This window comes from Cheilinus undulatus, linkage group 20 (assembly GCF_018320785.1).
Source record: "Cheilinus undulatus linkage group 20, ASM1832078v1, whole genome shotgun sequence".
In the NCBI taxonomy this organism is placed as follows: Eukaryota; Metazoa; Chordata; class Actinopteri; order Labriformes; family Labridae; genus Cheilinus; species Cheilinus undulatus.
The window spans coordinates 12,997,154-13,062,334 of NC_054884.1; the positions used below are offsets into that span (position 1 = coordinate 12,997,154).

A 65,181-nucleotide genomic window follows, 5' to 3' on the forward strand; every position below is an offset into this window, starting at 1 on the left:
AAATGACTGCAGTGTACCAGTGAGTGCATTTCGAAAGTCAAAGTAAGATTCGTATTTTAAGGCAAATTTTTAATCAGTAATCTTTTCTTCATTTCTGAACTATGTCCTTGACGTCACGGCTTCCGTGCGCCTCCTTTAAGGTTGCCAAGGGTTACGGGCTCACATGTCAGAACGGGGAGAATTGACGTCAGTGACGGCCGTTGATTGGTTCTCAGCCGTATCCGGTGGGGCAGCGGTCCAGGGCTCGGGAAAAAAATCGAAGCGAGGAGGATCTGGTAACGGTTCGCTTTGAGAAATATCCCCCATCCCGAGTCGCTTACGAAGGGCTCGGCAGGAATTTTCATTTTTTGTGAGTATTTTCGCTTGTCTTCCGTACACGGTTAGGATGACCTCTGGATAGGTGAAATTTGTTTCCTCCGTCTCTCGTTTGTTTATGATAGAACTCAAGATGGCGTCATTGGAGGAGAGCTTTGCCTTTGCAAGGCGCTAGCAAGCTATGCATCAAACTAGACATTTTAAGAACATAACTTAGGCCTGCTGTAACCAAGGGAAAGTCTTAAAACAGATGTCAAACAGTTATATCACACGTTTATTTGTTGTTAGAATACAGTGCAGTTAGCGTTTTAGTGTGTTGCCTGGCTGCAGCCGTCAGCCTCCTCCTGAAGCCTTCCTGACCTAGACGGTGTTACAGACAGGGCATTAGCTTTACACTGGCTAAAGGCGACACCATTTACACAATTTGTTGCCCATTAGACTCATAATTCCATAGCCCCAAGGAAAGTCCGCTAATGCTTGTTCAGCAAGGTCATTTGTACATCAAAGTGTTTAGTTTAAGTAAATCAACAGCCCGTTTATCAATATACAGAGAAGACGGTGCTGCAGCCTTGACTAAATTAGAGAATTGCATACTTTCACTCCTTGAGACTTTCTAAATAAATTTAAAAAATACAAATAATAAAAGTCTGCAGTATCCCGTTTAAGGTTGTCACGGTATTCCATATTTCGATACTTTTATAATATATATAATTTCACGATTTTAATCGTCACATTCTCTGTTATATTGATAATGTTGGTATAGACAAAAACCAAAGCTTTAAAGAACACATATTTCATGTGGCAGGATCTTATAAGAGGAATAAATCAATCGAGATTTACATGTAGATTCCCCACCATGGTCTGAATTGTACAAAGCGGTTCAAGTGCCATCCACATTTGTTCAATTTAAACCTGTGCAGGAGTTTTTCAGCAATCTTTTGGAATTTAAAACCCATAAATTAATATTGGTTGTCAGTGTTTCCCACAGAATAATACTCTACCTAGGTGAAAGATAGGGCTGGGTGATATGGAAAAAATAAAATATCATGATTTTTATCGGCAGATCACAATCTCGATTTTATTGAAAATTTTCATTCGATTAATAAGCAAATTTCTAAGGTAACGCCTGAAAACTAACAGACTTATTCCCCATATAATTTTTTTGACTCACAAATACTGTATTTACAAGTCATTTTTTTCCTCTGCAACAACCTGTTGGTCAACACATTAAATGTTTTGAAATTTGCTATTTGATAGTTGACACCATCAGGTATCAGGTCTTTTATTTTCCTGCATTCTGAACATTTCATGGAACCAATTTCTGCCTTTTCTTCGCCACTTTAAAACCATGATGTGTGTGTCCTCTTTTTTGGTTTTGAATGTTTATCAGGCACACTTTAACATAGTAATTTTTTAAAGTATGTGGACTGTAAACATAATTCCTACAGCTATAGCTTTGCATAAGTAGCCTGATCCAGTGCATTTTTATATTGCAGTTACTTCAGCCTTTTTTATCGACTGCCAAAATAAGCAAATATAAAAAATAACCCAGATTATGATGAGAACATAATCTTGATTTTTATTAATGAAAAGGTTGGGAAATGCTAATGCAGTGACGTGTCACACTTGTCCCTGGCTGCTGCCCACAATAAAAGAGAACGGAGGGAGATCATGAAGCATGCAAGTAGGCTACATAAATGCATGGATTTCAATGATTATGCTATTTAAAACATTTTAAATAATTATCAATGTCTCGACCTCACAGACATTGCCGCCTCCCTCCGTAAAAAGATGCTGATATTTTAAAATTTCACCTGTGATTTCGTTATGCTGACAGGTAAACCACAAGTAGAGAGCTGGAAAAGCTTGCAAATAACTTGAGAAAACAATAATAGAAATAACAGTATCTGCTATACTTTTTTCCACTGACCGCGGCGTGGATCATCTTTCTTCCCTCAGCAGATGGTTTCGGATTCTGTATTCAGAGCTCATCAAAAAAGTTTACGAACTTTGTGTAGATTGTGCAATTAAGCGTTTTTTTGCACATTGATGGTTTAGAAAATCATGACAGCTCCATACAAGTCAGTTAGAAACCTTTTTAAGAACTGTCGTAAGTTTCAGTTTCATTTGCAGTCGTGAATCACCGCTGCATAGGAATGCAGACGGGGAGGGGTTAGAAGTAAAAGAGCCGATTCTACGATATAACAGCTTCAGCATAGGCAATGCATTCTATTTCTTCACAATCTGAGATCGTCCTATCGTACACCCCGAGTGTAAGGGTTGGCCTAGGGGGTTATCCAAATCCACCTCGTTTAACTTTTGTGTGCTTCTGCACATTTGACAGTGAGTCTAAGAAAACGGTGCAACATTGGCACCAAAACAACAGCATTATTAAATGCTTAATTCTATATCTTGAGACGCCATTCATCAAACGTGCGTTTACTGGAGGGATGCACTAGCGGAAACCTCTCATGGATGGTGTTTATCTATGGGTTTTTAAAAAGAGAAGAAAGAATGCTCAACAAATATACTGGGGTGGTTTTAAATATACCCGGATGGCCCTATAAGCGTGGGAAACACTGGCTGTTCATTTTCCCTGTGTTTTCTTATTGACAGACAAGTAGAGTTTTGTGTTGCCTTGACATATTTCGACTGCTGAGTTCCTACAGTCTTCCTCTGAAAAGTCACGTGAGGTTGCTGCAGGGAGGGAAATTGGCACCCGCCACCAGCCAAGTACTTTTGAGCAGGGTCGGGTGAATAAGCTTAACCTACCAGTAGGGGTACACCGATTGCAATTTTCTGGCAGATCACCAATCTTTAAAAAGCCTGACCTGCTGATTCTGATTTTGGCTGATACCAATTTTTTTTAATAACTGACAGCATACACCTTCAATGTTCCAGTCTTATTTTATTGAAAAACATTGAACAATACCCGTGAAACAATACAAACTTGTTGTTTTAACTGCACATGAGGTAGTTCTCTCAGATATAAATGAAAAGTTTAGAGTATTGCTGTCCAAACTACTAAATTATATCAGTTCCTTTTTTCACATTTTAGCAGGTAGAGGTAGATAAGATTGGTGGATAAGATCGGTTTCATATGTAAATATCAGCCGATCGCCGATCCCCCAAAATTAAGGAAATCGGCGATCAATCGGCTGATCGATCGGTGCACCCCTACCAACCAGCCACAGGGGCATGTAAATAAATGTAGCCTAAACCAACAGAGTGATTTTGTTATGGTAAATGGCATGAATTAAACTCCTTTTCTGGTTGTTCCAACTGACTTTATGAGCAAGGTCGAGCAGACGTACTGCTCTCAAAAGTCTACAGGCGGCTGTGCCCTGGGTTAGTTTAACTCTGTATCATATGAGCGTCATTCTCCACCGCAACTAATATATATCTGCCAAAGGTGTGTTTGCTTGTCGCAACTCCAAGGTAGTTAAAGAAAGCCTGTATTTTGGTGTGAGACTGCAGAAATCTCGCAGAAAATTTTGAAATTCTTCTGAGTCTGGCACTCATAATGCAGGAAAGTGCCTATGAATTTACAGTGCCTCCCACAGGAAGCACAGCAAACATTTGCATGATAGAATTCAGGATAGGTTCGTAAAAAAAAAAAAATAAATAAATGAGCACTAGTTTGGATCATTTATTAAATAGCCTTTAACTTGAGTACTCTAAGCTTATATTGTACCTAATTAAATAGCCCTAATTGTTAAAATAGAGTAGCTGGTGCAAATGTTTGTGGCTGGTAGATTTTTGAATCCACCGTGGGTTGCTTTGACATGTCTTATCAGCTGATCTTATGCAGGTTTGATTTTCCTGTCTTGATCAACAGAGCGACCAAAGTGCTATGGGCCTGTTTTCGAAAAGGAAAAGTTTAAATCAGGAAATGAGAAAACCACAATCGTCCTGTCCACCAAGACAGGACGACCAAACGTGCTTTAGATCAGCTGATAAGACATGTCACAGTAACATCACGTGACTCTTCTATGGAAGCCTTCAGGAACTCAGCAGTCGAAACATGTCAAGGTAACACAGAACTCTACTCATCTGTCAATAAGAAAACACAAGAAACAAAATGTTGGTTTGTGAAGATGATATGAAATGATTTGGATTACTGGCTTTTTATTTTTGATGTTGCGAATTGAAACAGTATTGGAAGACTTTTCACTGGTATCATCAATCTATCATAGTCTGCCTTGTTTGGGGTCATTGGGAACCAATAGTTCAGTGTTTATAATCCAGTTTTGTGAAAAAATTTAATTTATACCCCCTTGGTTGATGATATATGTCTTAGTAATGGTGTAAGATTTTAATTAACACTCTGGCAACATATTTGTACTCTTCTGACACTGCCTTGCCCCTCTGTCTTGCAGTTTTGGGTTTTAAAAGTGGTTAATGCTCCAAGTTAGTCAGGATGTTAATAATGCTCAGCTCAAGATATGATATGTATTCATAGTTGTACTCACAATATGATTTCATCACAGTTTTTGCACAGGAATGAGATTGAAGTTAATTTATGAATCAGTATCATTCTTCTATTTCAGTTTTATGAAAACAGAAATAGAGCGATAGATCTATGTAATACTTTTTAACTTTAGGGTAAATGGTTATTACCTAATACATCGTTTTTCTTTGAAAATACTAGATCAAATAGATATATATAGTGACCTATGTGGGATAGCAAATAGTTTTGAGACTGTTTACAGTACACCTGTTTAACTTCTCATAAATGCAAATATCTAATCAGCCAATCACATGGCAGCAACCTGTGTATTCAGCCATGTAGACGTGGTCAGGGTGATCTGTTGAAGTCTAAACAGAGCATCAGAATGGGGGAAAATGCCATTTAAGTGACTCTGAATCTGCCAAGGTTGTTTGTTTTCTGGCAGGCGATCATGTTGTTAATGCCAAATTCTGACCCTACCATTCAAATGTTGCAGCAGAAATCAAGACTCATTAGACCAGCGAATGTTTGTCCACTCTTCTACTGTCCAGTTGTGGTGAGCCTGTTTGAATAGAAGCGTCTTTTTCCTGTTCCTGGCTGATAGGAGTAGCATATGGTGTGGTACTCTACAGCTGTTGCCCATCTGCTTCAAGGTTCAACATTTTTTTGAAAATGTGCTGTTCTATATTGAATGGCTATTCAAATATTGTTGCCTTTCTATCAGCTTGAACCAGCCTGGTAGCAACAAGGCATTTTGGCTCAGACAACTGCAGGTCATTGGATATTTTCTCGTTTTTGGGGCCATTCTCTGTGAAACCAAGAGATGGTTGTAGATCAGCAGTTTGTGAAATACTCAGACTAGCCTGTCTGGTACCAAAAACCATGACGGTTCCGAGTCATTTAAAAAATTATTTCCCTTGCCTATTCTTATGCTGGGTTAGATCTTCAACAGATCGTCTTGAGCATGTCTGAATGCCTGAATGCACTGATTGCTGCCATGAATGGGATTAGCTGATCTGACATTTGCATTATGAGCACTTGAACAGGCATACCTAAAAAAGAAACCAGTGAATGTATTTATTAAATATTTGTTTCATTCAATCCCAAACCGTTTTTAGCGCTTTGGCACATTTTGATACGATCCAGTTTCACGTATCAAAATCAAAATCTTGATAGCCTTAGATTGTAGTTGGTAGCATAAAGGAGGTTATAGCATCATCTTTGATAAAAGAGCCAATAATCTCCCCTTCCCCTTGTCAGATTAGAAATTATCTCAGTCTTGTTAATCTGATGCACATGCATGAAGCACATGCAGAGACAGGAAGATGCTTGTTCCACAGGAATCATTCAGTTACTTATCTAAACCACACATTCTGGTGACATCAGGGCTTTGCAGGCCTTTCAAGTTTGAGCCTACACAGTGAGATCAAGCGATCTGAAGCTTATATCACATGATCTGTGATCTGTCAGGCTATTTAGCGCTGCAGTATTGTGAGCTGAAATGTTGAGAATTTCAATCCCTTTTTATGGTTCGCTCTTCTTCACAGTGGTTTGATTCACATGACTTTCTTTTAACATTCATATAATATTAGGCCTTGTGTATAAAACTGATTTCCTGATAGAAGGCTTCATTGAGACTGGTGAAAAACTGAAGTTGTTTTGAGTAAATAAACCTTGCACAGTCAGTGGGCCTGGCCTAGTTTTCTGTCTGTGGTCAGATATGTGTGATCGCGTCATATGACCAGCTTTTGCTGCTGACACTGAGGAGCACTCAGGCTCCTTAGTGCCAAAACAACACCCCATCTCTCAGTGGCTTCTCACTCTGACTCTATTTTTCTCACATTCTCATGTCTTCTGTCTGTCCACTTCTCATCACGATACACACACAGCCCCTGCTCTGTTTTGCTCCACTAAATCCATGTTGTATTCTGATGATCTGAATTAATTCCCCCATTTCCCTCGGTTCTGTCCCCTCTCTTCAGTACAAAGGTCCGAGGTCACAGAGCAGGGTCGCCGTTGTCGTCATGGCATCTGGAAGTACGAGCAGCGAGGAGGAGCGGAGCCTGAGGGAGTGTGAGCAGTACGTGCAGAAACACAACATTCAACAGCTGCTGAAGGACTGTATTGTCCAGCTGTGCACCTCCAGGCCAGACAGGCCCATGGCCTTCCTCAGGGAGTACTTTGAGAGGCTGGAGAAGGTTTGTGCGTGTGTTTGTGTCCACATGTTTTTGTGTGTAAGCATCTTGGTTTTCCTATTTGGTCAGTGAACAGACGTCATATCACCTCACAGTAAAAGATTACCATTACTCTCATATTACACCCGTCTCCTTTCTCATAAACAAGTTGTTCTTTGCCCTCACTGCCTGTATTTATCATAGTTAAGCCAGACTATACAGTATTTCCTTTGATTTTAACAACACATGCAGGTTATTTTTATTTCTTTAATTATGCTAATTATCTTTCTTTTTAAACAAACCTGCTTTAATGACAGTTTAATCCTGCACATTTATGTTTCGCCTTTTTTTGGTCTACATAAAAAATAATATCATAGGGTAATGCGTACTGTTGAGTAACCCACAAATAAAGAAATAACCCCAAAACAACATTCTGTGAATAAATAAGTTAAAGCATTAAATAAATTATGAAATGGGATGCAGATGGGCTCATGGTTAGGTTGCACCTCATCTGCACTGGTGGCCCAGGTTCAAGTCCGGCCTGTGGCTCCTGTCCGGCACGTCTTTCCCCTGCTCTCTCATCCCTGTTTCCCACTTTCCTCCTCATTTAATAAAAGCAATAAATGTCCCAAAATATATATGTAAAATATTTAATTACAGATTTTAAGGTTAAATAAACCAATTGATTATTAAATTAAATAAAAACGCTACAATTGATGTAAAAAGCACTTTGAAATCATCACTACAAATAGGGGTGGGCATTAAATAGTAAATTAGATTAAATTGCAATACGGTCTGCTGCAATTTTCAAATCGCAGACAGTGCAATGTTTCCTTAGCCTGAAATGTGTCGTAATACCAGTTTAATACACTTTTTTGCTGCACAGATGTTATGCTCTACACATTATGGAAACATTGAGGAGTCTTTTTTTTTTAAAGCATTGTTTGCAAAAATCTTACTTTTCCAGTTCATGTATATGATTTTCTTAATCAAAATAAAAAATGGTCATCCCCTTCTGTAAAGCAATTGATACCAAATTTGCTATATGCGCAGTTCGATTTATTATTATTTTTTTTTCTTTTTTCAAATCTTTCATCCCGAGTTTAATTTTTCTAATATTATGCTGGTTATAATATAGAATGATTTTTTGCATGAGATTGTTGAACAGTACATAAGATGAGGAAACTAAAAATAATTGCATATTAAATCTCAATTGTAATATTGAGGGAAAAAAATCATAGTTAGATTATCTTCACAAATTGTTCAGCCCTAATTACAAAACAGGTTTTTTTTTTTTTTTTTAACTATTTTAAAGTTCTCAGGTAGGTTCTGGTATATCCAGCTGCCATGATTTACCACATGAACTTGTCATTTAATGGTACAGTTTGTAGATTTTTCACACTGAAATGCTTATATCTACCAAAAATTACTACTCTTTCATTATATATTTTTAGTGTAGTACTAAAAATATATAAAACACCAGATAAATTGTTTCATATATCTGTTGAATGGGATATATTTCACATTCATCTGGGAAACCTCCCATACAAAGTGCTTGGGAGGGGCTTTGTATGTATGGACTGTCTGTCACATTCATTACGGGCCAATCAGAGTGACAGGCAGGTCTTGTCATAGTTGATTATCAATGGAACTTGTTGGTGGATAAAACTTAAGCCATGGCCAGTTGGGAGAAGTGTAAAAACATTTTCTCTGCAAAGAAAGCTTTCAGTGTGACTCTTTGCTTTTGTTTTTATATAGAAACAGGCCCAGTTCTGATAAAACTGCCGCCATGCTATAGTTTTATATAGGCTTGCTACACCAAAACTTTAACAGTCTTCTCCTCAGCCTCCATCATTTTTTCATCAGAAAAAGGTGCACAAAAAGCTGCACGAACCATGAAAAAAAACCCAGACATATACAGTGCTTAACAAATTTATTAGACGACCACCCAAAGTAAGGTTTATGCCACAGCAGCCCTAAATTAACAGCATTGGTAATTACTAAAATCAGTTTTTATGTTTCTGCAATGGTTAATACACCAATATGTAGAAGCTCTTTAACCAAAATGATATTTTTAATGCTAAAATATAATTAGTGTTATCCATGAATTTTCAAATTTACTGATTTACAAAAAACTGAAAAAACAGTGAAGCACATTATTTTTCTTGACTAATATGTCAACTTATAGTTATTTAATTGCATTCCTGAACAGAAAAATGAGTTTTAGTGGTTGAATGTTATGCTTGATTAATTTCTGACCTCTCAGAGAAGCCCAGTGAGCCGGCTCAAATTTGGGTATAAAAAAGGGGAATTCAGTTTGAAATTCCTCATTCCTGTTCAAAATGGTAAAATGTTGAGAGCTCACTGAAAATGAAAGAGTCCGCATTAAAGCACTTCATGAGGCTGGATGGTCTCTGAGAAAAATAGGGAAAGACAAAGTGTTCTCACAGTGTGGTCAAGTATGCTTTGGAGTCAATTGCTGAGACTGGTACTTACAAAATGCACCAAGGAAGAGGCAGGAAACAAAAGTTCACTGAAGCAGGTGTCAGACACCTCAAGATTTGAAGTACTAGAGACAGAAGGAAGACCACTGCTGATCTTCAGGCAGAGATGAATGCTTCTAGATCAGAGTCTGACAAAGTCTCCAGAATGACCATAAGCAGACAACTGACGGAACAAGGCTTAAAGGGAAGAATAGCTGCCAAGAAGCCATTATTGAGGCCTGTAAACATCCAGAAACGCCTCCGATTTGCCAGAGAGAACAAACACTGGACTGTTGATGACTGGAAGAAGGTACTCTGGATGGACGAGTCCAAGTTTGAACTCTTGGGTCAGCATCGTCGTGTTTATGTCTGCAGAAAAGTTGGAGAACGTTTTGATGCCAGATGCATTGCACCAACAGTAAAACATGGTGGAGATTCCATTATGGTATGGGGTTCCATTTGTGGATACGGTGTGGGCAAATTAGTTAAAATCAACAGTATCATGAACAAGAACGTCTACCACATCATCTTAGTGAATCATGGGATCCCTTCTGGACTGAATCTGATTGGTCGTGGGTTCAAATACCAACAAGACAGTGAACCCAAGCATACTTCAAAGCTGTGCAGAGACTATTTGACCAAGAAAAAGGAATCTGGAGTACTGGAACTGATGGACTGGCCAAGTCAAAGTCTGGATTTGAATCCAATTGAACAAATTTGGGATTTAGTAGATTCAAAGATTGATGGCACAAAAGTTTCATCTAAAGCAAGTCTGTGGGAACAGCTAGAAACTATTTGAAATTCAATCACAAAAGAGACTGTGGAAAAGTACATAAAAACAATGCCAGCAAGAATGCAAGCTGTTATCAAGGCCAAAGGAGGCCATACAAAATATGAAGTTTTTTGGTTATTATGTGTGAAAAAGGACTATTTAGTTGTTTCAGTTTGTTATTTGCCAAATAAATAACTATAATATTTTTAGTTTTAAACAAGTTTTTGAAAGATTTCTAAAATATATATGTTTTCTCATTTTTATGACGGGTGGTCTAATAAATTTGTTAAGCACTGTATATCACTCTAAATTACAAAGGCGCCAATTCACACAGGATTAGTTTTACCTGTGGACCCATTTGTGTGCTGAAATACAGTAGGTTGTTTGCCCTGGAATTTTTATTCCACAAATTATGGATATGATCGATATTGCAGGAATGAAAAGTAAGGTGTCCTGCTGGATTATTACAAATTACCAGAGCTCCCTAGGTAATAATATTCCTACATGAATAGGGCTATAGATGAATTTCACACAGGGGGGTATGCTGTTCAAAGTGGCCTTCCCGATTTACATTGTGAGAGAACCCAGAATGCTTTGAGAAGCTCACAGAATCAACCAGGAAGGACACTTTTAAATGCATCTCTCTCTCAAAATATGAAATTAATCCATTAAATGAAGACAGTGTTATTGCTTTAGTAAACACATCTTATGGAATTCACTTTTGCTGAAAAGACTCTTAAATTCAAAACAACAGGTTAGCAGCAGGTGGGCAGAGCTGAACATTGCATCTCCTCTTATCATCTTTAGCTACTCTACTGCAGATTTAATGCATAGTTTGCTTTAAACTGGTCTGCATAGTTCCCCTGGTACACTCATTCGTGGACCAGTCGTATATACTTTAGTTTCATTTTTATTCTGTTTTATTGATTGTTATTCTTTTCCTACTTGTTATTTCTGTCATTCTATTGTTACAACACTTAAATTGTCCACTGGTAATCTATAAAGGATTATTTTAGTTATGATTCAGCTTTAGCACAACAATTGGAAACTGATTTATTAAAACAATTTATTTTACTAAATTATAGAAATGACAGTTGGGATTCTAAAATACCTTTATTTTATTTGATCACTTAATTTAAGTTTTAACTCTAAACCTTTAACAACTGGCTCTTCATTGCATGTCTTGCTTCATTGTAGTGCTACAGAATAAACATAAATAAACTGCTGTAAACCTTTGTGGCTATCAGTATGCTGACTTCTTCCCTCCCTCCCTCCCAGGAGGAGGCCAAGCAGATCCAGAACCAGCAGAAGGCCAGCAGTTCCCGCTCAGACTCCCGTGATGAAGAGGTGTCTCCTCCCATGAACCCTGTGGTGAAGGGCCGTCGGCGGAGAGGAGCGTTCAGTGCAGAGGTGTACACAGAAGAGGACGCAGCCTCTTATGTCAGAAAGGTAGACACGCGCAGAGTACTATCTTCCCCCTACATTCAGATCTAATCACTGCTATAAAAACTTTGAAGTAAGCAAGCAGAGCTAATGTATAGCTTCTGTTTCTTTTCTCAGGTCATTCCAAAAGACTACAAGACGATGGCAGCCTTGGCCAAAGCCATTGAAAAGAATGTTCTCTTCTCACACCTGGATGATAACGAAAGGAGGTAACTCTCCTAAACAGTATAGTTTTTAAAGACTTTTATCAATAAAGTTTTTATATTCTGCTAAATTTAATATTCTCATCTTTTTCAGTGACATATTTGATGCAATGTTTCCAGTCACCTATATCGCAGGAGAAACGGTTATTCTGCAGGGTAAGATGACACATTTATTGAATTACAGTGTCAAAAAGATTTAGGTTCAGTGTTTAAGTTACTTTTTTTGGATGCTAACACTCGTATTTTTTTCATCCAGGTGACGAAGGCGACAACTTTTATGTTATCGACCAAGGGGAGATGGATGTGAGTATCTGACTGTGAGATCGCAGTAAACCTTTTCAGGCAATTTACAGAAATATCTTAAGTTTAACACCTTTGTTTCCTCTTCAAGGTGTACGTGAATAATGAATGGGTTACCAGCATCGGGGAGGGTGGCAGCTTTGGAGAGCTGGCCCTGATATACGGCACCCCAAGGGCAGCCACAGTCAGAGCCAAGACCAACGTGAAGCTATGGGGCATCGACAGAGACAGCTACAGGAGAATACTCATGGTGAGGAGGCTTTTCTGAGTGGGTCTATGCTGAAGAAAAAAGACTGTTATTATTAAGTGATTTGTTTGACATTATTATTATTTAACAACAAGTCTGTCGCCTTTAGTTGTAGCTCATTAACACTGATACAATCTTCTCTGTCTTTTAGGGAAGCACTTTGAGAAAGAGGAAGATGTACGAGGAATTCCTTAGGAAAGTGTCCATTCTAGGTGAGTTTATTTCAAATCGGTCTCATCGCAAAAATGGAAAAGAGAACCTGGGTTTAAAAATAACCTGAAAGTATTTATAAAAATAACTCGCCTCAAAATAAAGCTGATCAGAGGTCCAGCTTTTTTAAATGAGCTGTCATTTGATCTGAATCCTCTCCTCTCGTTCTGCCTGTATTCTCAGAGTCTCTTGATAAATGGGAGCGTCTGACAGTCGCTGACGCCTTGGAGCCGGTTCAGTTTGAGGATGGACAGAAGATTGTTGTTCAGGGAGAACCTGGAGATGAATTCTTTATCATCTTGGAGGTAAACTTTCTCTGACATATTAGCATGCATTCATACATGCTGGATTAGCAGCTAGACCAGAGTTTAATCTTGGAGCTTGAGAGTGTCACATAAACTCTGACGGGTCCTCTATTGATACAGATTGTGTTATTTTATCACTTTAGAAATTAGTGGATCCCCTATTGACTCACAGCAGTAAGTCAAAAGGGGAAATCATCAGCTGAGTGGAGCTTTTGATTGTAACCGTTGCACATGTACGCCCTCTGGTGTTGATATGGAAATATTCTCTCAATCTAAAATATAATTTCCTCTAGAACTGAAAACCTTAACCCTTGGACCCCCAAGCCAGCCTTTGCTTTTTTTGGCCCACCTGAATCTATGTAGAACCTCAACCCTTTTAAGCACAATGAAGCTATAGATATCTGTTTTTTAGGACAACCTGTACTATCAGAATAAGTGAACTGCAAGGATGTCAGATGAATGCTTCAAAAGTTATATGGAAAGAAAGACCAAATAAAAGAACAATTTATGAACTGAATCTCATAGAACTTTATACAAATCACACCCAGATCAACAATGGCCACCACTTCTCACATCTGCATTCATACAGGCCTTTTCTGTCTGGAGAAAACTTTCTAACAGAGACACAACAGAAAGTATCACTTTCACTTATCTCCATTAAATCAATTCTCATTGTGGTATCCCAGTGCATAAAATGTGAAAGAATTTTAGGAAAGCAAACATCCTCTTGTCATTATTTGGGCCATAGAGGACTGTTTTTTTTTTTGTTTTTTTTTACACCTTTCAAACTAGTAGGTGACTGTCTTGCTGGCCCTGATTGGTCACTATCACCAGGGAAACAATAGAAGAAGAAATTAGAGTATTGTGATAGGTGTAGATACATCTCAGCAGTGATCAGAAGTAATGGGAGGAACCAGAGCTAAATTTTAGGTGTTGTTGAAAAGGGTCTGAATACTTATGTCAGTGGGATATTTCCATTTTTTTCTTTGAAGTAAATTTGCAAAAGAAGTCAATTCTGTTTTCGCTTTGTCATTGTGGGGCACAGCACTTCTAATCCAGGTTCTGAATGAAATAAATGATGATTCTGAAACTAAGGGTTAATAACCTCATGAATATAAAGAAAGCATCAACACAGAGTAATGTAAAAGATAGCCCAAAATTTAAAAATGCAACAAACTTCCACAGACAAAACATGCTACTCTGAGCCACAAAAGCTCACAGAGTCCATGGAGAGATCTGCTCATGAGCCGGTAGCAACAGTCATTTTATCAACACGCTGCCCTTTCCTTATCCACGTTTTCTACTCTGGAAACTTTTTTTAGCTGTCATGGTGGCTTTTACTCTGGCCTTACAAATGCCATCACTCAAAGTAGCCAAGTCCTTCCACAGAATTTAATGGGAGAATATATACAGTAACCAGGTTGGTTATAAGGCTAATAAGGCTAATCTTCTCTGCTCTGGTTTCATCACAAACCCTGTATGCTCACCGGTTTCACTAATGTTAGCTATCCTTTTTCTTTGTCTTATATCCCTTGAGAGTTTCAGTAGCTATTGTGAAGTTTTTGTTGCTGTTGTAATCTGGCTGGCTGGTTCTCTCAGTTCTTCTTAACAAGGATATTCAGTCAGACAGACCCAGTAAGTTATGTAACTCATGTAAGACTACATCAGTAGAAATATTGTACAGCATGTGTGAGTAATGAAACATAAGTTGAATAATTATGGCCAAATTAAGCCCACAAGTACTCATGCCCATCCCTAGATAGTATGATCAGTTTTCAAGGATGATGGGTCCTGAAAGCATAAAATTGCTGGATTGGTCTGTAATCATGCTTAACTCATGTCGTCTGACCTACACTTATAAAAGCCTGGTAATGCTCTGACTTGTGATGAAAATCAAGTGCCTTTCGCCGTCCTAAACACTGCTTAAATCATGGGGATTTAATGATTCAGTGCAGGATTTTTCATTGTTTACATATCCAAGAATTCAGGTGATATTCCAAAGATTTGTGGATGTTTAAGTCAGTTTATTTGAAGTGTCACAGAGTATTTGAATCACATGCATTTCTGTGTTTTTCAGGGTTCTGCAGCTGTGTTGCAGCGTCGCTCAGAGAACGAGGAGTTTGTGGAGGTGGGGAGGTTAGGACCATCTGATTACTTTGGTAAGGACTCAGCATTAATAGCTGAATTTTAAAATTGTTTTATTGGTCATTCATTCTTACTTATGTTGAGTTTTTTTGTATTCATCAGTTTCCTTTTTGTTAAAGATAATATTTAACATCAACTACCAAAATCCCCTGACATTCTTAAAAAATATATACACTATATGGAAAAGAGAAGACTGCTTCTTTCCCTGTTACACTTAAATTTTTCTTTAATGAAATAAACAGCTCAGAGCCGAAAGTAGAAGCTGCCTGAGAGACTGGATTGCATCAAATTCAGTTTCCAGCTGTAGTATTTTTCTTTTTTTTTTTCTTTCTTTGTTTCCCTTTCTCCTTCTCTTCTGCTTTAGATAATTTCTTTTCTTTTACCGGTATTGGCCACACCTGTTAAATTTAGAATTTAGGTGTTTCAATCAGGCCTGTTGCAGCAGGTGTAGGACCTAGCCATCCAGTCTCCATTTGCAAACATTTGTGATACACAATGGGTTGTTATGAAGAGCTCAGTGACTTCCAGCGTGGTATTGTGATGGATTCAACCTTTGCAAAAAAGACAGTTCATGAAATTTCATCCCTGTTGGATACTCCTCAGTCAACTGTATGTGATATTATTAAAAAGTGGAAGTGTTTAGGAACAACAGCAACTCAGCCACAAAGCATAAGACTATGTAAAGTCACAGAGCGTGGTCAATGACTGCTAAGACGCATGGTGTGTAAAAGTTGCCAACACTCTGCTGATTTCATAGCTGAAGCATAGCTGTGCTTGCTGCACACACTTCTTTAAAGGTATAAACTTTATCAGTCTCCATGGTGTGTGTGGCCCAAAAAATATCTGCATCATCCATCGACATCTTTGCAGTAAGAACATTATCAATCTCACATCTCACCTAATCCAAAAAGGCTAGTCTGGTTCTATTCTTTTATGACGTTTCTAACTGTTTTTGTCTCTGTGTGTGTTCTTAGGTGAGATCGCCCTGCTGATGAACCGCCCCCGTGCCGCCACCGTGGTCGCCCGCGGCCCCCTGAAATGTGTCAAGCTTGACAGACCTCGCTTCGAGCGCGTCCTCGGCCCCTGTTCAGACATCCTCAAACGCAACATCCAACAGTACAACAGCTTCGTCTCGCTGTCTGTCTGAAGGATGGAGAGCGAGACGACACTCTCTCCTCCACCTTCCCTCGCCCTCCACTTATCCCCCTCCTTTTAGACCCAGGGTCCACCAATGCAATTTGCTTTTTCCGTCACTTTCTTCTTTCTGTTTGCTTTTTTCTCTTTTTTTTTCATTTTCCACACGGAAATAGTTTTGTTGTTACCACCTGTAACACTGAGGTGACGTTCAGCCATTCACCAGCGCTTGTACCAGCTGCTGTACACTACCTTGTAGGCACAGTTACATCAAGTTACCTATGTTAGATATGTGTATCTACTGGTTATGCTTTCTTTTTTTAGACGTAAACAGAGCAGGATTGTTAGGAGAGTTGGAGGACATTAGGGTCTCTGACTGATGAGACAGGACAATCAACCTTTACGTGGCGCTTTTGGGGAATTTGTTACAGATTTGTGTTGTAGGTTTGAGCGAAGAGAAGACTGCTTCTTCCCTTGGTATTCTTTTATTTTTCTTTGATGAGATAAACAGCTCAGAGCCGAAAGTAGAAGCTGCCTGAGAGACTGGATTGCATCAAATTCAGTTTTCAGCTGTACTCTTTTTCTTTTTTTGTTTTGTTCTTTATTGTTTCCCTTTCTCCTTCTCTTCTGCTTAGATTAATTCTTTTTTCTTTTACCGGTATGATGACAAATCCGTTTTGCTTCTTTCCAGAGATCTCTAGGACTTTTATTTAACTGTGCAGCTACCAGGCTAGTGCCAAATGTTGATAACCGATGCATAGCCGTGGAAAATGCAGCGCGTGCTCTCTCCCCATTCTATCTAAGGCTCCAAACAGAAAATAGTTATCACCTTTATTGTCCTCATAATTGGTAGAAAAACCATACAAGAACTGCCTTGACTACTCGGAGGAAAAATATTTAAAATGAAGTTTAAAAAAAAGAGTATTAAGTGTATTTCAGTATTCAGTTTTTTAGTATAAACCAAATAACTTGGTCACTCTTCTGCTATGGTTTGTAATCGGAAATGTTATGATAGTGTAGTTAAAATGATCATAGTTCTATTATTATCGGCTTAATGATGAGCTTATGGTTTGGAGTGATGGTGATCTTAAAAATATGTTTAACTGTCTTTTGTAAACACTTATTTTTCCATAAATTCTATTTTAGGTGTCCAGTGCCACAAAGTAAAAAAAGCTTCTTCTTGTCAACATGACAAACCAGTATGTAATTGTATTGTGTAAAAAACATCATGGGTTTTTAAAGTAGATCAAATGGGGGTGAATTAATCGCAGGTTTAATGAAGTGGTGATTGTTTTATGGAATTCAGGACATCAGAAGTATTTATGTGTGAAAGCATCACAAGCGAGCAGATATTTATTTAAAACTTAGCCTCATTGCTTATCGCTCGTTTGAAAAGGCGGCTGTCTTTTCATCAGAGTAGCTTGTGATCCGTTCTCTATGCTTACTTGGCATGATGTTTTAGGCATCCAGTGATCCGGTATGAATGGAAGCGTGTATTTAAAAAAAGAGTGCCCTGCAGCTGTAGGGACTTTGTCAAATATTTGGTTTGTTACTTCCTAGCTTAACTGCTTCACGACTATTTAGATGGCATAGAAAGTTACGTCTGTCTTGTTTTGTTTTTCTTTCTTTTATAAAAGATCTTTACCAAATCACACATTGATGACTTCTGGATTTAAGGTTTAACTCTTCATTCCTGCCTCACTAGCTGTTACCAGAAGCTGTCATGCGTCTGTTTCTGTCTCAACCTGAGCACTTTTGTGAGCTTAGACTTGAGATGCGTGTTTGTGCGTTTGAGAGGATTTGATTTTTGTGCCGATTGCAGGGTAGTCAGGTTAGTAAGAGGAGAATTTGTGAATGGAAATGAGTGTATTTTATTTCTTTCATCTTCATCTGCTCCCTCCTTAACTGTGAGGATATTCTATTTGGTTTGGTTACACGTGGATTTGTGACCAAACATCCCATTTATCCTGATCATAGGAAATGTCAGTTTTATGGCGAGGGTTTGGCTCAGCCTTTGCCCACATATAGTTTTCATGTAAATAGCAGCATCATCAGTTTTAGTCCTGAATTGTTTTTAACCACACTGCAATTGTCCCGGTTTGCCTTAGCTTACCTAACCTGGGCTTACAGTAGTCGTCTGTCACTCCTGCTAGCCCGACCTTCAGTGAGTTTGTTCGGTCCGCAGCTTGGAGAGCTGCAGGCCATCAGAGGACCATTCTTTTTCTATTCTACCCTGTATTCAGTTTGACCTCCTGTATGTGCGAAGATGTTTATCCTTTTGGTATAGATTGTTCCAGATGGCAGTTTAAGCAATAAAAAAGTAAAAATATTACAGCTTTGTCTCCAGTTTTGTTCCTTATTTACAGACTTACAAACAAGTTTGTGCTTCAGATTATGCCATCGCTTTTTTTTCTGAGAATGATCTTTTAAAGTGACAGTAACAACATGTTGTAGCAGCATGTGACACGAGTAAGGATCAGCAACAAAATCAGCTTGATTACAAAGATACCTGTTACAGTGTCTGAACAGTCAGCAAGTATCGCAGTGTTATGCCCTCCATCCCCACAGGGATGTGTGATATCATCAGCATAACATCATTAAAATAATAATTGTAATAATAATGATAATAATAACTAGAGCCCTGTTTGGGACTCTTAATCGCCGGATTTCGGACCATTACTCCTGCAACGCGTGCCATTTATGCCTGCCCACACCCGCACTAGGTGTGCCAAATCCTGGCCACCCCCTACATGGATTCTGACAATCCATGTTAATATTTAGAATAACAGACAGTGTGGTAAATTAAAGGCTGTATTAATGTGTTCACTTAAGCACCACCCTGATTAAGTTTCCTCTCTGAATAAAGGAAACCCTAAGAATACAACCACATTCCGGTCAAACGTAATGGTGCCACACATGGATTAAAAAAAGAACCGGTGAGTTTCAGACTGATTTAACTCCTGGTTATGGCTTAGGAAAAAAATGTCAAAGTAATATTTACCAATCTTATTTACACAACATTTATTTCAAAGTCATACTGAGGTGCAGTTGTTTCCTGATCTTTTGAAAGTTTGTGCATCATAAAAAACTGCAGTGCACTTCCATCAGCTCTCGCAGACAGTAGGCTAATCTTTATTTATGCTGTGCTATAACCGTCATCATTAGATGCTTATTGCAAAAAGGACACCCATGGAAATGGGTGTTTTTGTTTTTGTTTTTTCTTTAACCCAAATAACGGCAGAATGGCTCAGCATCTCTGTGTGCCAGTGCTTGCATGCAGTGATAGACCAACAGCAAAATAAGGGGAGCGGTGAAGCTTTTAGTGTGGACAGGGTGTTTGAGAGCCGTTGGGCCTGGATTGAAAATGCCCTGTCCCCTTTAGTCTTCAGCCGGACCCCTGGAACAGATAAGAGACCCTCAGGTACATGCTGGCTCATACTGGATAAGAGGTCTAAAATTTAGGAGGGAGCCAAGGCATTGAGAGTTTTATAAGTTATCAGTAGAATCAGTACTAAAACATGCTGGGAGCAAGTGTTAAGAGGATAAAATAGGAGTGATATGCTTAGACCTTTAGTTTGGGTTAAAAGCCTGTCTGAGTTTTGAACCAAGTGCAGACGGTCAATAACTTTTTGGCTCAGGCGGGTAAAAAGGCTGTTAAAATAATCTATGATATAAAAGCATGCCAAAGTGTCTTTGTATCCCAAAATTTAATGTTTCTCAGATGATTAAAAAACAGGATTGCACCAGTTTGGTGGTATGCTTTACAAGGGTTAAATTGCTATCAAACCACACACCTAGATTTCATGCAACAGGCTTAATATAAATAAAAGGAAACTAGCGAATGGCAGAACTTTCTCTGTGATGTGCTGGGACCCAGTGACAAGACTCAGTACTGTGGTGTTTGCTGAAAGCAGACTTTAATGTTTTGAATATGTGGTTACTGTCCGGTGCAGCAAGAAGTTGCTTAGACACATTTTTTTTTTTTTGCCACGGATATGACAAACTTCACTGATATTTACAGCATGTAAGTCAGCTAAACACATCTGCAGTAGGGGATGTCCATGTCAAAGAAACTATTTCAAAGTCCAAAAAGTTGGAAGATTCCATAAGATGGACCGGGATGTAAATCTGCGTTTGTTAGCTTGATGCTAACATATTGTGGAAAATACCATTAACAGGCTAACAGATAATGTAACAATCTGTTTAACATGCCAGGCCTTATATAAATAGATGTTTAATGGATCATTGACATTAAAATGTTATGTAAAACAATCATCCTATTTATTTTTTCCCTTTCTTTTGCTCAAGAAGGAGTGAGGTGGGTCTACAAAGTGCTGGTAGTGTTAAACAGAAAGATTTATTGATTTTCTTCCTCTTTTCTCTCTCACAGAGCTTTTAAGCTTGAATTTTACAAGGAGGGACATTCACGCATTAATCATTTGCATATCTGTGGTTCTATTTCTGTTCTCTGACTTGTGTTAACACAGAAGCAAAACTATTCAAAAATCTGTCAACAAGCACCACACATCTTTTCTCCACCGTCAAAATAAAAAGCTATATTTTCTAACAAGGGAACACTTGGACAAGAATGAAATGTGAAGTGGATGTGGACAGCAAGCATATGATGCTGCATGCCGTTTCTAATGTTTGCATGCAGTGTAAGCAACATGACAATTCAAATGGAAATAAATTAAGACACTAATGATGTCCACTCTGAAACATGACTAGTGCCAAGCAAATCTAAACAGAGGTACTGTGATTGGCCAGTAACCTGCAAGGTCACCCTGATTGGTTACTCTATTCAGACAAGTTTTTAAACACTAATACAAACAGGCTTCTGTCAGACACAGTTAAATCTCTCTCTCTTTTTTTTTTTTTTTTTTTTTTTTTTTACAGCTATTGTACAGTGTCCTTGGGTTTTGAGAGCACTTTATAAACAAAATTTATTATTGGTTTGGATTAATTTTTTGTGACCAAAATTTTTATGACATCATGTTAAATATTGTAGCTTATTCAACAACTTTGAATGATGGTACAAATTATTAGGAGGCCTTTCTCAACAGTATTGAGAACAGATGGCATAAAATTATCCTGAAAATAGATGTATTATGGCATTTGTCCACCAGGGGGAGACACACGTCACTGCTTTAAATGCTGAAAAACCTCATGATAACTGGAGCTCTGTCCTGCACCAAAACCTATAAAAGTAGTTAACAGTTTCTGTCTCTAATGTCCCGCATGATGAAGATTCGATATCTTCTTCTCCAGTGTTTCTACAGATATGGAGTCAATTTAGTCTCAGAATGAAAGAACACGCACAGAAGGATTCACAAATATATTGCAGGATTGTATTTAAATGAACTCAACTATTGATGCTTTTTAATACTCAAAAATGTGTCCTGATATTGAACTATTTAGTATCTGAAATCACAGCTTCTGTCCCACCCCAGCCTTGACCATTAAAGGGGCATGCTTCTTACTGGATGCTACAGCTAAATAAAGAACAATCTTGTCCATCTATTCCCCTGCAGTAACGTGTAGTGCACAATTGTAAAAGCAAAGTTGGGAAAGCTTGAAATTTCAGCAGCCAAACAAGCACCTACAAATCATTATATTAAGTGTTAAACAGCATTTTTCATAGCAAAGAAAATCTCAAATGTCAGTGTTATGGTTAAGTATCTTATGTTGAAAACTGGAGGAATACTTGCAAATGACTCTTTGTGTAGTCAGTGGAGCATATTGAGCATTATTGATGTTATTTTAATACTAAAAACCAGACAAAATAAGTTGTTTGTATAGGCATCAAGGCTTTTGAGTTAAGATCATTGTCTTTCCATAAGTGACTCACTTTATTTGATGAAGTCACTGACTTTTTTTTTTTAAGTAGGCTGATTATGCCACTGTCTGTTACTTTTATTACTCTAAAATGCATGGTAGCCTAATGATAGCTGTCTACTGTAGTGAGAGAAGTTAAAAATGTCATGTGTCTGCAACAGTTTAAAATGTATGCAGGTGTTTCTGACTGAGTATTAGTTTAAGTCTTTAGACATAGAATTCCTATTACTTACAGTCACTTTGAACCATTTTAAGTTTATAGATTTTGTCCCGTTTTAGTCGACAAACACTGACTTTAACTGAGTCGAGTGAGGCCTGTGTGTCTTTAGATGTTCTGGGTTCTTTTGTGACCCCCTGGGTGAGTCGTTGATGTGCACTTGGAGTAACTTTGGTAGGCCGCCCACTCCCGGGAAGGTTCACCACTGGTCCAAGTTTTCTCCATTTGTGGATAATGGCTCTCACTGTGGTTTGCTGCAGTCCCAAAGCCTTAGAAATGGCTTTGTAACCCTTTCTGGACTGATGGATGACTTTGTTTCTCATGTGTTTTTGAATTTCTTAAAATGGCGCCTTGATGTTTTGCTTTTGAGATCTTTTAGCCTACTTCACTTTGTCAGACAGGTTTGATTTAAGGGGTTTCTTGATTCAACGGGTCTGGCAGTAGTCAGGCCAGTGGGTGGCCAGTGAAATTCAAGAATCAAGGATATCTTTATTATCCCTGAGGGGCAATTTGCTTCACAAATAAAAGAATGTAAGAACAGATTCAGTAAAACAAGTATAAAACATTTTTAGAAAAACATCATCCACATTAAAGTTCCTAAGCTTGTGATAAAAATACAATCTTTGATTTATTTTCCTGCAGAAAGCATTTACCTGAAGCTCAACGTTCATTTTCTCATCCCCAACAGTACCCAGGTATTTATACTGGCTCACTTTTTCCATGGACTGTTCATTAATCAACAGGATAAACGACAGTGGGATTCTTTCTAAAATCCACAGTCATTTTTTTGTTTTAATAACATTAATCTTTAAGAAGGATTTCTCACACCATTCAATAAAATCTGTTAAAATGGGGCCATGGTCCGGGTCATCATTGAAGAGAGAGCGATGTTATGACTGAGTCGTCTGGAATTTGATTATGTGTCGCTTCTCATAATGACTCAGACATTCATTAGTATGTAAAATAAAAGTGGTGAATGAACACATCCTTGTGGTGAGCCAGCAGAAGAAATGCTAAAATTAATTAAAAAAACACCATCAACCCTCACACGTTGAGTCTCTCCAGTTAAAAAGTCCATCAGCCAGCTTATCAGTCAAAGATCAATGTTATGGATGTTATTTTAAAAAAATGAGGTTAAAGTTAATTTGTGATTTGACAAAATATTTTTACATGGCCTTATTCATTCTGAGACATGCTTGGTTTGGTTATACACTTCATGATTTAGTTTTTTGTTGCAGATTTTTAACCTTAAACATTGAAGTTGTTATTCCATGAAGCAACATTTTCTAATATCATGCAAAACCGAATTAACAACAACTGCACTTGATCCTGCAAAGATCCATATATTTTTTCTGCTCCAGAGTTAGCTATCAGGACCAGTTTGCTCACTTTCTCCTGTTTCTTCTTGTTGCCAGGTTTTAATGAAGATAAACTGTTTATGTTCTGTGGTATGAAGGCATTCACCTGAGGTAGAGAGAACATTTTGTTATTTTATCAGCCTCCCTGCTGGCCCCATCTGACAGATGTCTGACTTCATTTGGCAAAACATACAAACTCTAACATCCCTTATAAAAATACTTGTGGTTTTTCTTCTTTATACTGCGCTGAGGTCTGGAACTTATCAGGTTTGCTTGATAGGAGGAGGAGGGACAGTAGTGATATGTAAAGGCTGAGATGTACTGACAGAGGAGACAGTTTTGCATGGAATATTGTAGTGCTATTATGTGTCAAATGTAGCTGTTATGTGTCTCAGCCTGTTTTAGTTAAGATATGTGGTAACGCGGTTTTAACTCTCTGATGAGACAGAAGGATTACAAGTCTGGAAAAGTGGGTGGAGTTAACTAAATGACCGTTTAATAGGAGGCACTTTTCTCTCCCACATAAACACACTTGTCATTCTATTATTTCAAGGTGATAAACTCTTAAAATCATAAATCAAATGGACACAATCACTTGAAATTCACCTGCATTTATTTGATCCAGTGCATCACAGCTCTTTCTGACAAATCTATCTCATTTGTTTCCGTTAAGAAATGGTCTCTTCCTGCTCCTTTATTTAAATTAACCTTCCCTGAACCTCTCTGATGTTGCAGGTGCTTGTGTTAAGAAAAATACTGGTCATAAAATGCACCCTTTGGGGATTTTATGACCATGAGAGAAACAAAAGGAAATAAAACTATGGCTCCCTCTGTGATAGGAATTCAAAGCCTGCAATGATTCACGTCCTGAACCTGCACAAAGAGATTCCTTCTAAACATTTCACAGCGCCTTCCATTTATGGGCTTGTTCCTTTAATCGAAACCATCTGAGCTTCATCCTGAAGTCTTCAAAGAGCAGCTATGAGGAGGAGGAGAGGTAGAGGCTCTTCATCCTGTGTTACCTGGCCTCCCTCATGTCTGTGTTTGTTTGAGGTGTCGCTGTAGATTTCACAAAGTCTCTTGTAATGACCTCGTCCTCGCCCAGACGCCGCACGCAGCGCTTCACCACTCGGAGGATCTTTTGTAACCTGCGGTCCAAAGCTAAGAGGTGGGGCTCTGTCAGGATGGGCCGTAATTGGTCCCCCTCCAAGGACTCCCTCATCACATCACTGAGCCTGTAGTTGTGTTTGGTCAGGAGCTGGAGGCGCACCAGAGTGGAGCGCTTTATCCTGAAGGAGGAGAAAGAAGGGTTAATTTTCCCCTTTATTATAAACGCACAAACACTAGTAGAGACTACGGGAGCTTTCACAATGACAGCTCGTGTCAGATACTCATGTTTAATGTTTTGTGTTAACATTTCAATATGCTAAACCAGTGAGAGAGGCCACCAAGACACCTAAGACTACTCTGAAGGAGTTACAAGCTTCTGCAGTTAAAATGGGAGAGACTCTGCATACAACAGCTGTTGCACCAGTCAAAACTTAATGAGAAACTGCCAAAGAGAAAGCAACTGTTGAAGAAAACTCATTCCATTTTAACCAGAGTACGCAAAAGGCTTGTGGGAGACTCCATGGTCAGGTGGAAGAAGGTTCTTTGGTCTGATGAGACCAAAATGGTGCTTTTTGGCTATCAGACAAGACACCAATCACTGCACATCACCACAGACACACCATCCCCAATGTGAAGCACGGTGGTGGCAGCATCATGCTGAGGGGATGCTTCTCTGCAGCTGGCCCTGGAAAGCGTGTAAAGGTAGACGGTAAAATTATGTGGCAAAATATTTCAAAATCCTGGACAACAATCTTATTCAGTCTGCAAGAGAGCTATGGCTAGGGAGAAGATTTATTCTCCAGCAAGACAATGACCCCAAGCATACAGCGAAAGCTACACAGAAATGGTTTAAAGACAATGAGGTGAATGTTCTGGAGTGGCCGAGTCAAAGCCCAGACCTCAATCCAACAGGAAATTTGTGGCTGGACTTAAAAAGAGCTGTTTATAACCAATCCCCGTGCAACTTTAGCAGTTTTGCAGAGAAGAATGGAGAAAATAAGCAGTGCCCAAGCCTGATTCACACAGATTCAGTGCTGTGATTGCAGCCAAAGGTGCACACATCCTCCTAATTCAGTGGTCTACTTAAGCTGCAAGATTACCGGTCTCTTCCTCTGCTCTGCAATTGCCAGCTCCATCCTGGATAAGCACTGTGCTCTCACTTTCAACCCACCTCCACCCCAGCCTCCACCTGTTGGCTCCAATTGAGGGTTTTAAGATGCTATCTCATCACTCATTTCTGCATGTAAAATAAATCTGTGAGGAGTGATGAAGTAAAGTAGAGAGAGAAAGTAGAGACCAGTTCGCTAAAAGTGGATAATGTTGGGAAGGACACCTTCCTTTGATCCAACAAGCTGGATCCATTTCTGGGAACTTAGCGAACTGTTGAAACCAATGGATGTTGACAAGTCCTGTGATGCTCAGCTGATGAGATCTTGAGCAGTGTTGGGCAGTATTACTTAAAAAAGTAACATGAACATTACTGCGTTACCTACTGAGAAAAGTAACACATTAGAGTATTTTTGCATAACCAAAAGAGTAATCCCTTTAACTATTTATTTCAGTTGTCTGTAGATGAAAGGACTCACAGCCTTGGTTGTTATTCTATAGATGAGTTTAAAGCTAAAAAAGTCTAACTCTGAAGCCGTTTTACATTACTCTTTTGTATGCCCATAATCTGACAACAAACTGGACAGAGGCATACAGTATTACACACAGGTTGTGCGTAATACTGTACGCCTAACTGAAATGGCAGAAGTTCAAGGGGGGATACATAAGGGATAATACAGCTGTCTTTACCCTCTGCAAGCATGCAGCTACGCAGCAACACTTCTGACACAGGAACTGTGTAGATTCTTAGTGCAGCTTCTTTCGTTATGTCCTTCTTTTTTTGCATCACAAAAGAGAAAGAAAATAGGGGAATAATCCAGGTATGAAAGCAACGCTAATAATGTTAAACTCACATGCAGCACTGAGACAGAGGAGCCAGGATGGACATTTCATCACGGGAGTGTTTCCCAAACCTGAACACAAGACATGAGAAGGGAGTTAAACCACAATTAAATTTCACATTTCAGAATAACTTAGAGCTTTGTGAGGTCTTTTCTTACCCTCTGGCATTGTCTAGGTGAAGAAGAAATCCCTCATCCCCAAATTTGGTAAAAATCTCATAGTGATGCCTGTCCATGTTGCCTGTGATGGATAGTAGCACCGAAAACTTTACAGAAAGTTTATCACTGATGGTCATGTAAGATGTTAGATGTCTTGGTATATCGTACCTATTAGGAAGTCAAAGATGGACATGTCAATGATGTTTAGGAGCCGGTTGCCTGAGTTATATGGATACATCTGCTTTATGGTGTCACAGTAGAAGGGATTCACCTCCCACCTTAAGGAGAAACATGAAAAGAAACTCTTATTCAGGTAATATAAGACTACATATACAAGGGAAACATTCTGAAATAACTGGTGAAAACTGTCTTAAGTTAGCATTATCAATATAGAGATACAACACTAAAGGACAGAGTATGTAATTTAATTTATAAAAAAGTCTGGTGGTTATTTTTTCCTTGTTTGTAACCTTTGTGGGTGTTGAGGCAAACGTAGAAAAGGGCAAAATAAAATAAGCAAATGTCATGTCTGCAGAGTTTATGCTCATACTCCTCTCGTCCACTGAAGGTGTAGGAGCGGATCCAGGGGTTGGGGATGGAGATTCGCGGGGCAATGCTGAGGCCGGGCAGGTAAGCAGACATGGAGCCCTCCAGGAGGTTGGGGCTCCCACACACAGCGTATTCTGTCTTACACACATACAGGCACTTGGCGAAGAAACAGGTGTTGTTTGCTGTGGGAAAGCAGTGAATGGGTTCAGTCTTTCTTTAAACTACTGATGAGTTTTACTGCTTCAAATATACATAAAAAAAGCCCAAAGAGGCTATGCACTTACATTAACTATCAGTACTTGATTGCATTTTAACTCTCTGCCAAACTAAAGAAGTCATTAGCATATGGGCTAATACGCTAAACAAAAATTGCTGCAAAATAATACTCTCATTTACCGTCCCACTGCTTTTGGTCTAAGCTAATTGCTAGTTAACTGGCAATATCTCTCAGTATTTTATTTTTCTTATTATCTTGATTTTTCTATGAAGGCCTCTGTAAAGCTTAAAAATAATGAAAACACTTTTTGGTAAGCTATTATCACTGCAAGATAAATAATTAAATAAAGGGATGAATAATAAATAGGAGATGCACGCTGAACGGTTCAAGCTGGATACCTTGGTAGTCATCAATTAGTTAAGCTAATTCTTAATGATTTTGTTTTATTTCAGGCTCTCACAACCACAACGCTCTCTAATCTAACGTGAACTAAGAACCAATAGCATCCTGTAGAAATATTGCAGTTTGGGTCTATTTTGATCTAGGAAATTGAAATAAAGTTACATGTAGGCTTAGTCAGGTTATACTCACATATAACTAAAGTGCTGAGTGATGACATCAGCACAGGAATATGAACACTGGCCTGCAAAGAGGACTGAAGGCTGGTGATGCCAGCACTGCCAATATCAGCCACAACTGTGGCTGTGATACCGTCTTAAAGAAATGGTGCATGATTCTGACTGGCTTCTAGAAGTTGACTTTAGAGGTTCAGACTTTATACTGTTATAATTTATATTTAATTAGATGAAAAAAATCACATAGGAACATCACTAAAATAAACAAATAAATCAAGTTTCTTTCCTCCTGCTTTTAGACTTTATGACCATCTCAGCAAGCTTAGAGCTAACTGCTAACAAGAGTTAGCTTCCTAGTAAAGGGACTTTTTCATTAATTTGTTTAAAAAAATATTATTTAAAACACAATCCAAAAGCAATGTCAGATATTTATGAGTTAATTTTCTGTAAATTTTTATTTATTATTACTTTTGAAAGTTTCAAGTTACTTCAGTGACCATTGTGATTTTTCTTTCTTTAACAGAGGGGTAACAACAATTTTGTCCAGGTGTGCATAAGCACTTTTTATTTTTTAGCTTTCCAGAGCCCAGTAACCAAAACAAACAGGAAATAGAAGAAAATATGGATGTAGCTTTTAAATCCCTTCAATAGGAAGCTAACTCTTACAGGCAGTTAGGTCATAATTTCAAATTAATCACCTCTTTTGTTTGGTCTTTATGCTAAATTAAGCTAATGTTTAGCTAACTATGCTAACTAGCTGTAGCCTACCTGCTAGCTGTTCTTGAGAGCTGCATCATTTTATTTTTTGTCATTTTCTTCTTGGTTTTTAAGTAGCCTAACTACATACCTAAAGACATTGAACATATTCTATGAAACTATGATGTCAAACATAAATGTAAATATTTTATAATTTCCGTCTGCCATCTTTAAGCTAACTTTGAGCTAACTGTCCCTGCTAGCTCCATTTGAGCAGACTTTAAAGCTGTAGCCTTCTTTCCTCTTCATCTCTTGTCTAACTAAGGTAGTAAATGTATTTTAAGATAGTAAGCTTTTCTTTTAAAGTGACTTTGTAGCTTTTTTACCAGGTGAGGTGAAGAAGACGCCTCGTAAATCGTCGTTGCGGGTGACTTGGAGCACCTCTCCTGTGAGGTTCACCAGTCTGCCAGACACAGGTGGGACCCTCCTGAAGTCCAGGATCCTGAGACACCGGTTGGAGACATTTAAATGAAGACCCCTCTAATGAAGTCATGGTGAACAACTTTACAGTCATAACATTTATAATTGCAAATTTGATAGAAACTCCCTGACATTAATAGAGTTCTTATACCTTGTTTAACAGAACAGCTATTAGATCGTTTTAGATGATACTTACCAATGACAGCATCTTTGTACCTATAATTAAGCAGGCTACATTCAGACATATCATCAAGGACTTACACTGTATCCCCCCGAGGGCCATATTTTAGTCATGACACGCAAACAGCAATCAAACAACAATCAGCGTGTGAGGCTGAATGGCGGTTTCTCCAACCCTCGGCATTCCTCAACCGCTGATTGCTGGCGATGATAATAAGAGCTTCTGGCAGCCACCACAGACACAACAGAGGGAAACAACACTCTGCCACAGATTCAAAACACCCCAACATAAATTAAAAATAGGCAAGAGCAGAGTAAAATCTACTTCTGCTATTTGTGTTTAGTGACAGAAACAATTGTATTCTGATGACTTCTTATTCTGATTTTCACTTAAGAAGCTGTTAGGCTTATCGTGATTGAGTTGTTGACGTCGGACTCCTGTTGTTTTGTGCAGTGAAACATTGATTTATAGTGTGTGTGGCTTCTTAATGATACAGTCTGGCTTAGATGACTGTGTTTCAGAGTGAATCACTGCAGTTTAGCTTATGTGAGATTTGACAAAGACGTGTGTGTCCTAGTGTTAGTCCACATCTGTGGTTTATGCTGATCAGTCGGTGTGGAAATCATGGGCTGGGTAAAGTGTTGCAATCTCTGTGTAGGCTGGCTGGTTTATTTGTTGGCACCAGTAGGCTTAGTTCTATATTTTTCTTAGACCATTTACAATTATCCAGATATTTGAAATGATTACAACTCCTTTGTACCAGTGCAGCACTGCTTGTTTATTTTAGAATATGGTCTAATTTTAGGGTTTGCTTTGAATCAATTTCAATTGCAGCTGCATTTACACATGCTTCTATTGCCTGTTTTGGCTGAAACATGTTGGCTACTTTTTGAGAGGTTGTAGTTGGTAAAACGTAACAAAATTGAAAAAGAGTGCCAAATGGAACAGATCTTTTTATCTGAGTAAAATTTCCTTCTTAAAAAATTAACCCACTTTTATATACCTCACCTTTATGATATTGAGGTCTACTCTAACTTAGGTAAAGATGTGCCTAGTGGTTGGAAATGCTAAAATGGCTAATTAATGGCTGACAATGCAAATAGCTATTCATTTAAAGGGTTTTGAGAAGGCCTTTTAGATTTAAGTTGAGCAAAAGAATGCACATTAATAAATTGTTCTGTCAAAATGTTTGTTTACAGATTTAGCACAGTAGCATTGCCTAGTGCTGACACTAAAATAAACACTAATCCAAATCAATACATACTATATTCAGAGGAGTATAGTTTTTGTTACCATCCCGGACAAGCCCCCAAGGTAACACTAAACTATACTTGTCAGTAAGAGAAAAGATAAATTATTATTACTCCACAAGTTCAAAGGAAATACATAAAATTGTATTGTTATAGTTTCTATAGTGAATGAATTTGTTTAATGGTTTATGTGTTTCTCTTCTATTATCCCAGATGTTCTTAAGCATCTATCTACCCGTTTGGTTAAAAGCTCATTTAAATTTAATTTAACTGACTATTCTTAAGAGGAGAAAATCCCTTGAAAACAGTCAAATTCCTCACAGGGTCAGTGTGTCAGCGGATATGATATGAGCTTGACATACTGTGTACAGCGTGGCTAACATTAGCAGCTAGCTCCCCCAGCCTTTGTTTCTCTTTACAGATTAATATTGTGCTTTAATGTGTGGCCTCTTTTCACTTTGGTTGAGTAGTTATATGTGAGTTCGACCCTCAACAGACTACATATAACTTTATTTCCATTTACTCCTTTAAAACTGTGACACTGTACTGTTCTTTCCACACGCTAACTGCTAAGCTACTGTCCGGTGAAGTGCCGTGGGAAAGCTTGGGTAACAATTCAGCAGTAAAAAGTAATAAGGCAATAAGTTTAACTGACTCGTAAATCTTGCACCCACTAACTTGATTAACAAATTTAACCATTTAACCACACATACCCCTAGTCCCAGACATCCTTACATCAATACAGTTTGATTAAAAAAGTTAGCTTACTAGTTGCTCTTTTTTTGAAAAATAAAATTTAAAAAAAGGGGTGAACAGTGGATGTGGAGGACCCCCATGTCTGTATCCGCCTTGGGCCCCAAAATTGTTAAGTCCACCACTGTGAGTCCACATGTCTGCATCTGTTCCCTGTGATGTTCTTAAACAGTCTTGTGTCACAAATCTTTAGTCTAAAGTGGGCGTAAGGAATTTGGAACTAATGGAGGCTGCCGCTCTTTTGCTGTAACGTGCTAATGTTTTGTGCTGCTTGCATATGATGGACCGTGATTATTCTCTTCCAATAGTTATGTGTTCTGTCGCCAGCTCTGATCCAACACATAACTACTTCAATGCCCCCCAAACCCCTTACTTGACATTTCCTAGCTGCATAGAGCCATGCTGCTCAGCTTTGCTGCTAACTATTTAATTGAATATGTGGGTGGCCCCATAATGCCCTTGGGCAAAGTGTTTAGATGTGTGTTAGATGTGTTTACATGTGTTTTTGGATGTTGATTAGTTGTTTTTTTAATGTTAGAAGTTATCCACTGAGTTATTAAGTTCATGCCTGTTGAATTTCATGTTTTTTAAGAAGAGCATTACCTGGCTTTGAGTGTCGCTCTACCTTTTCCATGTTAGGGGACACCTCACTTTGTCACAGGTGTTCAACATGAGGCGGCAAAGTCAAAGAAGTTTGACAAGTGTTAAAAATGAATACTATAAGAGAGTAAAATATCAATAATTTTCAAAACGTAAATTATACTAGTGCAATTTATATAAAATCAGGGAAAGTGTTACATTTAACACTACAGGAGTTTATTTAACACTGATGATTTTGATGTGTATATTTGCAGTAAACCAGCATTTTATGGATGCATTTCCTGAAAAAAGCTTTAAGGACAGTATAAAATCTAATGAATATCCATCAAATGAAATATTGCACCCAAAACCACATATTTGAACTTTGTAGCTGTGTTAAGTCTAAAAGTCCAGGGATTCATCCTTTAGAAACTTTGAAACTCTGTGAAGAATTTAAAGCACTGTACATCAGATAATTTTTGAAATATATCATCTGAACCAAATCAGTGGACCGAACAGTGTTCCCCTCAGTCTCATGCTTACTTATGCCTTTTTAAAAGCACTGAAAATCCGAATAACCAATTTATTTTCACTTATTTACATACTGTTGCTATAGCTATATTTGCGTGACACACTGTGCTTTCAAAATAAAAGGTAGATTGAGAGACATTTGTCACTCTTCAGTGTGCAACAGAGCTCTGAGCAATACATGAAAGATGTGGAACAAAACTAAAATTACCCTAAAGCACCTCTGCCAACTACAGTCAATGACAGGGCACATAAGTACTGCAATTCTAACTGCGATTTCAGCAAAACAAGCTAACCTTTCGTTATAAGTATGGTCATTTCAGCTGCAGTTACAATGACTATAATGAGACGAGAAGAGGAGGAGCCTCACCTGTCCAAGTGAAAGGCTGCTATCTCTGCATTATGTCTCTGGAAATCAACAAAGTAGAAAAAGTCCTCTGGAGTTTCCTCGTTCCTCTGCTGCCTGACACACACACACACATAATTACACACACAGTGAGTCAAAACACAGTAATCTGGCAGTCAGTAACAGTAGTCTACTATCAAAACACTAAATACCATCATTTGAACAGATCCTATGATTGTGTATGATTCTGTTCTGTTATATTATTATAAAAGTGTCCCCAAAATAACATTCATGTTGTCTCAGATTTTATGTATTTTAATTATAGTTTTGATCTATATTTTGTCTTAAACAAGGTGACAAAAGAAAAACCCTAACCCACACAGGTATCCCCCACTTTTCCACTCAAATCCAAAATGCAAACAGTATCTTAAATTTGAAGTGCAACTGCATTGTTGCAGTGCTGAAGTAATCAGCATTTTAAGCACTATGCTGCGCCCCCTGGGGGGAGCACATGGCCCACTTTGGGAACCACTGCCTTAACAGGTTAAAATCCTGAAAATGATGTAATGTCTGCTAGTCTTGAGCAAGTTTAAAGTTGTTTTAGGTGGACCAGAGGGAGTATCTGGGTCTACATAAATATACTTATGTGATCAAATCAATTTTTTTGCTAATGTTTGACATATCCAGGACTCTAATCACCACTGAAGCCCCACCCCCTACTTTTAATTACATGAAAAATAATTAATTTTTGGGGGGTTTTGTTTTGTAATAAATAGTGAAATTTATCAAATAATTAAACTGGCATTTAAAGAGTTAGAATCCTGAAAATTATCGAATGTTTGGTGGTTCTGAGCAAGTTTGAAGTTAATTAAATATTCATGAAAAAAGCAGAAAAAATATCAATATATATGATGATTTAGTAGTAGTTTTTGTGCATGTACATTTTTGCATCTAAGTTGTCCAGAAGGTAGTAAATTTTAGGAGGGCACAAGGGTTAACTACAGAAGACTGAAATGGGGAAATGGAGGTACATGGTCCTAAAGGAGGCACAAGCCATGAACAACTTGTTTTATTTGAGATCTCAGGGAAAAGAACAGCACTACCCACAATCCCATGGTGTCACAGCGTTGGCTCTGACTGGCGGAGCCCAGGCAAATGGCTACTATAAGTGGAGTCAGTGGTGTGGAAAAAGTGGGTAATAACTTCTGAGCTCTATGATGATTAAAGCTGGCACCTTGAACATTCCTTGCCTTCAGATCAGCCAGTAGAAATATTCAGCTGCAGTAGCCTGGTTTTAACCTGTAGAGGGCAGTCACTATACTTATTTCAAACACAAATGATTCCTCCATAGGGGCTTTGGAAGCATGGATAGCATCATTAGAATGGCACAACTGCAAGCTGCAAGAGGGAATAAAGGAAGTGGCTATGATTATGGTTCAGATTTTATCTAACTTTCTGTAGCCTGTGCCTCGTCTTGTCGTATATGACAACTTTTATCTCAGAGGGTTAACAACAGAAGATTGAAAAAGGGAAATGGTGGAATATGGTCCTGAAGAAGGCACAAGCTATAAACATTTTTTATTTAAGATCTGGGGGAAAAGAACTACACTACCCACAATCCCAGAGTGTCACAGCGATGTGTCTGACTGGTGGAGCCCACAGTAACTTGTGAATTTAAACTATTGGCTTCTCTTACTGACGTTAATAGTAATGGGAAAGGGGGGGCAATAACTGCTGTACCAGTAGAAAAATTCAATTAGCCTGGTTTCAACCTGTAGAAGGCAGTCAATATGCTTATTTCCAACACAAAATAATTCAAATACTTGCTCAGATGTTGAGATTTGGACATGAACTTATCAGCTATACCACTACATCCCAATAAAGGTTTTTGGCTGAAAAGCGGTCTGAGGGTTTGGTTACTCTTTAAATACAATGACCGACTGTGCTTAATGTTAACCATGAATACATCAAATGTGGATTCAGTCCTCACCTCATTGGTTTGAACATGGCTTTGGCAAAGTTTTGCATCTTCAGAGCCAGTTTCAGGTGATGCCCACTTGGCTTCACCACTGCAGAGAAGACAGACATCTTTGCATCAAACATTTAATTATGAAGAAAATGACTTCCTCTTTTTTTGTGGCAGATTTGGGCTTTGAAAACAAACACCGAGTATCAGCTATCTGAGTCAGTATTGGTTTTCCTTGTAATGTCCCAGAGACCAGTTCAAACAGGAGTATTTCCATGATCTGCCAGTTCCCCATGATACAGTAATTGGAGGTTTTGGTGGCACAGCTTGAGCCCTGCTCTTTTCTGTCTGCCTGTATATTATATCACAACATGAAGCCAGACTAACCACAAACACACCTCCCCCCTGCTGTGCTCTGTGAAACTGCAGTGTATTAATAGTTAACAGTCATATAAAACTTCCAATCATGTTTTTAACTGGAAATGACTGAAAAGAAGCATAAACAGCCTTTAGAAGATGAAAACTGTTGCTCTTTGGTAACTAAGAAAGAATTTAGATGTTAAATTTAGAGCAAATGCATGAACTTTTTTGCAGCATTTCCTCTTGGCACAGATCAATGTTTGTGCGATCAGTCACTTTAGTATGCACCCAAGGCACAAAAAAGAAAAGTATGCAAAGGCAGCAAAATATAGATAAAAAAGGTATTTTTTGTAAAAGCCAAAGGGAAAATGGGTAAATTAGAGGTGTTTTAGACACAATAATACGCCTAGATTATCATATTTCTGCATTAAAAGTGTGTACTCAAGCTTTAACACATGCATTTGTACCCACACAATGACAACCTTAGTAGTTTTACTTAAGACAACAGGTAGATGCATTACTAAATGATCCATCCGCTCGCAGCGCTAGACTTCATGTTGCTCAGAGTTTCAGAAAGAGATAGAAGCGTAGGTGGTGCATGTTGGAAACGTCGATTTTCCTCGCAGTGCATGCACATCAAACATTTAATTAAAGCTCTGCCTTTGAACACTAACAAACGCCTGGTTTTATTTGCCCCAGAGCAAGCGTCTCAAACTGACTGACAAATCTGAATTTTTGTGCCAAATGAAAGCACAGTTTTCACAGTCACAAAGGCAGCAGTGTGCTCACGTCTGATGGTGCTAATGAGCACAGCAGAAAGGAGAAAAAAACAAAGGGGATAGTCAGGGATCAAACAATCGTGCTGCAACAAGCATAACAAGCAGCTACACAGAGTTAGATATGAGGTAAACATCAAAGATAAAATCAAAACCAAACACAGAGACAAGCTTTGTCTGACTCTGTAGAGAAAATGAACTGACCTTGGGTGCAATCGCATGCTCCTTTCAGGGCCTTCTCATCCTGGGTGTAATCTGTAAGAGATTAAATGTTGTTAACTCATGATGCATTTGACATAGATCAGATTAAAAGTGTAACATGTAAAACTGGACAGTCCTTTACATATACAACTTTACAACATATAATCATCCCCTTCAGTTGAAGGAAACTGGAAATACTGCCTGGTCGTAATGTGCTTTAGTGAAGTTTCTAATTGCAGGACAGCGTATAATTCAGTGTTTGGTCAAAAGGAAGGGCTGGGGTGTTTTATGTGGTGCAAATTTTGTAAACAAGGGCTGACTGTGAGGCCTAATGACCTTTGACCTCCACAATCTAATTCGTTCATCCTTGAGTCGTGGAGGACATTTGTGCAAAGTTTGAAGAAAATCCCAACAAGCTTTCTTGAAAATTTGCAAACAACCAATGGATGTACATGAAGCCAAATGACATTGACCTTTGACCTATGACCTCCAAAATCTTATCAGTTCCCCCCTGAGACTGGCCAGACATTGGTGCTACATTTAAAGAAAACCCCATAAGGCATTCTGTAGATATTCATAAGAGCAGCCTGGAAATCAAAGGGAGGAACATGAGGCCTAATGACTTCTATTCAGTTCATCCTTGAGTCTCAGCAGATGTTTGAGCACTGTTTGAACATCCCTTAAGAGCATTTTTGAAATATTGTGATCATAAGCACAGGATGCACCTGGCCCAGTTACCTTTACCTTTGCCCTTTGACCTCCAAAACCTAATTGAGACTGGTCAAAAATTGGGGCAAAGTTTAAAGAAAATCCCCAAAAGCATTTACAAGAACAGCCAGGAAAACAAGGGATAAACATGTGATCCAGTGACATTGACCTTTGCGCTATGACCTCTAAACTATAATCATTTCCTCTCTGGATCAAGGTGAATATTTGTGCAAGGTTTGATGAAAATCCATCAAAGCATTCTTGAGACAATGCATTCCCAAGAATGACCAGAGTATGTATATATAGATGTATCAAAAAACATAAAACCTCTAGTCTTGGTCATACGGAGGAATATTAATAGGAATCTTAGGTCTTTGAAAGGCATGTAGCCTAGATTTTTCCTGGAGATAGAATGGACAGATACAGACAAATTGTTGTACATAGGTGAAATGCATCTAGATAGCATTGTTTTCTTTAAGTAATTACCTTCATTTTCAGAGATGGAGGGTACAGTCACTCTTTCATCTTTACTTAACTTCAGTATTTACTAAAAGGGTAGCTTCAATGGATTGATTTTTGCAGTAATGTGAAAAGCTTTCATTGTAACAGTTGCTCACTAACCCTACTTTAAATACTGGCCAGATGAGTACAGTATGCACTGATTTGATCAAAATGTAATATGTAGTGGTAAACAAATGCAAGGTCCATAATGAGCCAAAAATATCCAAATGTACTAATTTTGAAAAATCTCCAGTATGCATCTGACCATTCTACCTTGAATGTTGTTTATGACAATGCAGAGCATTAGCACTGTGTGTTATGTTTGCAGGTCTATTAACAGTATTTGAGGTGTTACACAGCTGTTACACGTCACATGTAAATGTCCATCCATGTGTACATCCTGAGGCTCTCTTTATACTATAAGCTGCTGCTACAAGGTGGCAGTGTAAGCCATTAGCTTTGATATCATTAAATTTCGTTTGACCAAAATCCAGCTAAGCCAGGCCCAGCATGGATAAGAGCAGTACAACGTCACTTCCTGCTTTCCAGTGTGAGCTTTTGGGGGAAAACAGGCGACAGGTCATAAAATACTGGTAACAATGCAAGTAAAAGCAATTTTGCTGTGTTTTGTGCCTTAACTTATTAACAAGCCATAATGTTAAGCATTTTTTGGTATTCTCGAATGGCAAAGTAGTGTTAGAGAAGAGTTCTGCGTCTTTTGGCTGAAACTAGAGAGGACTAAAGTGGGCAAATGTTGGATCGGTGCTGTGTTCTCAACAACTTTAAGCTAGCGATCACTCTGTAACAGCAGGAGCTGTAGCCTGTCTGCCTGTTAACAGGTTTGTCATTCACTAACTTATTAACCACATCAAAATGTTGAGATCCAACACACGTAATGTCTGTGATGTCGGTTTAAGACATCTCTAGTCACAAGATGGGACTGGTGGTCCAGTTTGACGGAGGGAGCCACACACTCATGTGCATACACGTCTTACATTATATGTCTAACTCACTGGCCATTGGATTTTGGCACACAATAACCGTTTAACTGTACAGTTTTCATATTTTAAGCTTTTAAGTCCCTAATGACCCAATCTTTCTCATTGACTGCTGTTCATTTATGTGGAATGTTTTCCCCAACAAAGGGAAGGGGCTGCTATTGTTTGGGCAAAATACCTGGATGGGTTGCTCTTATCTATTCTGCTAGATAATAACTGAGAGGCAGTCATACTTGTGTCCAACACAGTATCCAGCCTACAGTACATAATGCATTTACTGTGACCAACTGTAGTTGTAGATGTAGTAGACGGTCGTCTCTGTCATTTCAGCTCCTGTTCTTGTGTGTCTCCCAGATCTCTGATTACCATCACCTTTCCTCATTGCTCACCTCCACTGATTGTCTCATTAGCCAGCCACTTCATATACTCCTTTATCCCCCCTCCTCAGTGGTAAGGTTGTCTCCGCTATCCTTTATGAGTACATTGCTTTCCAACTGTTTCCCAGTTTTGCTACTGACAGTTCTGGCTGTCATTTTTTTGGCCTTTTCCTTTCTGGGTTTGTATGCAGTATCTGACTCTCTTCAGGTGTTTGACACAATTCTATCAATAAGGACTGAGTATCTATCCACTCCATCTTTGCATTTAGGTGTCAAGACCTTCACAGTATAACATCAAAACTGAATGGAGGGGAAAAAACAAGTAAAATAAGATATTTCCTTTCAAATTGAAACTAAGGCAAAAAGGTTTGGAAAACGGTTACTTCTGGTGAATGATGTTGATATCCTAGTGATTCTGTACAAAGGTGCCTAGTCATTTCTTTTCTGTAATGATTTTCCACGTGTCACAAAAGTTCAGGCATCCATCCATCCATCCTTTCAATCCTGCATCCATCTGTTGATCTTTATGTCCATCTATCCAATCATCCATCCATCCATCCCTCCGTCCGTCCATCCATCCACCCACCCCCCCACCCACACACCCATCTATCTATCAAACCATCCATCCATCCATGCATCTATCCAACCATCCATCCATCCACCCGCCCATCCATCTATCCATCCATCCATCCATGCATCTATCCATCCATCCATCCATGCATCTATCCATCCATCCATCCATCCATCCACCCACCCATCCATCTATCCATCCATCCATCCATGCATCTATCCAACCATCCATCCATCCACCCGCCCATCCATCTATCCATCCATCCATCCATGCATCCATCCAACCATCCATCCATCCACCCGCCCATCCATCTATCCATCCATCCATCCATGCATCTATCCATCCATCCATCCATGCATCTATCCATCCATCCATCCATCCATCCATCCATGCATCCATCCATCCATCCATCCATCCATCCATCCATCCATCCATCCATACATCTATCCAACCATCCATCCATCCATCCATGCATCTATCCAACCATCCATCCATCCATACATCTATCCAACCATCCATCCATCCATCCATGCATCTATCCAACCATCCATCCATCCATCCATCCATCCATCCATCCATCCATCCATCCATCACCTGCACTAACGACCGTCATGCTCTGCATTTCGTTGAGTAGTTTTGGGATTGCGGGGTCATCCCTGGCGTACAGGGCATAGCGGTTGATTCCCAGGTGGAACTTCACCCAGCTGGCATCAGGATCATAGGTCACCTTGTGCTCGGTCACAGTGATGTTGGACACAGCTGCTGCCTCACTGTAAATCTTCATATGTCTGGGAAGAAAGAGAAGTCTTTAGTGGATGATCTTAGTTATATTTAGATTTAAACAAAGCATACAGTTTGGATATGTCAAGTATTCTCATACATTCTGTTCTTTAGAGTTCTTGTGAATGCTTTGCAGCTGACTGAAAAAGACCAGAGCTCTGGCTGTGGTCTAGATATGCTTGGATTGCTTGGATTTAGAAAAAAATCAGCTCCTTTTAGAGGCAGTATTTTACTTTGGAAGGACTACAGAGTAACAACGCCAAAACTCCAAGGCAAAGTGGATTTGACAGATTTTTCTCTGCAGCAGGTCCTACAAGAAAATTGTTTTAATACATATGAGGAAAGGATATTCATTTAATGTCTTTTACAGGCAATCTGAAGATGTTTGCAAAAAAGTTGGGACACCATGCTGTTCAGATTTGCTGAATCTTTTCTTATGCGCTGCTGATGATAAAATCAAGGCAGTGCTCTCATGGTACATTGAAAAGCATTTATCTTAAAATGTTGTATGTTTTTAGGGCTGTCTTTCACAGAGTGGTGAACCCCTTCCCATCTTTACTTTGGAAAGACTCAGCCTCTCTGATATGCTGTTTTCAAACCCAACCATGCTACTAACCTGTTTTAGCTAAAATGTCCATTTAACTCTCTTCCTAGTTATATATTTTACCCTTTGAAACCCATGTAGCAGTTTTGCATGATTAAGATTTAAAAAGTCCTATTTATCTCAGCCTAGTGACTGTGAAAACACTCAGATCAGCCGCTGTTTAACAGTTGCCATGATAGATACTGTCTCTTTAGACCCCCATCCCTACAAGCCCACTTTCTTCTGACTGGGAGGCTGCCTTTGTTCAGTCATGTCATGTCGCAAAGAGACATACAGAAAAGGCTTTGCATTTAAGTGGTAACTTCAAGGGAATGCCGCTGCTTGGCAATGGTAAAACAGACTCAAGACATGCTGGCAATTTAACCATTTATTTGAGTGGAAGAACCATACACAGCCACAACAGCCTGTCACTTCCTCATCATGCAGGTCACACACTGCTTTTGGATAGCAATCTCATTCTTCAACCAGCATTTGTCACAAGTGAGCCAATGTGGTTATGTTGGTCACTTTGGCACGCCCAAGCTGATCCCACAAGTATTCAGTGGGGTTGAGGTCAGGACTGCTGGCAGGTCATCCATCTTCTCCACTCCCAAATTCTGAGAGGTAGTCTCTGATAAACATTGTCACCTTGGAGGACAGAGTTTGGTCCCAGACTGTGGAGGCATGGGATTGCCACTGGTTGCAGATTTTCATCTCAATATCTCTCTGCATTGAGATTGCCTCCTAATATGACAAGCCTCATTCTTCCAGAGAGCCTGTCCCCAATATCCCCGGTTATATGGATTTGGCATTTGGAGATGGTGCTAGGGCTCAGTGCAAATTATTCTGCAACTTGGTTTTTCAGAATACCAGCTTGATGTTGTCCTATCCCATGGGCCCTTAACCTGACATGCCAGAAAGCTTCAATAGGAAATGTTTGAGAAAAGGCAAAGGCTTTGAAAAAAACTCGGAGTGTGATTGGGTGAATGTTCTGTCTGTCACATCTCTACAGGCCAATCAGAGCAACAAAAAATGTGACGTAGCTGCTATTGAGCTGTGCGTGTGCAGCTACTGAGGAATAACGCGAAACGTGGCGACTGTAGACATGTAAGTACTCGACTTTTGTCGTTTTTGAAAAGAAAACAACTCACTGCTGTTTTTTTCTTCTTTTAATGAAGAAATGTTGTCAAGTTCTGATAAAACTGCCGCTTTAGCAGCATCCACGCTAATCTCTTCCTCCACAACTACACCAGCTTTAGCTGCTGTTTGTTTACGTCACGACTCTGCTGCTTGTTTACGTCATGACTCTGCTGTGCCTGAAAGTACTGCCCCTCATCGCTGATTGGTCCTGTCACTTTCTAACCGGGCCCAGACGGTTCAGATGGGAGCTTAACAAGATGAATTTGCCAGTGAAAAACAAGGAAACAGGCATATCCATCTGCTTTGCAAGGTTAACGGGCCTTATCCTGATCAGTTAAATGTGGCATACCGATTCTTGGAGCAGAAACCTACTGACCATTGTTTGCTGACTACCACATGCTCATAGGTGCTGACAATCAGGTGTGAATCAGGAACCGTACTGTCAGAACCTTGAGGTACCAGAGGCTCAAAACAAGAGTCAATAGCAACAGCAGAATAAGCTGTTTGGCATTGGCAGAGAAGATCTGATTTTCATGGGTGCAACCCACATACTCAGCTCTGCTGCTCATCCCACTAATGCATGTTCCTCACAAATGAGGCACAATTTAAAAGGGAAATACACAGGCTTTCTGATGGTATAAGATTTATTGACAAGAAGCATTGTTAGTAGGGCTGACAGCCTCAAGTCGATTGGTCGATTAATTGGTCGATGACCTCATCTCCGACCAAAATCCAATTGGTCGAACAATCGCACGTGCTACTTTAATTGGAAGAATCCATTTTTTGCAGGGGTGAAAAGGGAGACGTCATGTGTTATTATTTTTTCAGTTATCTAATGTTACAAAATATATTTTCCAAAAAAAATAACTATAAATATAACTATTCAAATATAAATTACTTGTGCCTTTAAGGGTAATTAATTACAAGTTAAATACCCAGAAAGTAAAGACGTCACTAAGACCCTCCCACCAAAAGCCCATGTAGCACATTTATACTCTGTTTCCTGTTAATTGACAACATGTCAAAAAAGTCAGCAATGTGGTAACATTTTGTTAAAAAGGATGATTTTGGTCCGTCCCACCACCAATCAATTAATTGATGATCTGGTGTGATTTTAGTCAGCCAAGTAATTCTTTGGTTGACTACAGCCCTAATTGTTACAACAAAGAAATAACCTACCAAACACAAATTTTCTTACTTTTTGTGCTAAGTTTGTGTTAAAACGAAGTTGGCGATGGATTGCCACAGCTCCTTATGGTTCTAGCTCCTTATCTTTCCCATACTTTGGTAGAAAATGAAGTCCATGCTGCACTGTATCTTAAAACATCGTCAAATACATCTCAACTTGAAAACTGGTAGCCTCAGAAAAACAAGGTTGAAGCTGAGATTAGACTACAATATTTTTGTGTCTGTTACGTTGGTCACTGTGTCAGAATAGGCGACCACAGATTTTACGGACAGACATAGCAGTCTACTAGGAGGTCCATGACCAGTCAATGTGATGACATTAGAAGAAAGAGTGGCTAGAAAATTAAATTATAATAATAATTATAATAATAATTAGTACATTAAATTTGACTGCAAACAACCATATTTACTATCTAAATGTTGAACCTTCTCATCACTCATCTTTTGCCATTTTATTTGTTTACATTTGTGACAGCTGTGTGTTCAGAACACTCTGTGCTCTTACTGTTGAGCCAAAGAACAAATTGTAGAGTTAAGGACAAAAAATTAGACATGGTAGACTTTCTGATGGGAGGTTTCGAGATGTCTCAGATGTGTTCTTGATTTTTGGTCTAATGACACAGGACATGAGATGAAACAACAGCTTTTTGAAGACAACAGGTCCTCAATCCCTCAGGTTAGGCCATAATTGTGCTGAAAGCATGTAGGCTTTCTACAGTCATGAATGCTATAATAGTGGAGGCATCTATATACTGTAGTCTTTGCTTCTTAACACTGTAGAGATGACCACATTTGAAGACATGATTTATGATGGCACAGAACCCAGATGGGGATAACACTGAAAAAACGAGGGCCCATATTCAGAAACAGTCCAAGAGCAAACACTGAGCAACAACAGCACAGTCATTTTCATTTCAGTGAGGATCTTTACTTGACCTGGTTACTGGGAGTGAAACATTTTTTTCGAAGCTGTGATCACTTAAACTAAAAAAAGACAACACATGTCTCATTTTGCTCTAAAGACAATCCAAAATAGACTAAAATGTCTGCATTAATATTTGGATATTCGACTTGCTGTGATTCCGTAAAATTATTCCTCACATTAATTACAAAACATTTCTACATTTTCTCCTCTAATTAAGAAACTTTTAAGTCTTTTTAAAATCCTCTTCACCACTAACAAATTTGCACCAGACAATCTCTGAAGGACTTGGATGCTTTGTGAATAACTTTCATCTTTACAAAGATCTAGACTTTAACTTTGAGGGGAAATTCTTAGAAAATGTCATGAGTCAAGAGTTTTCTTAGAGTTTCATCACTCAGAGCAACTCTTTGGACTTAGAGGGCTTTCTAAATATGGCCCCATGTGTTCAGAGATGTTTTGAAGACTGAGAGATGATTCAAACATTCGTATAGTTTCTAGTGTAAGACTCTCCCCATGTTTGGTATCATTATCCAACAGTAAAATGCCAAAAACACGATTTAGGAACAATTGTTTCCTCCCTGCTTGTACTCTAACCTTCTTTGGCCCAGTTAACCGTGAGATGTTTCAGCAGGTTTTTTTTCAGAGATTTACAACTTTTCTTACATTTTGTTGACAGTGTCCAAACTTTTTTGAAACATGTGGAAAAATTCAAAATAAGCATACCATTTTCAAACAAAGTGATATCGCTTAACTTCAGAATTCGATATGTTGTCTTTGGGCTATTTTCCAATTTTGTTTGGGGTTTTAATGTTTGTATGGAGGCCCAAGAGGACGTGCATCCAAATACACTATATGGACAATAATATTTGGCCACCTGACCATTACACCAACAGAGACTGGAATGACATTGTATTCATATACATGTACTTTAATGTGGAATTGGCCTCCTTTTGCGGCAATAACAGCCACCACTCTTCTTGGAAAGCTTTCCACAAGAGTTTGGAGTGTTTCTGTGGGAATTTGAGCCAATTCATTCCCAAAGTGGTGACCCACTTTTTAGAAGGTACAAGCTATTGTTACCCAACAACTTTGTTTTCAGTACATTATTGCTTATCAAGCCTGCTTCCTGCAACGTCCTCACCTGATTGGTTGAGCTAATAACAGGTGCAAGCTTGGATAATCCAGACTCATTCTGGTCCTAACCTGGCATTTTCTGATTCATTTGATTCATTGAAGGGCTCACTTTACCTCTGTCACATAGGCTTTCATTGCATATTCAGCCCCTTGGGCCTTCAGTGGCTGTCTGGTCTGGAACAGTGAATTTCAAGCACCCATGATTGTGCCTTTAAGTCTTTTGCAATCCAGTGGCTGGTAGTCTTGTTTTGTGTTTTTATGGTGGAGAAGGCGAGTTTGGTATAGTGGAGCTCCCTCGTGTGGTTATAATGTTTACTGCAAAGATAAATGTTCCATTAAATACTCCAGCAAAAACATTCTGAAATCTCATTCTGCGACCCAAAAAAATCTTTTGCAACCCACCCAAGAAACCCAAGGAATAAAATCTACGTTGAATTTTGGTGGCAGTGTGTCACTTTTTCTTCTCTCTTGGATCCTGGGGGGACTCCACTTTTCTTAGGTACATGTAGGGGGGCTCCAAGGAAAAATGGTTGAGAAACACTGCAGTAGAGCATTGATGAGGTCAGGCACCAATATTAGACAAGAAGACCTGGCCCACAATCTCTGTTCCAGTTCATCCCAAAGGTTCAAGGCTGAGGTAAGGGCTCTGTATGAGCCAGTCAAGTTCTTCCACACTGAACCATGTCTTTATAGTCCTTGATTTCTTCACTGGGGCACAGTCATGTTGGAATATAAAAGGGCCTTCCCCAAACTGTTGCCACAAAGTTGGAAGCATAGGATTGCCCAAAAATATCTTGGTAGCCCAAACCCTGAAACAGGCCCATACCATTATCCCTCTTCCACCAAACTTCACAGGTGGCACAATGCAGTCAGGATGGGAATGTTCTCCTGGCATCCCCTGAACTTAGACTCACCCATCTGACTGCCAAACAGAAAACAGATTCGTCACATCACAGAACACATTTCCACTGCTCCAGTGTTGTTGTTCTCCATCCAACGTTTGGCATTGGACTTGGCGATGTGAGGTTTGTATGCAGCTCCTCAACCATGGAAACCCAGTCCAAGAAGCTCCCGCTGCACAGCTTTCGTGATTAAATTAATGCCACTGGAAGTTTGTGGTTCTTCAGCTATGGAATCAGCAGAGTGTTGGCGACTTTTACAGTACGTACCATGCACCTTAGCGGTCGTTGAACCCACTATGGGATGTTGTGGTCTTCTGCTTCATGGCTGAGTTGCTGCTGTTCCTGAATACTTCCACTTTCCAATGATATCACTAATAGAGATGAAGATCATGAACCGTCTTATTGCAAAGGTGGCTTCAATCCCAGTACCACGCTTCAGAACGACACATTTTGATTCAACAATGTTTGAAAATAGAGACTGCATGGTTAGGCTCTTGATTTTATACACCTTGTGGCAATGGGTCTGATTGAAACACTTGAATTAAATCACTAACAGGTGTGGCCTAATACTTTGTCTGTAAAGTGTATTTAATTTTGCCCAAATTTCCAATGATTTAAGTAATTTTTTATGAGATGTGGACTTTTGACTTGATATTCTTTCTGAATAACAATACTGGTTTCCCCAGAAACATTAAAAGCTTGTAAGAACGCATGTCTTCTTAGGGCTTCCATATTTTTTTTTGTCAAATTCTGTTTCCTTGAACTTATTCCACCCTGTCCCAACTGTTTTGGAAACATGGTTGTTTAACCTGCAGCCGTATATTTCATTAAGATTTTATTTTATTGGCTATCATGATGGCTCTTGATTTTAAAAGCAGTCATGGACGTATTTAAATTTCCACAGCCTCCTCTCCCTCTCTTCTGCGCTATACTTAAAGCCCGAGGAAGAATAATGTAAGACCAAAACAAATAAGCCTGTGGTTAGAGAGCAGCACCACTTTGCCGGAGCCGACCGCACTGAGTGGGACGGTCATCGCCCAACCCAAACAAACTCCAGCATGAGCTGGATGGAGTGCAAAAGAAGGGATAAAAATACAATTTGTGCAATGGTCAAAGGCCAAAATGATGGATGAAAAAGAAAATCCAATAGAGGCGAGCCACAAGAAAAGTCTAACAGGTTTATTCTTGCAATAATTTGGAAGAAGATTTACATGCAGGTAGAATAATCTAAATTGTTCATTTGAGCAGCCTAGTGTTGGGATGCTGTTGCAATGTTTTGCAACCCTTAAACAAGCCTCAAGGTTATCCATTGTCTTTGTGCACATTCACAACACAGCAAAGACAAGATCCAATCCTCATATTTCTTCCTATTTTCCGCTGAAAGCGCCCAAAATGTGTATCACCATAGAGAGACGGCCTCACAAGCCAAGACAGCTCTGGCTCCCACAGATTAGCACAAGCTTTAGCAGCTTTAAATCCCTGTTTACCTTCAAGAGAACGCTACAGTCGCCAGCTCTCAAGGATGACATGTTTGTGAGGGATTTTTCCTCTGCCACTAACCCACTCCACATTCTGACTTTTATGACGCACAGAATTGTCTTAACACACCCAGACGACTCTGGGTTGTGTAATTCTATTATCACGAACTAATTCACAAGTGTGTTTACGTACACGGATGTGTGTTTGTCTGTAATGTCACTGACCCGGCCCCTGTGACCACAGTCAAGCCTCGACACGTGCTTTTCCAAGACAGAGCTCTCCTCTTTCACAATGAAAGTTGAGTAAAGCAAAAATCAGATGTTGCTGCAAAACTGACTTAAAGCTCCTGTAAGGAACATTGTGCAATGTTTTGTGCAACCTGTGAAAAAAGAGGCTCTTTCTATATCTATAACTAAAATGTCAGCCTGCTTTATTTTACCAGTCAAATGAATCACTCACCTTGAATTTTTGCCATGCAAAATGTCAAAAAGCATGCTGTTAACGTTAGCTGATACCTACCCTGCAGCAGCAGCTTTTATCCATTGAAAGTAACTACTTAAAGAGAGTTTGTCTTTATGCGGATGATTCAGCTTGCTTTTCTAGCTCGTAAAGAGCCATCAGTAGTAATTCTAGCTGCTTTCATTTCCACATAAAAACTCCTCACAGGGGCTTTAATTGTTAACAAAATGCCGTCTTAATCTGACCTTTCCCAGCGTGTCACCTTCCTCTTGTAGTACTCCATCAGCTGCGCCACCTGCAGCAGCCTCTCCTCCGGCCCCATCTCCGGAGTCTGGATGTTGTACAGAGGATGAGCGAACAGCCTTTCAAGCTTGGATACACCATCATCTGGCACTGATGCAGTGCCATCCAGGGGCGGCACTGACGTCCAGTTGGACAGCCGAGGGGTGGCCAGACCCCCGAGTTTGGGGAGGGTGAAGTTTTTCGCTCGGCACGAGCAAGAGTGACTTGAAAATATCCCCGCGCTCCGCAGCTTGGGCAGCAGGATAAAGTAGAGGTCAGCGGAGAAGATGGCAGTGAGGGTCGCGGCTAAGACAAGACGGTCTCTCCTCATTATTTAAACGAGAGAAGGAAAGAGGGAAAAAAAAGACTGTCTTTGCTATTTCCTGGATGTTATGGCATCACTTGACAGAGAGAAGCAGTCAGATGTTGGTCCAAGTCTTTCTCTCCTCTGTCTGTCTGCTCCCTCCAGCCTCACTTCTTCTTCTTCTCCTCCTCCTCTTCTTCCTCCTCCTTCTTCTTCTCTGGCAGCTGAGCTGAGAGCGAGCATGTGTTCGCTACAGTCACTGACAGTTTGGCTGCTTCCAGGGACCTGCTGCTGGAGAGAGAGAGAGATAGTAAAGCGAGAGAGAGAGAGAGAGAGAGAGAGAGAGAGAGGGTGTGTGCATGCAGGTATGTAAACAGACATTAAATGACGGGTTAGCAGATTGAGAAGGAAGGCAATGACTGGGATAGAAAACACTTACACACATGCTGTAAGAGTAGGCTTTTGCTGCTTTTTGCAACACTTTCTGGCAGTAATATTGAGACGCTACATGCCGTGGTTTTAAAGGTGTTTGTAAAAATGTGTAAAACTTGCCTTGACATTCCTTATCTTCCATGAAGACGCAAAGACAGGAGCCCCTTCCTTCTGTCATCCTCCTCGCTTACTTTCACTCCTCCTTCATCCCATCGACTCTCCAAATCCCTCCTTTCCTTCTTTACACTTTTATCCTCCTCTATCTCTATTTCCTCTTCTTTTCTTTTCTATCTCTGCCTCTTTCGCCACAGAGCTCCGGTCTGTTTCGCTCCAGGCAAAAAATTCCCAGCTGCACTCTCCTTCCTGCTGCACTTTCCCACACATGACTCCCCTAACTTTCTCCCCATGTCACGCTGATCTGCAGAGAAACGCATGTTTTTTAGAAAAGCTGCGCTGGGGGAAAATGTTCAAACTCTTGCACAACTTCAAATAAGGCAGAAGTGAGACCTCCCCTCGTTCACAGGCCACCTTTTCTTTCCTCCCTCCCCCTCCCTCCCTTCCTCCCTCTCTGATGCCCGTGAAAACACACAGCGTGTAAATGTCGCTCTAAAAAGCCTAAAGCAGCTTAATTCTGGAGCAAATGAAGAGCTCGCAGGGCATTTCCCAGCCTGCATCTGTGTTGTTGTTTCTGTGGTATTTTGGAACATCTGTCGTCTGTTTGTGTGTGGAAGCCTGGCAAATTATGCATCAGTGTCTGGGAGTTGTTCTCTGGGGTGTTTCAGCCTCTAAAACATGTCGAGTGTAGGCTCTGATAATGTCATAAGACAGAATAAGGGAAGATTTAACCTTCCATTTAGACGTGCATCCACACTTGAAAACACAAAAAGATTCAGGGTTAGTGTGTCTACTACTGGAAGATTTTATTTCCCCCCAAAACCACAGCTATGAAACCAACAATAAACATGCTTTCTTTTGTTTTTTTTTTGGCCAAATACATGATGTCAGAATTTTGTTGTCATCAACATTACAAACCCATCTATCTATCCATCCATTTTCTATACCGCTTATCCCGTTCAGGGTCCCTGGGGGGCTGGAGCCTATCCCAGCTGTCATTGGGCGAGAGGCGGGGTACACCCTGGACTGGTCGCCAGTCAATCGCAGGGCTGACATACAGAGACAGACAACCAGGCACGCTCACACTCACAACTACGGCCAATTTAGACTCACCAATTAACCTAATGAGCATGTTTTTAGTGGTGGGAGGAAGCTGGAGTACCCACGCGTGCACGGGGAGCACATGCAAACCGGGAAGCAAACCAGGGACCTAATTACAAACTTCTACATTAATTTTTTTAAAAAAGAAAAACTTTTGCACAGGTCTGCATAGCAAAGCTGCTATGACAAGACATGAAATGTTTAAAGGTTTCTTGACGGTCACAGAGTTACTCTGACGACCACCACTTGGTATCTCAGGGTCTGCCCTTCAGTGGTTAAAGTCCTACTTCTTAGGGAGATGATGTCATGGAGGGGAAGAGTGCCCATACCCCATGTCTTATCATCTGGGGTTCCTCAAGGCTCAGTGTTTGGTCCCCTCCTTTTTTAGTATACAAGACTGCACTTGTGAGGATAAAACCACGTGGTTTAGTCACTTAGGTGTTATATATTAAGCTTGTGAATGCACCCATATCTCATTACACTTTATGCCACTTCATGCCTTTGGTTCACAAGTTGGTCCACTTTGCTTGAACCAGTGTTTGTTAGCGGAACTGACCTAGGTCATTAGCAGAGTCATTGACCTAGTTACCAATCAGAAACATTCAACACTGCAGCCCCCACCACACCTTGTTCCTTTCCCTTTGAAAAGTACTTCCCCCAGAGCAGGGACTCTTCAAGGAGTGTTTTTTTTTTTTTGCAACAGAACTAAAATAAGATCCTGGTTCCTGTGGTCAAAATAGCACTGAGTTCCTCAAAAGACCCATAGTTCTTGGGGAAAGTGCAGTCCAAAAGCACCTTATGCTAACCACAAGAATGCTAATATCTGGGCATAAGAGTCATTGGCAGAGTTGTAAACCTACTATGGTGTTTTTCCATTACATTGAGTGGCTTTGCACGACTTGATATGACTCAGCACCCATAACCTGTTTGAGGGTGTATCTAGAGCTGGTGACGTGGCGTTTTGAGTCAACAAAGTTGAATAGCTGTGCTTAAGTAAACATTGTTTTGTTCAAGATTCAGCCATTGTTTCTACTTCAACCTTTCCTCTTTTCTGTTGGTAATCCAGAGGGTATTTCAAACTTTGGTGCAGTGGTTGCTACTTAAACACGTCTGGGAGGTGTCTTTGAATGATGACACACCACTGTGACGTAACACTCGGAAGTAGGGCGGGTGTGCTCCAGAGGCCCTGCTCCAGAGCAGAACCACAGCCCCAACAAAATGGCACTCCATAAGATGTATTTTAACAGCTTTTCACCCTCATGATGTGAAATTTTTCTGTGAAACAACATTGAATTTTGCACCCTAAGTTTACAGTACAGTAAATACATTGTATGGGGTTAGTTGTTATGGAACAGAGTCCTCAAAGCTTTAAGTTTGACACACATGATTTCCCATTTTAAAGGTTGCCTGGTTAAACTCTTGCCATAACAAAGTTAGAGATCAAACTATAACTAAAGTTTTTTTTCTCCAAATAAATAAATTAATGAATAAATGAATGAACAAATAAATAAATAAATGTGCTTTTATGTTGCAGAAGCAAACCTTATACACCAGTAGATTCTATCATAACATGGCATATATCTTTTTTTGTGTGTGTGTGTTGGACTACAGATGTATAAATCAGCAAAAAGTGCACTCTACATGTTTTTCCCAGCTGTGTCTGTGTGTGTTTGTCCCTGAGACACAAACTCGTGAAAAAAGCTCCACTCTCACTTCCTCCCCTCGCTAAAACATCCAGACCGGTGCTTAAAATAACCCGCTTTTTAGGGATGAGCGGGCATGCACATCCAGAGAGGGAGCAAGATTCAGTGTTCTGAGAAGATGAGCAGAAATAGGACATTGAGTCTTGTGTCACCAATTTGTACAATTCAGCAGATGTGAGATGATAAGAACAGGGTGTGCTGTGAGAACATGTGTGACTTGGAGTTTGATGTCTGTCAGTTTCCTTGTATGTCTGGTTGACCCAGAAGACTCAAATATGAGGAAGTATCACATTTTACACTCCTCACACGACAGCTTGAACAATAAGGGTAACACTAAGCACTTTTTTCAAAGATAAAAAGTGACATATAGGCCCACACAGCTTGAAAAACAACATATTCAAGCTGTTAAAAATGTAGGAGATTCCAAGAGTTTTGACCATGGAACAAAACTAGAAATAACATGATGTTATGATGGCATTTATCCAGTCAGCTATGATATTTATCTGAAGAAACGTCCCTTTTATGTTTTAAATGTTACTAATCAGCAAGAAAAAAAAACGTCAGCATCTGAACAGAATGACACCTCATCTGATTACAGGACGATGTCTTGTTGGGTACCACAGGTCCATCGAGCCTCATTCACCAAAAATATTTTTTTTTTACCTAAACTCTCTTACTCAGTTTTTAAGAAGCTTCTGACATTCATCCACATTTAAGAATACGCCAGAACACTCTGACCAACATCTGAGGGCTGATGTGACAGGATGAAATGTTTAAAGTCCAAACTTTGTGTCAACAAACACTGAGATCTATGTGTGACTGAATTTTTGATCTAGACTGTTAGAAAGTTGTTCACCTCTTTCCTGGCTTCAGGAGCCCATGACATCACTGGTCTTGATGGTGTATTACCCCGCCCAACACTACAACGATATGAAATCACAAATATCAGCACAGTCTCTTATTAGCTGATGCAACTGCCTTTACTGAAAGTTAACAGCCAGCTAAATGATGTGTTTTTGTTTATTGTGTGGTAAATTTCCCAAATCTATCAGCCACGGTGGATTACGGATCATTAATAGCATCATAACAGAGAGATTTGTGCCAGAAAACAGTAAATTTAATCCCTAACTTCTGTCTCTCTGCTCTGGCACAGAGCCAGGCAGCTGTGCTCTGATCTTTTGTTTTTTTCATATCTGATAGGATCGTGTTTCTCTTGAGTGGGTGTGGCTTCTAGTAATTCAACAGACACATTCACACCATCCTAGAACAGATTTTAATGCCTCATTTTTTATGATTTTAACACTTAATTTTATAAACTTAGATGTTTTTCATGACTTAAATTTGGTCTGGTGGTTCATAACACAATAGCCTGTCATACAACTAACCTGAAATATAGATTTTCTCATCACTTTACAGGACCTTTAATTTAGTACTCAAATGTGCTGGATTAAGATTGACACAATAATTTAGAATTTTTAATTATATTTTACAGCATTTTTTAATTCTATACACTGAAATGATTAAACAATATCCAGAAATACATGATTTAGCTCATTTTGTCCAAATTTTTCTAAGTGTTTTTTATGCACACAATGACCCTTCGCTAAGCCAACTCCCCCACAGTTCCTGTTGCTACACCTGTAATGCTTTTGCATCTGCTGTGCTGTTTATGAAGAGGGTATTCTGAAGCAAATACTTCAAATTTATAGGGAAAAGTTTTCTTTAATATCATTTGTTGACAGAGTAGTACGAGCATGATATGTTAGGCATGGTGCAAATTCCTGCAAAACAAGATGGGTGAGTTAAAAAAAAAAAAAAATTAAAAAGGCCTTTTCTCTTTAGCCAGGCACACCATGTGTGTATTTAAGCCTATTTTGTCTGATGTACAAGTGGTGCAGCTGGTTTGCTTTCAGTCTGGACGTGGGCGTTGTATACTCTCAAATCCCCAACCAGGTCTGAGTTCACGTATGCAAGTTTCTAGTCTGCGTGGACTCGCTGTGCAGCTTATGACTATTAAAATGTATTTAACATCAAACTAAACCTCTGAAAATCCCTGTGAGCAATATTGCTTTTGAAATGCTGTTGTTCATCTTTGATGAGCAAGCATTTCTTTAGGCTATCAATTATTTCAAACATAAAATAGACAGGCTGCCTTCAGTAATTATTAAAGTTGTACACCATTATGTCACTAGGAAAATGTTTTGGGAGATTTAACCAGAACAAAATGAGGTAGAAAAAAGTGGAAACTTGAGAGGAAACAAATTAAATGTTGAGCTTTTTTTTTTTTCTAAAGATTTATTTTTGGCCTTTATTAGATAGGACAGTTGATAGAGTTCGAAACAGGGAAGAGACATGCAGGAAATAGTGCCACGGGCCAGAGTCGAACCCAGGTTATCTGCGCACATGGTGTGCACCCCAACCACTCGACCACCGGCACGCCAAATGTTGAGCTTTTTAAATGGAGAATATATTGACACTGCTGTGATTAAGTTTAGGATTTAATGGCAAGCTGAATAATTTACACCAAACTATTAAACATGTGTTCAAGAGCTCACCATGAAAATAACTACATTGGATCATAATCAATCTGCATGTTTGGTAACTTAACTAATTAATCTCATTTGCTACTGTGTGTGTACGACTGACAGAAAACTATTCAGATCAGAAATTCTTCAATTCTTTGTTTAATATTCTGCCAGACATTTCAGACTTTCTTACTTCTCTTTTTAAGTCTTATGAGCAGTCAGAAGAGAGTTTATCTGGTACTAATAATTAGGCTATATTGATAATCGCTCTCAGTCCGGAGCAGTTTTAGACTGGCCTTCCTATGTTTGTGTGCTGCTTCTTTTACGAGCCACATTTTCTGATATCTTCAGATCAGATGTCTTTTTAATCCCAATTGTAAAGAATTCTCATTATGTAATAATCTGAGCATAAAACAAATCATTTATTTATCACAGAAGTATTAATTAAATGTTCTAATATTAGCTGTGTCCTGTTGTTCAACAATGCTGTTAACCTCCATGGTGATTTCCTTCCACATGCAGTGTTTCTGATTACATTAGTGTCACTGTTTAGGCTGAAAAACTTTGGATTAATTTTCCGTTACTTCTCTGACCTGGAGACTGAAATCATGAAAGAGGGAGAGGGTGTTTTTGCAATATCATGTAAAAAGTCTGTGGTTTGGTTTTATTATGAATAATTTCAGCACATTCATCAATCATGGGTCAAGCCCAAGGTATGATGCTGCCACCACCATGCTTCTCAGTGGGGAGGGTTTGTTTGTAGTGATGTGCAGTGTGTGGTGTCTTTTCTGAGGCCAAAAAGCACCATTTTGGTCTCATCAGACCAAAGAACTTTCATCCAACTCTTGTTGAGATTTTTTTCAGTTTTCTTCAACAGTGACTTTCTCTTTGCCACTCTACCATAAAGCTTTGACTGGTGAAGAACCAGGGTAACAGTTGTTGAATGCATAGTCTCTCTCATCTCAGCTGCTGAAGCTTGTACCTCCTTCAGAGTAGTCATTGGTGTCTTGGTGGACTCTCTCACTAGTCTCCTTCTTGCACAGTCACTCAGTTTGTGAGGATGGTCTGATCTAGGCAGCAACACATGTGGCATATTCCTTCCATTTCTTGATAATGGATTTAACTGAACTCCATCCATTTATATCTATCCCCAGACTTATACTGGGTGTTCTTTTGACTTCATGGTGTAATGGTAGTCAGGAAAACAGAAAGTGAAAACATAATAAACAAGTTAATGCAGTGTAGGTTACAACACAGTCTCTTTTAGACAGGAAAGATTGCTGCACAGTTTCATTTAACACATTTAAACAGACATTTCTGTTAACAGTTTCAAGTTGGGTTCATAAAACAAAAAGTAGGCAGAGAAACTGAATTCATGTCTGCATTGTTTTATCAGATTGGACAGGTTGGAGGTTCACTTTTCCTCCCAGACACCGTGGGCGGATTCTTTCACTGCCAGTCAGAATCTTCTACCACACCCAGAGGATTGTGGATGAATCCTCAGAAGACATTTCTTGGAAAAAAAGGGGAATTTGTGTAGGAAAAGGGGATATTAAAGAACAGACTTTCAAACTCTTGTTTCAGAATACCATCTTGATAAAAACGCAGAGCAGGGTGATGAATCCAAGGATGTTTTTGTTTTCCTGTCTGACCTTTTAGCAGTCAGTCCACAGCTGTGGGAAAAAACGTCTGAAATGCAAATAGTGGCAGGTCAAAATACTGTGAAAAAGGGCTGAGCTTATAGCAATTCAGACATAAACATAAATGCAGGAAGTGGGAAAGCCACACAAGAACAAGGAAATACTCGAACAGAACAAAAGTACCTCAAATAGAAAACACAACATGTGTTACTTCTTTCATTTGTCCGGTTTTATTCTAGCTTTCCACAAATCACATTTTTGTTTAACTTTAGCTGGACCATGGAGCGCTACAGCCACAGTGGCCGGGTCAGCTGAGGTGCAGCACACCCTCACATTCCTCCGGAATTGATCGTGCCTTTTTTAGGCGAGCATGCTGACCAGTACTTTTATGCTGGCCACCACTGGATCTGAACAGGCCTACAAAACCACACTGGCAATAAACACTCCTGCTAAATAGAGTTTATATAATGCCTTTAAAATAAAGTTGGAGATCTCTGAACTGGACAGAGCACACTAGCAAGGCAAACTGTGTAATATTTGCTGAAGCAGTGACAAGCATGGGTAAAGGTAATCTAAAACTGAAATGCTAAAGTATAGCTTTATATTAGCATAGGTAGGGCAACAGCCACACAGTTATCACTAAACCCCAGAAACCAGCATATTTAATATGACAAAGACCTTTACTGATTAGAAGTTTTTCTTTTCGGAGTCATCTAAGGTCAGAGATGTCCTTACTGTTAACTACGGCTGTAGGTATCATACTTTCCATGCGCTCCGCTTGGAACGTTGACTGTACGCTTCCTCAAAATTAACGTGACACAAAATTTCCAGTTTTTGTTTTCTTTTTTTAAACCAAGGTCACACTACATGTTTTATGCCTTTTGGATTTTGGAGAAGTTGTTTCAACCCACGTAGTGTGTCCAAGTCAATGACGATCAAGATCATGTGTGGGACTCCGAATGACACAGTCTAGCATGTTTGATTATCCTCTGTGCCCTTACACTTTGTTTTCAAATGTCAATCAAGTTAATCAGTGAGCGCAAAGAACATTCTGTACATCCAAAAGTTACAAATGTAAACAAACCAAATGGAAGAGTGGAAGGAGTGATGACATTGGTGCCATGAGATGAAACTTTGAGACGAAGAAAAGGTTTATGTAGAACTGACAACTACGTCCCTGCCTGTATGAGAGGGCTGAAGCCTGAGGTGAAAACTCTCCCTTCTGTAGGAAGAGTCGGGTAGAGTTTCCTGACTTTTTAAGGCCAGATGTGGGCAGTTAGTGCCATCTATATCTGAATCCTGGTAGCCGTGGCAGGACTATATGGTATAGAAAGCTGGGGAGAAACCCAGACAGTCTGGATCTAGGCTGTTCTTCTCTGACAGCCACTCTCAGAACAGAAAAATGCTAAAAAGTTCGATTTTAGCTATAGAGCTAATGGAGCTAATGGAGCTAATGGAGCTAAAGCTAAACTCAGAAGCAGCTATGCAAGCTACATATCTACACTATCTATGTAGCTAAGTTAGCTTTACCTACATTTGCTAGAGCTCATGTTGTTAAATCTTACTAAGCTTTAGATGGCATAGCTATGGAGCTAACAGAGCTATGTAGCTCACAAAGCAGCAATGTGAGCTATGTAGATACATTATCTATGTAGCTATGTTAGATTGAGCTATGTTTGCTCATGCTCACTTGTTAAAGCTAACTTAGCTACATTGGCTTATGTACCAACCTTAACTACATTGCGAGGGTAGCTGTTAGCTTCAGCTAACGCTTATGTAGCCAAAGCAAGCCATTGTTGATGTAACTACTTCTAAAACAGGTCTATACATAATTTCACCCCAGATTAGTCCTCTGACCCTTTTCTCAGATTTAATTATGAAAATTTTCTCTGTCTGTAATGTTTGCAACGTGGTTATTTCATGAATTTAACTGCCACACTTTGTTTATGAATAAAGTTGAAATTTTTTTCACAAGCAGCTATGCAAGCTACATATCTGCAGTATCTGTGTAGCTAATTTAGCTTTAGCTCCATTTGCTAGAACATATGTTTCTAAAGCTAACTTAGCTATATATAAGACAGCTATAGAGCTACAGTTATGTAGCTAATGTAGCTAAACCTAAGCTCCAAAAGCAGCTCTGTAAGCTATGTAGGTACATTATCTAAGTAGTTATGTTAGCTTTAACTAAAGCTCACTTGCTAAAGCTTACTTAGGGACATTGGCTCATGTTCCAACCTTACATAGCTAGGGTAGGTATGTTAGCTTTAGCTAAAGCTAATGTAGCTAAAGCCAGCCACTGTTTATGTAACTACTTCTAAAACGGGTTTTTAATTCCATCCCTGATTCAGTCTGACCTTTTTCTCTGATTTATTTATGATACATCTTTCTGTAATGTTTGCAGTGTGGTTGTTTCATAACTGCCAGACTTTGTTCACCTTTAAAGTTGAATTTTTTTGTTTGAATTTCTTCTAAAACTGGAAATGTGTTGTACCAGCAAACTACAGCTCTTATACCAGCCTTCAGCTCGTCTGTATTGTTGCGTCTGGTTCCTCTCCTCTCCCTCTTGGCATTTCCTAAGAGATTTTCTATGAGGGTCAGTTGGCAAGTCAATCAAACACAGTACAACCATGGTCAGTAGACCAATTTATGATAGCTCTGGCTTCACTGTGGGCAGGTTATTTACTTTCATATGAAACAAGACTTAGGACCAATATGCAATAGTCCCGTTTTTTTCTCCTAAAGCCAGGTAAGACTGGTCTGTGGCGGCTCTTGATCCACTGACTCCAGCCTCAGTCCACTCTAGTGCACCTTTTCTTACCACACTTTTCCCTTTCAGTCAACTCCATGAGTTTGCTTTGATATAGCCTCTGAAAACAGCCTGCTCTGTCAGAAGTGACGCTCTGTGGCTTACCCTCCTTATAAAGGATGGCAATGATTGTCCTCTGAACAAGTGCCAAGTCAGCAGTCTTCCCCATGATTATGGTTGTGAGAGAATGAATACCCAGGAAACCTTTAGTCTGATTTTGAGAGAGTGGATTTTAGATTTTTGTAAGCAATAATCAATTAATCAATCTTTGTTTTTATAGCGCCAATTTATGACTGAAGTTGTCAGGAGACACTTTACAAAGAGGGCAGGTCTAGACAATACTCACTGTTGTTGCCTGAGAAGTGAAACAAAATTGGAGCAGAATTATATCATTTGTTATTGCAGTTACTTGGTGACAACAAGCCCTAAGAATCAGGCAAATAAACAAGGAGGTGGAGACCAGAAATTCACATTCAAGGCAATTGTTTGACATTTAGCAAACATCCACTCAGGAGTGATTGCTGGGGTGGATGTCATCAAACCGACGTCTCATCTTGTGGCTGAAGTCCTTCCACTGACACAGACCCAGATTGCAGATGATGGGTGGATGGAGGAGTGGAAACAAAACAAGATGAGAGAGACAAGTGTGAGAGATGCACAGTCATCCACTGTGTTTACTGCACACTCATCTGTTGCTGGTCGTGTGTCTGAAGGTCACTGAGGGTTGTTGGAGCCACTCGTGGTCAGAGCCTGCAGGCCTGGTGGAAGGAGCTGAGGTGGACATGAGACAATCTTGTTAATGTGTGCATGCACTTATAACAGTGTCTGCATGGGTGTGGCTGCAGAGAAAGCACAGCTAATCGCTTATTTTGGCATGTAGCGAGCAGACAGGGGAAGGAAAATGTAGGAAATGTCTTGCAGATACACACAGACACACACTCACTAAGAACCTTTGTGAGCATTTGAATAGAAAATTTAAAATCTGGCATGCATTTCTGGAGCAGAACATCGCCTCGAATGTTCCTGAGTCGAGCTCCAGACTTGAGAGGAGGGGAATGTGAAGAATGCTCTGGCTTTTCTCTTCATAATGTGCTGAAATTGGATTTGATTTAATCAGAGGATCGGGTTTAATTAGCTTGGAAGGCCGTCCTGACTGGGGTGTGCAAGTCATTTTAATGCAGCACCTTCACACACACCCATACACATGTCCAGGAGCACTCTGACGAAAGTGGTAATTACTGGACGGGACATTCCCAGGGAATGGCCAAATGTGACTGTGGGTCAAGTGGAGTCCAGATGTGAGAGTATATGTGTGTGTGTTTCGTGCTAAAACACCTGTTTGCACTAAATAGTTACTTTCAGAACAGCAGCTTTCCTCTGAAGTTTGACCCCTGTAGATAGGGTCAGCTCTCTCAGTCCACCCCTCTCTGTCTTCTCTCAGTTCATTTTCTGTTTTCTTAAAACTGTCAGAACCAGAAGATATTGCTCTCTGCTGCAGGGAATATCACTTGTTCAAACACACAGAGCTGTTTACTTTGGATCAAGCAGGTTTCACAATTTTGTTCATGCCACTGAACTTGACAGAACTTTGATCGGTGATCTCTGCTGGATGGTATTTTGTGAAAGAGTCTGATATCTGTGAGTGTTTATTGGTAAAGGTGATTCAAACCAGATCTGTAGCTGTTTTCTATGACGGGGTGTTGCTGGCCTTCACTCTATGCAGTCCCACTTTTATTATGTGTTTATGCAAGTGTGTATCTGTGAGTTTATTAATACAGACAGAGCAACAATTGCTTGAGAGAGAAGCCAAACCACTTTGACATGGTACTGTAAGCCTTAAATGATTTTGCTACCTGCTTTCACATCACAACAATAAAATAAGAAGTCCTAGGCACCCATTTTGAAGGGATTTCCTGTTTATTTATCAAAAAGTGCGAGTCGTTAGGAATTAGCCATGTGGACAACAAAACTCAGGCCTAGCAAACACTGCAGAGGCTTGTTTTTGTAGTTTAAACTTTCAAACATTGGGCCACGTACCTTTCCAGTAAGGAGGCGGTTGATGTTGCGTAGATGGAAATATGCAGACCGGGTAATATTATTGATGCGAGCTTGGAAAGATAGGGAGCTGTGGTGGATGACACCCAGACTCTTAACCTGTGGGGAGGGGAGACTGAGGAGCTGTCAATAGTGAGGGAGAAACTGTCAGCTTTGGAAAAAGTGAATTTAGTGCCAGTGAGGAGGATCTCAGTTTTTATCACTATTTAATTTGAGGAAGTTTAAGTTAAACCAGGTTTTTATTTCAGATAGGCAGTTGGTGAGGGAGGGGGGTGGAAGAGAGGAGTTGGGTTTGCTGGAAAGGTAGAGCTGGGTGTCATCCATGAAGCAGTGCAGTGAAAGTGGATGTTGAATTTACGGAAAATATTGCCAAGGGGAAGGAGGTAGATGATGAAAAGAAGGGGCCCCAGGACAGAGCCCTGGGGCACACCTGAAGTCACGGGGGGAGGGCTGTGATGTGAAAGACTTGAGATGGATGAACTGAGTGCGGCCTGAGAGGTAGGAGAGAAACCAGTCAAAGGGGATGGAAGTGATGCCGATGGAGGATCCTCTATTCAGGAGGATGGTGTGAGAAACTGTGTCAAAGGCCGCACTCAGATCAAGACATTTTATTTTCTAATATCAGTACTGTCACCATCCCCAAAAGTTATATCAGACAGGCCCTGATTTTGAGCTCAAGATTTAGCGCAGTCAGCAGTCGGCCAGTCAAGTCAAAGAGTTTTCTTCCTTCCTTCAGGGTCATCCAGACAACTGTGCTGCAGAAAGCCCACATGTATCTGAAGGAGGAAACACAACTCTTCCCCCTGCCTTAGAGGGATGATATGAGCACTGCTTTCCTCCTAAAACTCAATCTTGATGCCACAGAACTTTTAACTCGCTGGAACCATGGAAGCAACATTAATGGACTGACCTCAGTTTACTTCTGGATCTAGGTGGGCACCACCGGTACCTTGTGAATCAGAATCGAACCATTCAGGCAACAGTAGGCTACTGTGTCAAAGCCAACCTCTTTCATCCCTGCTAGGGCCAAAAGGGTGTACCGTGCCTGAGCGTGGTACAGAGCACTCACACTGGTCAAACAAACTAGACTTTGAAAGTCAAACAAGCATAGGCATAGTACAAGTTGCCCAGTTTAAGTGTGCCAGCACACAGTTCCTGACAAAAGAAGCAAGAGGATCGTATTTTCTCCCTCAATTTGTGGCCTCCTAACCCTGTGTTAACACATTTTTATTTTGAAAAAACATGTTTTATGTAATTCGTAACCTTTAAGGGATCAACAATTCCATCTGGGGTTGGCACGCAAGATATGAACCAAATGTCATAGCCTCCATCCATACTTTGTGAGCTTATTTCAAGTCAACATATAACCTACAGGCATTTCTGGAGCCACAGCAGAAGCATGGGAAAAAAAAGAAAGAAAAAAAATCCTCAAGCTACGTAAGAGAAATAATGTTTGCTGCAGATGACTGACCAATCAGAAGCCTCAGAAGCAGCAACAGGGGGAAGCTGAGACAGATAATATAGCCTTCATGAACACACTAAATCACCATAAACACCCATCTTAACTTATATATCACCTTTCGTGTTAATTAAGAAACCACAATAAGCTATGAGCAGTATATTTCTACATGAGTTCAACCATATCATCATACATAGGCAGTGATTCTGCCTCTCTGGAGCTTCATATTTGCAGACATGTAGTTTTGTATTTTGAGCTGACTCTGTCTTTCACTTCGCTGCACTTTTTTCACTCTCCCAAATATGATCTCTCCTCTGTGCAGCATGTTACCCAACATGTGACAGAAACTCAGTGAAGCACACGGAGAAAGAGCCTGAACCATGCCAGCGAGTTTACGACCTTTAACTAAACTCAAGCTTCTATTAAAGTCTGTGGAAACATCTAGGGAAGTTTGTTTTAGGAGGACGCACTCATCCATGACGTATTCTTCTATATTAAATTTGGCACAAAGAAGTCAAAGCTCAACACAGACATCACAGCCTGTTTGGACATGTAGCATAGACTCTACGATGTGTCGGCAGAAATGAATTATATGATCTAATAAAGCTGCTTTGTTTACACACACCATCCATCAAATTTGGAGTGTATAATCTAATATGCATCACTAGAGCGTGGCTTCAACCATTTTTTCTTTTATAGCCTTTAATGTTACAGTTGACCACATTTACACAGCTCCCTTTCTCCTCTGAGATTGTCCTACGGGTGTGACGTTTAAAAGAGGTGATGTAATGTACTATTTTACAGGTTGTAAATGTATAAATTAAGTATGTCTGATAATTTAATCATTTGAAAACATTTATATTTCTGAGCAAATGAGAAGTCAATTGATAGCGAAACTGGGATACTGAAGACATGAATAATAACCACTTGTACTATGCCCATGCTTGTTTGACTCTCAAAGTCTAGTTTGTTTGACCAATGTGAGTGCTCTGTACCACGCTCAGGCATGGTACACCCCCCTTGACCCTAGCAGGAATAAAAGCGGTTGGCTTTGACACAGTAGCCTACTGTTGCCTGAATCATTCGATTCTGGTTCACAAGGTCCTGATGTTGTCCAACTACATCCAGAAGTGAACTGAGGCCAGTCCATTAATGTTCCTTCCATGGTTCCAGCGAGGCTATTGACAAAGATTTGTCAACGTCCCCTTCCACTGTACAAAAGTGATGCTAATGTATCCCTGCAAATGGTTCACATTTGGAATTGAATTCCTGCAACATGTTCCAAAAAAGCTGGGCCAGGAGCATGTTTACCACTATGTTATATCACATTTTCTACTAACAACATTCTGAAAGCATCTGGGGACTGAAGACACTAATTGTTGGTTTATACTGAAGGTGGATTTCTTTCCCATTCTTACTTGATGTGCATCTTAAGTTGCTCAACATACATTTTCCACAATGGCCTACATGCATCTCGGACCAAAGATAGGTCTGGACCCATGTAAACCAGTCTATTATCTGTAAAATTTTACTGTGAAGCCATGCTGTTGTAATTTGTGCAGAATGTTGCTTGACACTGTCTTGCTGAGACTTCTATGAAAAAGCCCCCCGCTTGAACGAACGTTCCGCCCTCCTCTCCTGATCAGAAGAGCCACATTCATTAAGCCACCTCTATTTCCTTAGAGGGAGGGAGTCAGGGGCGGAGTCAGACAGCTCATTAACATTTAAAGGGACAGACACAGAAACAGCCTGTTCTGAGCTGGGCTGAAATAGAGGGTTTTTAAACATACAAAAATCCAACAGTGGAGTGTTTTTCCACAGCAAACTTCACAGGCATGTTTTGGGGTCCTCTGAGACCAAAACAGACTTGTCTTAAATGGGTAAAATATATGACCTTGTCCAAACCTTGTCCAACTGTCTGTGCACAGCTCTTCTGCTTGTCCTCCCTTGCTTCATTTTAAAAGAACCTTATCTATCAGTATTATTTAGCCGTAAATGTCATGCATAACACAATGTACAATTTGAAATGTCTTGCTCGACATTCAGTGATTAGGCTTCAACAGCTGATCTGGGTGAGAAGGGATGTTAAAATGACAGGAGGTGTTCATACTTAACATGAGACGTCTTGCTCTCTCATAGATAATTGGGAGGGATGCTCAGCTGTCTCTCTTCTGCTCTTTCTGATCAGCTGCAGACACGGACAGGTGGCTTATGCGATTGTGATGCATAATGGAAGAGTTAGGGGAGATTTTTCACTAGTTTATTGGTCAAGGACAACTTTCTACAGCTCTAAGATGTTTATATATACATATATTTATTTATATACATAAAGAGAGAGGGAATAAAAGACACTTCAGCACACACATGTTGTCAATTGGAGACTACGGTTAATAGGATACATCAAGACAGCATCACCTGCAGAACCTGATGTACAAAACATTGCATTTTTTCATAAAAAGTATAGAAATAAGAATTCACTGCACATTCTCATTGCTGCAGCCATTCAGCACCTTCATGTTTTCATTAAGGAATTTCTGTAAATACAGGTACATTACAGACTTTGCTTGTCACATGTGAATGGCTCCAAAAACTGACATCAGGGGGGTAATTCACCAGTGGTCCATAGGTAATTCTAATCCCATACGAATGAAACTGAAGATGAGGTCAGGCCCAGAGAAGTTAGGGGGGCTTCTGGAAGTTATTGATATTTAGCTTAACTTTTCATGGTAGACTCGTGTCTTACATTTGT

At 39.6% G+C, this 65,181-nt stretch overlaps 2 protein-coding genes across 2 annotated transcripts; one reads left to right on the forward strand and one right to left on the reverse strand.

Annotated features, from left to right (window-relative positions):
* Nucleotides 1–223: 223 nt before the first annotated feature.
* On the forward strand, nucleotides 224–18,513 carry LOC121528352 (cAMP-dependent protein kinase type I-alpha regulatory subunit). Its single transcript, XM_041815779.1, has 11 exons — nucleotides 224–349; nucleotides 6,748–6,963; nucleotides 11,473–11,643; nucleotides 11,755–11,846; nucleotides 11,935–11,996; nucleotides 12,097–12,143; nucleotides 12,232–12,390; nucleotides 12,539–12,599; nucleotides 12,781–12,902; nucleotides 14,980–15,061; nucleotides 16,022–18,513. Exons 2-11 carry the CDS (start codon nucleotides 6,790–6,792, stop codon nucleotides 16,192–16,194), a joined length of 1,143 nt encoding a protein of 380 aa, XP_041671713.1. The 5' UTR covers nucleotides 224–349; nucleotides 6,748–6,789; the 3' UTR covers nucleotides 16,195–18,513.
* Nucleotides 18,514–24,186: 5,673 nt separating this feature from the next.
* On the reverse strand, nucleotides 24,187–48,884 carry fam20a (FAM20A golgi associated secretory pathway pseudokinase). Its single transcript, XM_041815281.1, has 11 exons — nucleotides 48,257–48,884; nucleotides 40,016–40,209; nucleotides 36,270–36,320; nucleotides 34,954–35,032; nucleotides 32,988–33,080; nucleotides 29,233–29,348; nucleotides 27,360–27,540; nucleotides 26,978–27,087; nucleotides 26,810–26,891; nucleotides 26,663–26,722; nucleotides 24,187–24,880 (listed from the first exon to the last, which is right to left on the reverse strand). The coding sequence occupies exons 1-11, from the start codon at nucleotides 48,622–48,624 to the stop codon at nucleotides 24,610–24,612; spliced, it is 1,605 nt and encodes a 534-aa protein (XP_041671215.1). The 5' UTR covers nucleotides 48,625–48,884; the 3' UTR covers nucleotides 24,187–24,609.
* Nucleotides 48,885–65,181: the final 16,297 nt, after the last annotated feature.

What these genes read in the sequence shown, in the direction of transcription:
- fam20a (XM_041815281.1), bottom strand. Translation starts at nt 48,624, where the DNA reads ATGAGGAGAGACCGTCTTGTCTTAGCCGCGACCCTCACTGCCATCTTC. An exon ending in GCAGCCTTTCACTTGGACAG is followed by an intron (nt 29,349 to 32,987) that starts GTGAGGCTCCTC and finishes CCGGTGTCTCAG; the next exon opens with GATCCTGGACTTCAGGAGGG. An exon ending in CCTCTGTCTCAGTGCTGCAT is followed by an intron (nt 24,881 to 26,662) that starts GTGAGTTTAACA and finishes CTCCTCCTTCAG; the next exon opens with GATAAAGCGCTCCACTCTGG.
- LOC121528352 (XM_041815779.1), top strand. Translation starts at nt 6,790, where the DNA reads ATGGCATCTGGAAGTACGAGCAGCGAGGAGGAGCGGAGCCTGAGGGAG. An exon ending in TCGACCAAGGGGAGATGGAT is followed by an intron (nt 12,144 to 12,231) that starts GTGAGTATCTGA and finishes TTCCTCTTCAAG; the next exon opens with GTGTACGTGAATAATGAATG. An exon ending in AATTCTTTATCATCTTGGAG is followed by an intron (nt 12,903 to 14,979) that starts GTAAACTTTCTC and finishes TGTGTTTTTCAG; the next exon opens with GGTTCTGCAGCTGTGTTGCA.